This window comes from Rhineura floridana, chromosome 7, assembly GCF_030035675.1.
Source record: "Rhineura floridana isolate rRhiFlo1 chromosome 7, rRhiFlo1.hap2, whole genome shotgun sequence".
Taxonomy (NCBI): Eukaryota; Metazoa; Chordata; class Lepidosauria; order Squamata; family Rhineuridae; genus Rhineura; species Rhineura floridana.
The window spans coordinates 138,000,812-138,072,900 of NC_084486.1; positions in this window are offsets into that span (position 1 = coordinate 138,000,812).

Below are 72,089 nucleotides of genomic sequence, written 5' to 3' on the forward strand. Positions count from 1 at the left end.
GCAGCTATGTATTGAGTTGCTTGCTTTAGTCAATATAATTACCCCAGGACATGGGATAAGTTAGTGCAACTTATCCCATGATCTGAAGCAATTATTCATTAATAGGCAAAAAAAACCCTTGCAGTTTAAGAACGTACCTATAGCCAACAGATATTTCTATCAACCTTTAAAAAGCGGGGAAATTGGGCAGCTGTACTGAATGCACCAGGGAAACAGGAGACCTGACCTCCTCTCTGAGATATTGTACTGCCCTACAAATTTGTGAAAATGCAAACAATTTGGCTTGGTCTTTCACAATCCAGTTCACTTACTGTGTAGCTTGGAAGTATTTGGTAATATGTACTTTTGAGCATATGGTGAGTGGTGGCAACACCTGTAATCAGGACTACATCTCCAAAGATGTATGTTTGTTGGTGTCCTTGTTTTGCTTCTTTTCTGTGTTGCTACTGTTTCTAAACAGCATCTAACCTAGAAAATTATATTTCTCTCATTATTCATCCTAGAAATCTGTGTCAAATTTATTTTTATTAATTTCAAAGCCTTTTATATTAAGTAGCAATATATTCCAATTAAGCAATAAATCTAGCGGTTGGAAAAAAACAAACTTGGCCTGCCCAAGATGCATGTGTTTAGCCTGCTATGTTTAAACCACACCACTTAAGGAAGGGTGGGCATGGTCAATTAAAAACATAGAGCACACCTAGAAATTTGCTACGTATATTTCATCTCCCTTTGTTTTATCTTGTGCAAACTGAGACACTCCTCATATCTATTGGAGACTATCCTGCAGAATAGTCAGTGCTAGCATTCCACAGTTGTTTTTGGAGTTATTTTTAGTGTAAATTATGCAAAGTTAACCAAGCCCAACAGCTGTGAGTCTGGCTTTTAGAACACTCATAGTTGGTTCATACTGAGCATGCCCGCGCTTATGATTGACTTCAATGTTAAATTTCATAAATTAATTAAAAACCAGCCAGGCATTTTTTTAACTTTTAAACTGCAGAGGATGTGGGTCAGACTATGGGGCAAGGGCAGTAATAGGATTACAGGTACTCTGTGAACGTGGCTGATTTTTAATTAATTTCAGCAAATTATGAGACCACTGACAGAAAAATTCCAACAGGGATCTGGATTCCCCCCCCCTCTTGTTGTACACTTTGAACTCTTTATTCTCTGACTGTTTTGTGTATCACCATGAAAATGTAGAGGGTTGTTAAGGAAGTGTTTCTGAGTTCAGGACTATCAGTTTTGTAAGGTTTTGTTCTGAAATGAGTTTATGGGAAGCATCAGAATGGCATGGGGTTATTTTGAATTTAACATTGCGTAACGCAAAAAATCCATGCTAGCTATAGTATACAGCCACTCTTGTGGGTGTATAATACTGTGCATTTTACCATTCCTGCTGGGGCAAAGGACAAGATGGCGCGCACACACACACACACATCAATTCTATCTATAGAAGCCAACTGGATTAGCACTTGAATCTTACTTCAACTATGGGACAGTGTCTGAGAGAAGCAGGAAGGCCGTTGGAGGGGAATGGCTGGAAAGCTCAGGAGGAATGGCTGGGGAGAGAGCTGTTGCTGCTATTGCCCCCCGCCCCCATTTCTGCTGCCTAGGGATGGGGGAGAAATTCAGTTCAGTCTGCATTTAAAGATGAACCTACCTAAAGCAATGTGTTAACTGATACACAGCCATCCTTCAAAATCTGCAATTGTCTGCATTTTGCAAGGTAGTTCTCTAGACAATTAATGTGTCCAAAAATTAATATACTGAGGTAAAGTGTACATAAAATGCAGGTATTAGTGAAAATAGCATATGGAAATGCATTATATTAGGGATGGATATATATATATATACACATACACACACACACACATACATACAAATACATAAATATACATATATACACACACGTACATACAAATACACACACACACACATATATATAATGGCAAAATTGATACAAAAATGTGTATATTAGGAGAAATTCACACCAAAATGAATTTTGATTAATTTTCATGAGGACTTTTGGGGGGAAATTAAAAAAGAAACATAGAAATGTGGAGAACTGAACTTAAGGAGTGGAAAAATTAGAAAATGAGAGAAACCAAAATTGATGCATTCATTCATAACTACTGCTGCCTGAGATGGCTGCCTCCTTCTGGATAATGGTAGAACCAGCCCTGATCATGAATTTCAGAAGACAAATAGGTCAGAACAATTTTCTCCATCCCTGCTCATATTATCCAACCAGTGGTACAGCATGGCTCCTTCTCATCCTGCTCGGGTAACAGAATCTGTCCGTGGTCCTTCGAATATCTGTGCTTACTGGTAAAAGCTAGTCCAAAAGCAAATTCTCTTATTTTTAACCAGTGATTCCTGAGTCACGGTTAGGGTTGCCAGGTTCATGGCCTGAGACTGATCCTGTATCTTTAGGAGAAGAGAAAGTCAGCCAGGTGCAGGTGTTCTTGCAACACTGTAATGGGAAAAACCACAAGGTGGGATTCTCCCTTTCCCCTGCAAAACTCTTAAAGACACAGAAGACCTCTTGGTTGCCAGGCCCAGCCTCCAAGAGGTCTTCTGTATCTTTAAAAGGTGTGCAGGGGGAAGGGAGAATTCCACCTTGTGGTTTTTCCCATTACAGAGTTGCAAGAACACCTGCACCTGGCTGACTTTCTCTTCTCCTAAAGATACAGGATCAGTCTCAGGCCCTGAGCCTGGCAACCCTAATCACGGTGGCTAATTTCTTCACAACAGAGAGGCTCTTTTCAAAGGGGCAGATGTCCTGTTTGCAATGCCTAACTTAAAACATATATGTGATAAATTACTCTTTGGTTCACAAACAAGTTTGGGGGAACCCCTTAAAAACTCAAGTCATTCATTATTCAAAAACTAATCAACAGATGATTTATTCAAATATATCCCAGACTGCCGAATATCATTTTTGGCCAGTGCAGTTATTATGAGCTGTTGTGTCTTTTTGTTCAGTAGACTCGATGGCTTTATAGGTCCCTTCCAACTCTATGATTCTAGCAGGACTCCTGTGAAATTTGCTATAGGGATGGGGGATAAAGTTATAAAGTATTTACTAGCTGGCTGAATCTACCCTTGCACAGCAGTGTCATAATCTGCATGTGTGAATGAATGAGTCCACTGAGATCACACACTACAGGCTGGGAATGCCCCCTGTCTGAAACTCTGGATAGCCGCTGCCAGTCAGTATTGGCAATGCTGACCAATGGTCTGACTCAGTATAAGGCAGCTTCCTCCGTTCCTATGGGGGGGAATGATGCCTAAATGGGAATACTGAGAACCAGAGTGGTGCAGTGGTGGCCCTCCAGCTGATGCCAAACCACAACTCCCATCACCCCTGAGTATTGGTCATGGAAGTTCAAGTCGAACAACATCTGGAGGACCACAGGTTCCCCACCCCTGGGTTAAAGTCTTAGTCTAAGATTGTGGAGAGCCAGGTTCTGATCCCACAAAGCTCACTGACTCACAGGCTGGTCACTATCTCTCAACCTAGCCTACCTCACAGGATTATTCAGAGGATAGAGTGGGGCAGATACGAACCATGTACACTGCTTTGGGCTTCTTGGAAGAAAGGTGAGATATAAATGTAATACCTACATAATAGCAGTAAGAAAAACAAGAAAAACAAAATTTCTTCAGCCTGATTTTGGTACACTCTCAGTCTGGGAGTGCAAGTGGTTGTCAGCTGCAGCATGCTGCATTTTCCAAGCCTCACAAAAAAGATAAAACACCCCAGGGCTGCATAAGATTCCAGGCTAGATGGAGCCTGTGGAATGAGGATTTTGTTCACTAGGGCAGGCTCTAGCAGACATAGCCTGGAATGCACAGAATACACTGTAGAGCACATTTTTTTTACACAATAAATTAGAAAAGTTTGGTCATTGATCTAAGTTTAAGTCTGAGGTCTCAGAACAGAATTCTTTCCTGCATGGCGCATTCACATCCATGATGACCTTTCTGCTCTTGTTATTAGCAGATGATGAATTTTCCTGCATTTGCTCAGAGCAGTGCTATTAAGGATGGTCTCCAAAGCAAAGCAAAACCAAAAGCTACAGCAACACTGAGAACAGAAAACAATAGACCTTTTTCACCCATCCATGTACATCTCTCTAATAGCACATGCAAGCTGAGCCAGGCTTGGGATATGACTGCTCAGTTTGCTAATATTTACTTACATGGTATTTTTTAATCTTTTTTCAGAAGCTGCACCTTGCATTTAATGGATACACACACACACACTAGACATCACAGGAGGAAGTCATTGTGATGTGTGAATTCTTGTTGGCTTTCCCTTCATCTGTGGAACAGTGCCATCTACTGGACGTTAAATTCAGATGTGCCCCAAATTTGCAATCAAGAACTAGAAACCACTGAAGTTGAAAATGTAAGTGTCAAAAATTAGCCCTGGTCGATCAGTCTGACAAACTGTGCTATTTTACAAATTGTCCAATATCATGGCTCACCAACAAAAATATTATATTAAACCAGCTGCTAGTGGTGATTAGAGTTGGCTCATCTCTCATTTCAGGGAGTTACAAAGCACATGGGGTTCCTCTTTGTTGCAATGCAATTATATGAGTCCTTGTATTTTGTCACACTGCGAGGCCAAATTGTAAGTCAAGCTGCATAAGAAGTTTGCAGGTCGCCTGTGAATGCATGCGACTAGACCACCGGCCATCTTCCTTTCCAATGTAAGACTTGATTTGAGCTAGAAGCCCTGTTCACACAATAAGATGATGATGATGATGATGGACTGCCTTCAAGTCAATTCCGACTTATGGCGACCCTACGAATAGGGTTTTCATGGTAAGCGGTATTCAGGGGGGGGTTACCATTGCCTTCCTCTGAGGCTGAGAGGCAGTGACTGGCCCAAGGTCACCCAGTGAGCTTCATGTCTGTGTGGGGATTTGAACCCTGGTCTCCCAGGTCCTAGTCCAACATTTTAACCACTACACCACACTGGCACACAATAAGAGAGCAGGCTAAACTACAGGAAGCCAGAGTAATTTACATTGGGGTCAATCATGCTGATGTATCTTATACCTATTCCATACTCAATTCAGGAGCAGGGTCCAAGCCTGGCAGAGGGAAAACAAACTTTTAAAACAGAGTTTGAGTTACACCACCCTTTTTGCCAGTGTAACTTCCACTGGGTTGCTACGTCACATAACTAAGCTGAATGGAGCCTGCAACGGGTATGTCTCCCTGCCCCACCACCGCCACTCCCCCTGAATGCCCCTATTGAGACACTTACCCCAACCTCCAAGCAGCCAGTTCAGCTCAGCCGCCTGAGCCTTGTATGAGCTGGGATGGAGGACTTATGTCAGCGTCCAGAGTGCATGCTTCTGAAGATTGGTTGCTGGGAAGCGCAGGAGGGGAGAGTACACTTGCACTCAGGTCCTGCTTGCAGGCTTCCCATAGGCATCTGGTTGGCCACTGTGAGAACAGGATGCTGGACTAGATGAGCTATTGGCCTGACCCAGCAGGGCTCTTCTTGTGTCTCTGCCTGAGCCAGGATGATGGTCTTCAGTGTTGGAAGTGGGGCAAGAGCAACTCTTGTTTTGTTCTTTTGTTTATGTTCCAGAAGGGAGATAGAGTTAGGGTCCTCCAGATGACTAGGCTTGACTACCTTCACCTGTGATGCTCTGACTGACTTCCTTTCCTTACAGACTGACATGCTTAGGGAAGCTTATCTGCCCCTCCTCCTTCTGCCCTTTCCTTTCGTCTCTTCTTCGACTGTCTGAGAGAGAGGAGGCACCTTTGTCTCTGCTCTCTCCCTCCTGAGCCATGAGGGCAACTCCCAAATCTGGGTGTTGCGCCTCCAACTTAGTTAGTTAGAACTTGGTATGCCTTTCCTATCTACTATGTATTTCTATAAATAAAATAGCTTTTCTTATTTTACTAAGTCTTAAGTTTCAGTGATCTCAGTGCAGGGTAAAAGCCTGCTTCACAGCATCTCAGACTGTTGATGATCTCTGCTAACATCTATACAAATTTACCCACCATTCAGCTGGAGACCCACCTATTCCAAACTCCCCTCATCCCGTCGGATCTTGGCTTTGGATTGCTCCTTAAACGTGTGCAGAATAAATGCATCAGGGAGAAGAGCAATATTATGCCTATTGGCCAGCCTGCTCCTCTGCTGGCCTCCATGCAGAACATACTCTCCAACTGTCCCTGTTTACTGGAGACAGGCCCTATTTTCTGGTAGCAGAACCTTGAAACTCACTATCCCCATTGTGGCTCCATTTTTGCCTTTTGTGGATGCCTTGTTACCTGCAAATGCACCATGTAGGGGCTATCTATGGATTTAAGAGAGGATTCCTTATTTTTATTTATTTAAGGAACGTATGCCCCACTTTTCACTATATGCCTCAAAGCAGTTTACGGATTAGACTGATTCATGGAAGATAAGGCTATCAGTAGCTATTAGTCATCACAGCTATATTCTGCCTCCACTGTTGGAGGTAGTATGCTTCTGAGGCACAAATAAGGAGACCACTGTTGCGCTCAAACCCTGCTTGCTTGCTTCCCCTGGGCATCTGATTGGCCACTATGAGAACAGGATACTGGACTAGATGGGTCTTTGATCCAGCAGAGTTCTTATGGTCTCATGTTCATGGAGTATGCAGATTGCAATTTCCCATGCTGGTGAGGCTCATTTTGAATAGCAGGCCAATGACTTTTTTTTTTAGCACATCAGCATATCACAATCATAGTATCATAACAGCAATCTCAATTCTCACATGTTGCTTGCTAGGTAGTCAAAATCCTAAGGGTGGGGGAAGAAATACTGTTCCCAAAATTCCCAAAGCAGGCCAATGAGAACTGAGCATGCTCAGTGGACCCTAGGGATGGGGGAGAAATTCAGGTCAGTTTTCAGTTAAAGGTAAACTGCACAAATTCACACTTTCTGAAATAACACAAACTCAGACACTGCCATCCTTCAAAATTTGCACATCTCCTAATTTGGCAATGCAGTTCTCCAGCCACAGCAAAAATGCACATTCTAGGGTAAAGTGTGTATACAAACACATATATTAGTGGAAATAATATGCAAAAATGCATTATACTAGGGAAAACTGCTTTGCAAAAATGTGCATATTAGTAGATATTTGTACTAAAATGCTGATGAAATTTCATGTTTTTTAAAAAAAATCGCAAATTGCTGCAGAAATATGGAGAACTGAATTTAAGACTGCAAAATATAAGAAACTGAGGGAACTGAGGTAGACACGTCCATCCATTCCTAGTTGTCCCAAAATATTGACTGACTGTTGGAGAAAGAAATGGAAAAACTGGGGGGGGGATAGAATCATAGAACAGTAGAGTTGGAAGGAGCCTATAAGACCATCGAGTCCAGCCCCCTACTCAATGCGAGAATCCAACTTAAAGTGTACCCAACAGGTGGCTGCCCAGCTGCCTCTTGAAGGCCTCCTATGCTGGGAGTCCCCCCACCTCCCTAGGCAATCGGTCCTATTGTTGTACTGCTCTAACAGTTAGGACATTTTTGCTGATGTTCAGCCGAAATCTGGGTATGGGCCTGAGTGGCTGGTACTCAACATCGCAACAAGGGCCCCACTTGCCTTTAACAAGATGTTAGTGCTTAGCTTTAAAGCTCTAAGCCACTGTCCTGCACATGTCTTAAGATGTTCTGCAGAGCTCAGAAGTGGCTTGACAGGTAAGGTGGAACCACTCTGCTAATTTCCCAGCAAATGGTTAGCTGTTGTTACTGGCTGTTGTTACTGGGAAGGGGAGGAGCGAGGCGGTGGGGAGGTCAGCATAGTGCAAACACATGGACAGAGCTGATCCAGCGCTCCTGCTGGTGCATTTGCCCTGCACCAACCTCTTTACCACCTCCCCCCTTCACCTCTCCCTCCCTGTAATACTGACCCACCTGTTGGGAAGCTAGCACAGTGGCCCACACGAGAGGCCACTTCTGGTAGTTCCGCTTCCTCAAAGGCCCTCTTTAGCAGTGGTACATTATATTTCTAAAGGGTCTTTTCTGCGGTAGCTCCCTGATTTGGAATTTCCTTCCCCAAAGCGACACATCTGGCATCAACGTTACAACCATTCTGATGCCAGGTTAAAACTTTCCTCTTGGCCCAGGTCTTTTAGATGACAGCTTAGTTTGAATTTTGCCTACTCTGCTCCTTCGTTGTATGCTGTCACCATGCCTTTTTTCACTTTGGCTGTATATCGCTGCTGATTTTGTACATTTTAAAATGCATTTAAAATATTTATGTAGCTCCTCTCATTAAAATAATACTAAGGCAGTGTACAATAAAACATTCAGTACAAAACAGCAATTCAAAAACTATTCAATATGCAATAAAAACAATTCAATTTAAATAAACAAGCAAACCACATATCACCATTACAGGCACCAGGAATCATTCCATGGGTATCAGAGGCCAGGGAAAGGGTGAGTAAATAAATAAGTTTTTAAGAGCCCATGTTACTCTTATAATAACTTTTATTCACAACCTTTTCTGCTGCCTCGGGATCGTTTGCCAGTTGCTGGAAACCACAGGAGGGGAGAGTGCTCTGGCACTCAGGTCCTGCTTGCAAACTTCCCATGGGCAACTGGGGGTTGGCCACTGTGAGGACAGGATGCTGGACTAGATGGACCACTGGCCTGATCCAGCAGACTCTTCTTATATTCCAGTGAAGGGCATCTGAGAGACTGGTTTTTTTAAATAAACAAACGAATGAATGAATGAATAGATTAACCAAAAGGACAAAGCACCTTTCTGGCTTTTAATAGCAATTCAGGCCAGGCTACTAGCGAATAAACAGAGCATACAGCAAATGGAACAGAAAAGCAACGTGTAATTGGACAGGGAAGGAGGCTCAGGCATTAGGAATATAGGAAGCTCCCTATTGTTCTGTCTAGCTCAGAGTTGATGACAGTCCCCAGGGTTTCAAACAAGGGTCAGCCCTGCCATGCTGTGCCACGATTTGAACCTAGGACCTTCTGCATGCAAAGCTGATGCTCTACCCCTGCGGTATAGCCCTTCCCTGCTTGAGCTTTGGACTTTGGTATGAAAACAGAGACATTTCAAACATGTCCCTGTTTTCATCTGTGAAATGGTGAGTGTGACATTCATGCAGAGCTCTACAACAGACAGGGGTGTAGTCATCCAGGGACTCGGGGGGGGGGGTCTTAAACCCTTTCCTTTTTGGGGAGCAGGGTCCCAGCAGAGTCCCTGTGTCTCCAGCATCCTGTGAGCCAATCAGCATGAAAGTGGAGTGTTTTAGCCACTTCTAACATGCTTCCTTGACCTTCCCTGCTGATTGGAGCCAATCAGAGTGAAAAGAGGTGAGTCAGACACTGAGCAGAGTCTTCTCAGTAGCTAACACTCTCCCCTTTCATGCTTATTGGCTCCTAGGGATGCCTATTGTGGGAGCAAGCATTAACAAGGACCTCATTCTCAACCCTGCAGCAAAAAAGGGGGGAGGGGTGTAGCTATGACGAACGTGAAGGGACCTTGCACTTCTGAATTTGCCACTGTACTACTGACAGCAAAGCCTAGGAGTGCAAACACTTCATGCGTAGGCTCCTTCCATGTGGTGGAGGACCCAGCAAAGGGCAAGTTATCAGTCACATGTAGAGAATGTGCATGTAGAGAAACACTGTTCCGATCACCCATGGATGAATGTGTGGAGGGCAGTGTGAGGGAGCAAATCCCACAGTCCCTTCCGCGGATTCATTTGCTCACATTTGTGTGTAAAGGCCTAGATCTCCTGTCCTCCAAGCCTTGAGAGAGGGTGAAAACTCTTAAGAGATGAGGGCTTTTTAAGTTTGATGGGGAGGGGATGACAGCTGGGAGCAGGGAGCAGGGAGCAGGCAACTGGAGCAGACGTTTCTGGTGGCTGGGGGGGAGGAAGCAAGTTCCCTGAAGCTGCTTGTTTCTTGTTTGATGACTGTAGAGCCACATCCACACCAGACCTTTATTCCACTTTAAACAGTCATGGCTTCCCCCAAAGAATCCTGGGAAATATAGTTTGTGAAGGGTGCTGGGAGTTGTTAGGAGATGGTTATTCCCCTCCCACAGTTCCAGTTCCCAGAATTCTCTGGGCAGAGAGGCTGACTGTTAAACCACTCTAGCACTAGAGCCAGTGAGCTCTAGAGCTGACTAGAGTCAGCATGAAAGGGGAGGCTGTGTGTTAGCTACTGAGAAGAGTCTTCTCAGTGGCTGACTCACCTTCCACTCTGATGGCTCCAATCAGCACAAAAGGACAAGGACTTTTCTCAGGGGTTAACATGTTCCCCATTCATGTTGATTGGATCGACATAGACACCTGGCTGGGACCCTGCTTCCAAAAAAGTAAGAGGTCTATGACCCACCATGACCCCAGATGACTACACCCCTGGTTGGTTGTGTACACAGCTTTTGTTCCTAAATTCTAAGTGCAGGTCCATTCTCCTGAGCCTTTTATTTTTCACCTGGCTCTGGCTGATGAATCTCAGGGTTACAGTAAAAGAAAAAACACACAAGGAAGTTCTCACAAGGCTGTTAAGTGTAATGTATAATGGAAGAAAGAATATTGACTGACAACTGAGAAGGAAACTGTGTGATTTATTCAGCTATGTTGACATTCCAGAGTTAAACATGAAATGGATTTCATAGCAGTTAGAGTTTCAGTATTCAATCTCTTTCTTTCTCTCTCCCCCTCCTGTGTGTGTCTGTGTGTAAAGTTTGTGGAGTTCAAATGCAATGTCAAGTGAGTTAAAAGCTTGAGAGAAATTATTCAGTGTCCTATCTATAGTGAGAAATTATCAGCATGCATCAGTGGCTGCAGAAGCAGGACACCGCTAAAGCGAAGTTTTTGACTTTGACAAAGAGGCAGAACAAGAGAAATTAAGGAGTTATCCAGGAAACATTTCTGGGGGGGGGGGGAGAGAAAGATGTCAGAGGGTGAAGTAATCAGATTGAATAGTGAACTTTGCTTCTTCATGAGGTAATGTGCTGAGCTAACTTCAGAGAAGAGAATAAAACATTATATGGACATAATTGTTGCTCTGAATCCAGCTAAAATATTTTGAAAAAATAGGAAGAACCAGCTGCATGAAAAATGATAAGGAAGCTAGAGAGGTTAATTTAAAACAAAAAACAGCCTTCCATCCTCCATCCCAGTTGGGTGGGAGGTCTTTCTCAATATTTTATTTAATTTATTGTATTGTTGTGCGCTTCGCCTTTGAGCGGTGAGATTTCAGGGGTCCCTGTGCTCATCCTGGGCTTGCTTTCATTGGGAAGAAGGTCAGTGGAGACTGTGGTGTCTTTATGAAATATGGTTTGTTTATTTACACACATTCCAACCCGAGCTTAGGATGGAGGGGTTCAAGGCATCAGCAGTCCAATATCCAGCTTTTCCATTAGTGTTACAGGAAGCATCCTAAAGCCATGGTGCAGCCTCTCTGCCTGCCTCCAGATCCCAGCCTTTCTCCAGACACAACTCCACACAAACTGAAAACACAAACCTCTCCTAGCCACCAGGAGTGGGGGAGGCTCTCCTGAAGAGTTTCAATGACAAAAGGGTCTTCCTGGCCCATTCACTGGTTGCTGGGCACCTGATAGACCCATTAACAACCTGGCCACTCTATTAGCTTAACAAAAGAAACTCATCTGGCCAGCAGAGCCAGTCCCTCACCCCAAGGCACAGGGTTCCAAATCAGGGGCTGGAAGGGGACCCACAGGAGCCATCCATTCCAACCCCCAAACTCACAACAGTATTTTAAAACACTGTTATGCCACTTTATATCCCAGAAAGCTGTACAATACCATTAAAACATAACATAACAACAAAATCATAAAAAGCTTATGGATCAAATTCAGCTTCAGCAATCATATTAAAACAGGCGGTATTATGTGCAGTCAATACAGGAGTACCCCGCTATATGGACCTTCCTGTTATGGACACTCGCAAGTACGGACAAGAAGTCGTCGCCATGAAAATAAGACCAGCCGATGCGTCCTCACGGCCGCAGAAGCGAACCCGGGGGGGAGGGGGGATCAGCGGCGGTCTCCAGAAGAACAGCCGCTGTGGCCTCCTCACAGCCGCAGTAGCAAGCTGGAGGGAGTGTAGAAACGAGCCGGGAGGAAGAGGTGCAGCGGCAGTCTCCTGACGGCCGCGGTAGCAAGCCAGGAAGGAGAAAACCTCGCAGCTGAAAACGCTAAGCGAGACTACAGCAAAGGCTGCAAAAAGGGAGCTGCATCCAAAAATACAAAGCTGCCGCCCATGCTGCACCTGGTTCTGGGCCTGTAGACAACATGTTCCAAGTATTTTGTGAGGAGGCTGTTCCACATGGCAGATACCACCGCCATAAAAACCCTTTTTTGGTGGTCTGGAAATGAAATTCCAAAGGCCATGGTACCACAAGAAGGGCCTTATCTGCTGATTTCAATGTGTAGGCAGGTCTATGTGGGAGAAAAACATTTCCTTGGGTAACCTGGTCCATAGTAGCAGAGCTTGGAAAAGTTACTTTTTTGAACTACAACTCCCATTAGCCCAATACAGTGGCCATGCTGGCTGGGGTGGATGGGAGTTGTAGTTCAAAAAAGTAACTTTTCCAAGCTCTGCATAGTAGTTTAGGACTGACAATGCTGAGTTTAGCAAAATCTGCACAGGCCCAGAATCCTCTCTTTAGTCCTTCACTTGGTTGGGGCTCAGCTCTGGAATTAAAAATAGGTACTGAGGCAGAGTTAATGCCTGGAAATAACTGGTTGTCCCCCAGATGACATGAAGCAACATGAAGCCCAACCACTAGATGTGTCAAAATCCCAATTTGCATGGTTTGGACACAGATGATTTGATGGTCAGGATCATGTGGTTCAAGAAGTGGAAGACCAGAGCTATTGGAACAAACCTGAATAGATCAGGACTGGAACATGGACTAGAATGGCCAAGTAATACTAAGGTATGCTTACCAGTTCTTACAACATCTACATAAGATACCATCTTATCAGGAGGTCCATTCTGCACAACATAGGAAACGGACCTCTAGTGTCGCAGCATCTACCCTGTGGAACTCCCTACCCTTAAATATTAGACAGGGACCATCTCTGTTATCTTTTAGGCGCCTATCAAAAACCTTCCTCTTTCAACAAGCCTTTTAAGTTGAGACTTTATCCCAGTCTGTTTCTGTGTTGGAATTGCTTTTTAATATGTTTTTAAACCTTTTTTTTTTAAGTATGTTTTTAACCTTTTTTAAAAGAAGTCTTCATTTTTTTAAAAAGCTTTGTTATAAAAGTTGTTTTGTTTTAATGTATTTTAATGTCTATTTTCATGATGTTTTAAAGGGTTTTTAGTGCTTTTGTTTGTCGTCCTGGGCTCCTGCTGGGAGGAAGGGCGGGATATAAATCAAATAATATATAAATAAATACTTATGCTGGATTCCGCTTTGGATTTTCTGAATCCAGTTTGCCAGATATTTTGAGTCTTTCTCTTGTAAACATGGCTGAATCTCTTATTCTCATCTGGAGGTATATGCCAGTAAATCCATAAAACAAATGAAGAGAAATTCCTATTCTTTTTTCTGTTTTTTTTCAAGACAAAACCAGGACAATTAAAAGAAACTTCCCACCCCCAGAGGCACTCAAAAATAAATTGCATTTGTTTTTTTTGTTTTTAAAGTTAAAATATATTTATATATTTAAAAACTGGGATTTGTGTGTGTGTTTTATTTTGTTTTCTCCAGTTTCCACATTAGATGATGATGATGATGTGTGTATGTGTATTATGTGCCTTCAAGTCAATTATGACTTATGGTGACCCTATGAATCAGCGACCTCCAATAGCATCTGTTATAAACCACCCTGTTCAGATCTTGTAAGTTCATGTCTGTGGCTTCCTTTATGGAATCAATCCATCTCTTGTTTGGTCTTCCTCTTTTTCTACTCCCTTCTGTTTTTCCCAGCATTATGGTCTTTTCCAGTGATTCATGTCTTCTCAGTATGTGTCCAAAGTATGATAACCTCAATTTCATCATTTTAGCTTCTAATGATAGTTTTGGTTTAATTTGTTCTGACACCCAAATATTTGTCTTTTTCGTGATCCATGGTATCCTCAAAACTCTCTTCCAACACCACATTTCAAATGAGTTGATTTTTCTCTTACCTGCTTTTTTCACTGTCCAACTTTCACATCCATACACAGAGATCGAGAATACCATGTGTGAAGTATGAAAACTCTAAACGTCACAGTATTGCCTATTTGCCTAAATACTGCTTGTATCTGTCTGTTTGCTTAAAAGCTTAAGGCTCACATTTTGAAATAAGCATGATCAGTGGACTGTGACCCACTGTTTAACATACGCTTGCAAAAGTAAGGATTAACCGTTTGACCTTAGGAAAGAGTAACTATACTATTGATTAAGCAGAACATAATAAGCGATGGGTGTAAAATTAACCAGCTTGTTTTGTAAAGGGTATAAAAATCCCTGTTTTGGGGGGCTCGGGGCTCTCTCATGCCTCACCCCTTGTATGAAGTGTATGGTTTGCCTTTACTGCAGCAAATAAGGAGCCTTGAACTCAATTTTACCTGCGTGTGTTATAATTCTCCACCTGGGAGAACTTGTAGCATTTTTGCTACAACACCATGGACTGAATGATCCTCCTGACTTTGGTGTTCAGTGATACATCTTTGCATTTGAAGATCTTTTCTAGCTCTCTCATAGCTGCCCTTCCCAGTCCTAGCCTTCTTCTGATTTCTTGACTATTGACTATTGTCTCCATTTTGGTTAATGACTGTGCCTAGGTATTGATAATCCTTGACAATGTTCTTGTTATCAATGTCCTTGTTATCAACTTTGAAGTTACATAAATCTTCTGTTGTCATTACTTCAATCTGCTTTATGTACTGCTGTAGTCCTGCTCTTGTGCTTTCCTCTTAACTTTTATCAGCATTCATTTCAGATTACTGATTTCTTCTAGTAGTATGGTATCATCTCCATATCTTAAATTATTTAAATTTCTCCCTCCAATTTTCACACCTCCATCATCTTGGATCAATCCCGCTTTCCATATGATATGTTCTGCATATAGATTAAACAAATAGGGTGATAAAATACACTCCTGTCTCTCACCCTTTCCTATGGGGAACCAGTCAGTTTCTCCATATTCTGTCCTTATAGTAGCCTCTTGTCCAGAGTATAGGTTGCGCATCAGAACAATCAGATGCTGTGGCACCCCCATTTCTTTTAAAGCATTCCATAGTTTTTTTGTGATGTACACAATCAACAGCTTTGCTGTAATCTATAAAACACAGGGTTATTTTCTTCTGAAATTCCTTAGTCCATTCCATTATCCAACATATTTTTGCAATATGATATCTGGTGCCTCTTCCCTTTCTAAATCCAGTTTGTACATCTGGCATTTCTTGTTCCAGATATGGTAAGAGCCTTTGTTGTAGAATCTTGAGCATTACTGTACTTGCATGGGATATTAAGACAATAGTTAGATAATTACTGCATTCCCTTTCTTTGGAATTGTGATGTATATTGAACGCTTCCAGTCTGTGGACCATTGTTTTGTTTTCCATATTTGTTAACAAATTTTTGTCAAAATTTGGACACATTCCATCTCAATATCTTGTAGCAACTCAGTTGGTATGCTATCTATTCCTGGTGATTTGTTTCTTCCAAGTATTTTAAGAGCAGCTTTCACCTCACATTCTAAAATGTTTGGTTCTTCTTCATATGGTTCCTCCGTGAATGAATCTGTCATCCTTGCATCTCTTTTATGTAATTCTTCAGTGTATTGCTTCCAACTTTCTATTATTTTATCTCAGTCAGTCAGTGTGTTCCCTTGTTGATTATTCAACCTCCCTACTCTTGGTTTGAATTTCCCTTTGATTTCTCTAATCTTTTGGAATAGGGCTCTTGTTCGTTCCTTTTTGTTGTCTTCTTCTATTTCTGTACAGTAACTATTGTAATAGTTCTCTTTGTCCCTACATACTAGTCACTGAATTACTGCATTTAGGGTTCCAACCGAGTTTCTCTCTCCTTTGCTTTTGCTTTCCTTCTCTCTTGAACCATTTTAAGAGTTTTGTCAGTCATCCAGGTCTTTCTCTCTTTTTAACTAGAAGTATTGTCTTTTTGCCTTCTTCCCTGATAATGCCTCTGACTTCACTCCATAGTTCTTCTGGTTCTCTATCTGCTAGGTTTAAAGCCTCAAATCTGTTTCTTATTTGATCGTTATATTCTTCTGGGATGTTATTTAAATTGTATTTTGGCATTATGATTGCTTTGTTGTTATTATTGTTGTTAAAATAATAATTTGTTGTTATTATTATTATGTCCTACCCTTCCCCCCAGAAGGAGCCCAGGTCAGCAAACAAAAACACCAAAAGCACTTTACAATATCTTAAAAACAAAAAAAACTTTACAACATATTAAAACAAAACATCTTTAAGCCATATTAAAACAAGCCTTCTTGAAAAACAACTGTAAAATTTTAAAAAACAACGTTAAAAACTTCTTAAAAAGCAATTCCTGCACAGATGCAGATTGAGACAAGGTCTGAGATACTATTGTGAGGGTTTTTTCACAAAATCTTTTACTGACATTTCAGGGTTTCTGCTGGAATTCAAATAGAGCAGAACCTAAGGGGACTGGAATGTTGGAACAATTTTGAAGGGGACCTCTTCAGATCTGCTCATCCATCATGATTAGGAGCATAACGAGGCTGGTGCAGATGGTGGTGATAATACTGGAGAGGCAGGAAGGCCAAACTGGACAAGACTTCATCATGCAATTAACAATTATGTGATTGACTTTTTATAAAAGGAATTGCAGGCATAGGGGAATCTGCATGGGGACCCTTTGCCCTTTGCTGGGCCTCAGTCTGGATTGGTCCCCTTTCATTAAGCACAGAGGAGAAATTCAGTTTGGTTAGAATTTTAATGAAAACCTACCTAATTCACACCTTCCGAAACAATATGTGAAGTGAAACACAGCTCTCTTTCAAACTTTGCACGTCTCCTAATTTTGTGATGCAGTTCCCCAGTGTGACAAAAATGCATATATTAGGGGTAAGTATGCAGAAAAATACATGTAATGATTGAAATAATATGCAAAACTGCCTTATATTAAGGACATTTGCTTGCAAATACGTGTATATTAATAGAAATGTACAGTAAATGCAGGTGAATTTTCACAAGGACTTCTTCATTTTTTAAAAAATTGCAGAGTGATGTAGGAATGTGGAGAATTAGAGACTGGAAAAATGACAAAACAGAGAGAAACTAAAATTGACAGATTTGTCCATATCTACCCTCTACCTGCTGTTTGCATTGGGGAAGGAGGGTGGGAAGCTCTCAATGGAACAAATTGGTAGGGGTTCCCCCGAGTGCAAATAGGAGGCATGAAAGGGCTGGTCTGGATCAGGACAGCAACATGGGGGCAAAGTGTACCCCCACAACAGAGTCCCAATCTGGATTAGGTCTCTGCCCTTGCTTTTTATTTTGAAAAAGCCAAACACATGACTGATAATTGCATGATTAGTGTCTTCCCTCGTCTGGTCTTTCATCAAGACTATTGCACAGCTTTTGTAGTGATGGCTGTTTGTGAAGATCCTTATTATCACCAGGGCTGGTCCAGTCAGGATGCAAACCTGATGCAGCCTAGTGGGGCAGAGCAAAGCAAGACTCTATAGATTCAGATTCTGTATAGTCCTTAATCATTTGCTGGTTCATGGGCATCCATTACTGTTTTATGACCCAAAAATGACCTCCTGGAAGCTGTTATTAGCTGCGGAACTGAGAACATTCTGGTTCCAAATGTGCCCCTATGTTTTGCTCACTGCTCTTAATAAAATCTAGGGGAGCATTTCTATTGGAGGAAAAGCACAGGAAGACTTTAAAATCCTCTTCCAACACTAATCAAATGCTGCAATGCCCTCATCTATGAAGACATCCCACAGACAATGAGTTGACAAATAGTCCTGCTGTTCAGGCCTGCTTCTTCTGGATTTTTAAGCAGCTGTTGTTCCACCGGAGAATAAAGTCAATGGATCTTCTTGCTCCTACTATATTGAAAATTTTGACAAGCCTTTATTCAGAGAGTACTCTTCAAGTGGAACCGTGGAAGCTCCAGCAGACGCTACAGCATGTATCACTAAAACATCTGTGGCAGTGATGCTGACAGAAATGGCATTCATGACACTTCTAAAAGTAGACAGCTTGGGGTTGGCACAACAAATGCATAAGCTTGGCATGTAAGAGCCCTGGCTGAGAACAGCGCTAACACAACGAAGCATTTACCACAACCAAACGAAGTTCTGCAAAAAAGACCGCGCTGGGATTTCAAAAGTAAATTGAAACATGAACTATATAGCTTGTCTAAAGGTCGGTTTGCACTCTGATTGACGACCTTGCATAGTTTACTTCTCCATCCCAAAGGAATCCAAGACTGCTTACAAACAGATTCTAAAAATAGCACAGAAACAATTCATTTTTAAAAAATCACCATATTAAAAATAAGCAGCAGCAGCATATTAACCTGTTCTCCTGGCTTTATCACTATTTGTCTTTTTTTGTGAGCAGTAAAAACGTAGCTTGATAAATGGTCATGTTTTCACTGGTCACAAAAAGACAAACAGTGATAGAGCCAGGAGGGCCTCCTTTAGGTGTGCATTCCATGGTCTTTGCACCATGACCAAAAAAAGGCTTGCCTTTCATGCCCACCCACTCCTGATAATTGAGGAAACATGGTGTAGTGGTTAGAGTGTTGGACTAGGACTGGGATGATGACCCAGGTTCAAATCCCTACTTTCGGGAAAGATTATTTCCCTCCCCACCTTATTCACTTCTATACCTTCTTTCCAGAATGTGGAATAAAACGAAGGGATATTAGCTGGACTAGGATATGGGAGACCAGGATTAAAATCACTCTTCAGCTATAAATCTCATTAGGTGACCTTGGGCTAGTCACTATCTCTTCACCTAGCCTACCTCATAAGGTTGTTGTGAGGATAAAATGGAAGGGACCATGTATGCTGCCTTGTGGCCTTGGGACAAAAGTTTTTAAAGGCCAATCATTAATATTATTTTACTTATGATTAAGAGTTATATACCTTCAAGCATATTATCAGCGCAGCTTACAATAAAAAAAAATTAAAACACCATAATATAACTAATTATTAAACAACGCAACAGCAGAAAATATATTTGTGTATAAAAAGAGTAATATAAAATAATATAAAAAAGATCAGAATACAACAGATGTTTATTCTGTTGTGCATTTTTGTTTTTTGTTTGTTTTGTGGTGAGCTTCCTTTGGCACAATTCTGCAGGAAAGTGGCACACAAATGGATTGAGTCATCACTGAGTCATCTAAAATGTTGCCATAGGTTTGAAGTGATTGATCAACTAGCACATAGACCTGCCGAAAAGACTCCCTGAAGCCATAGTCAGGTACCTCTTGGGATAATGGAATTATTGAACAGATGGATTGAGGTACTGCATCTGTTCAACACAGGAAAAGCTTAATTGGTATCCCTTTGCATAATGTTTGGAATTTTGTTATTACTTGTACAAATTTCCATCTGGAAACCTATGTCCTCACTGTGGGAGGCTGCGTGGATCAAGAATTGGCCTCCACAGTCACATACTGACCCACCATTAAAGACCTTATCTTGGAAGACAATCTTACTCGGCCACGAATGATCTCCAATGAAAAAATGAAGAGACAAGAAGCCTGTGCGTGAATTTGTTTTATGTGGGGAGATTGGCGCACAACAATCAACACACAATCTTGACAGAAAAAGGCTTTGATCCAATGGCATGGATACCACAACGATTGGAAATCTTTTATCTGCTTCAGCCTTCATCTGCCTTCACAGCCGTTGTAAAATACACATTTTATAGGGTGATGCATGCCTTGGTTACATCCTGCTTAGACTACTGTAATGCGCTCTACGTGGGGCTGCCTTTGAAGACTGTTCGGAAACTTAAATTGATACAAAGAGCTGCAGCCAGAGTGCTAACCAGGGCTGGTTACAGGCTGTGTAGATCCAGAATTGGCCTCCACAGTCATCTACGGACCCACCATTAAAGCCCTTATCTTGGAAGACAATCTTACTCGTCCACGAGTGATTGCCAATGAATGAATAAATGTGTGCACATTCTTTATTTAGGAGTTTGTCAAACACATAACACAATTAAACAATATAATATAAGGTTATAACATATAAATTAGATATAATAGAATTTATATATACACACGAACTGTTTTCTGTGAGTATCCAAAAAGCCGTATGTGCACGATGTTCTATAGAATTGTTTACTGTTTACTGTTGTTGGCAAGCGAACCGCAACAATGATATTCAATACCTACCAAAAATTATCTTCATTTTATATGATGTTTATGGTTTCCCAGTGGCAATGTTGTAAGCGTTTTTTTTTCTTTCATTCATTCTTTCTAACACGAGGCCCCTTACGGACCCACCGTTAAAGACCTTAGCTTGGAAGACAATCTTACTCAGCCATGAGTGATCGCCAATGAAAAAATGAAGTAATTGAGGGAAGTACTACAACAGCAGCAATGACTGCAATTGCAAGGCTAGGAGCAGAAACTGCAAATATAAGGCTTGGCAATTTTATTCTTACTTCTTTCAATATCACATGAATGCTTTTAATGACAAATTACTGTACAGGTAGAACTGAACAGCACTTAATTATCTGCAGGCATTCACACATACAAAGAGGAAGCTTTACACATCATATGGTAACAATGCATAAAATGTTAATGCAGGAGCAAGGGTGAATGACAATGAATGTGGTGGGGAAATGCCAGAGACTAGATTGAAGTGGAAATTTACAGGTGTATTCTAGATATAGTTAGAGATGCCAAATTGCTAGTTAATAGATTGAACATTCCCCCCCTTTTTTGAGTGTGGGGCACAAATCTACCAAGATGGTCTCTTCCCCATGATGCTGTCCTTTAATTTGTTATTTTTACATTAGCTCTGATGTTAAACAAGGGGCAATTTAACCTTTGCATATATTTCAATGAATCTGCATAGGCCGATGAACAAATGGCATCTTAGGAACATCCTGGGTCCCAATAGGCATTAAATTTTGCCACATGGCACGTTAAAAAAACCCAACACCATAAAAGTATTATACTTTAGAAATGTATTGATGGCATTCAATGTTCTTTTAAAATCCATTTCTGAATTCAGAAATTTGTTTACAGGCTAGCTGTAGACTGGGATTTGTCAAATAAATTATTCATTGTGAGGTTGTTGTTGTTCTGAGTAAGAATTTAAACATTGCCATCTCAACTTGCTCTGGCAATGAAAACTTAAAAAAAAAAAAAAAGCTTCAACATGAAGCGCCTAAAAACTCAGCATGACCTCAAACAAATACGGCTAGTAAATGCAGAGGACTGTCAGGTCCAAACCTGTTTTCGGTTCTTTAAACTCTATCACTTTTAAGAGTAATAGACAGGAAGATAATACACAGGGTGAAACTTCCTACTCTCTTCCTGCAATGGGCCATAACCTTCCCTTCCTTCCTTTCCCTAGCTGCAAAGCACAGCATAATTTATTACAGCAGACAGAAGAAAATGATGGGCAAAGAGACCAGTTATTATTTAATTATGACACTTTTATTCTACATTTCTTCCAAGGAATTCCTATCCCAACTAGACAAGGGGATGCTCCGGACCCCCCGTTTATTGAATATTCATCTGGATTTGGGCCCATCTGGACCATACATTTAAAGCAGTGCCACACCACTTTAAACAGTCATGGCTTCCCCCAAAGAGTCCTGGGAACTGTAGTTTGTTAAGGGTGCCGAGAGTTGTTAGAAGTCCCCTATTCTCCTCACAGAGCTACAGTTCCCAGAGTTACCTGTAAAGAGGAAATGACGGTTAAACCACTCTAAGTTTCTGTTATGTACTTGAATCCCTGCTGCAAAATGCTGACAATCTTCCAGAACTGTAACCCAAGGATAGTCAATGTGTTGCCCAACAGATGTGTAGGACTGCCATTCCTATCAGCAACAGCCAGCATGGTCAATGGTCAGGGATCATGGGAGTTATAGTCCAAATCTTTGGAGGGCACAAAGTTGAAGAAGGCTTGTGTAGAGAGTACTGAATCAGAGTGCTTTGACTCTGCATCAAGCAGCTTCCTAAGTTCTCCAGTAGGGACGGGGAACCTGTGGCCCTTCAAATGTTATTGGACTCCCATCAGCTCCAGTCAGCATGGCCAATGTTCAAGGATGATGGTAGCTGGGGTCCAACAACATCTGGAGGGCCACAGGTTCCCCATTCCTGTTCTGCATAGAAATGGGAAACCTGGGACCTTCTGCATGCAAAGGAGATGTGCTACCACTGAGCTATGGCCCTTCCCCTTATACACATTTCTTTTTGTATACAATTTTCCTTAATATGCACACTTTGGCAAGCAATCTTCCCCAATACAATGCATTTTATGTTATCTTCATTAATACATACATTTTAATGCACACTTTATCCCAGTATATGCATTTTTGTATGCATTACTTGGCTGGAGAACTGCATTGCAAAACTGGGAGACGTGTGAATGTCTAAGAGTGGCTGTGTTTCAGTTTGTTTCAGAAAGTACGAGCTCGGTAACATCACCTTTAAATGTAAACTGCATTGAATGTCTCCCCCATAACTACCCCCAACATGCACTGCAGCAGGGCACTGAGGCATCCTGGGGAGGTGTAGATGGCTGCAGCGGTGGCTGTGGCTTCACCTTGCACTTCTCTTCTTGGCTCTGTGCTGAGCATCTCCTGTTCCTGCTACTTCCTGCCACCACCCACTCCCATCCCTCCCTGTCACCTACCCCTCCAGTCCTCGATAAACTCACTTTGGAGGGGGGGTGCCAATGTGATGCTGAGAGGGGGACACAGGAAGCTGCTTTTTACAGAGTCAGATCGTTGGTCTGTCTGGTTCAGTATTGCCTACACTGATTGGCAGCAGTTCTCGGGGTTTTAGGCAAAGGACATTCCCAAACCTACCCGGAGATGCTGAGAACTGAACCTGGGACCTTCTGCATGCAAAGCAGTTGTTCTATCACTGAGCGTCAATGAGCCATATTCAACTAACTCATGCTAGCAGAAGCCAGAGTAAGGATTTATGCTTAGGTAACAGGACTCTCACTCCCCACATCCTCCCCAAACCTGCTCCTGAGGGTCTGGAGTACCCCCAGAACAGTGCAGGGGAGGGAGAGAGGGGAGATCGTTCCATCGGGCAAACAGAAATGCTTGCGCTGACAATTTCCTCAGCACTATGTTGCATATATAATCCAGTGCCTTAACTTGAGGGCACCTTGCCAAGCAACCCCCCTGCCAATCTGGCGCCAAGCCTGCCTATGACCTAATGGCCTAGGTGTTCTTACAGTCTTCACTGCCACCTCTGGTTGGCCTCTTCCAATACGGCTCAGTGGAACATTGGAATAACATTGTCAAGGCTGCCTCCCTGTTGTTTGCAGAGATAACAGCCACTCTGACAACTGATCACCCAAAGCTGAGATAACAGTAGTCCTGCCATGGCTAACTAGGTGATGCATGATTTTTGCATTGCGCTTGTGGCATTTTATGCTATATCTGGATGAATTACTTTGAAGAGATGACATTTAGCAAAACGGTTGCTGGAAACTCTAGAGAGAAATTGGTCATCATTATAGAAGAAAAGATCTTAAAGTGCAACTGAGCAGCCATCAGGTCTATTGGCTCATTGTTCAAAAAGTAGTGGTGGTTCTCAGAAGATGCTGAAATGTGTTAAACTGCAGGGGGAGCTAATTTTGATCCACATTATGTTACAAAGCACAAGAACCAGAAGCTTAAAACTGTCATTTCATATATACTCTAAATTAAAAATTGAAAAGATCAAAAATATGTTTTTTGCATCTAAGAACATCAATACGTCCTGGTTATGAATCAATATATTAATAATTAAACCCTGCATTGATGTCAAAATTAACTAACTATATGTGGAGAAAAGAAGGAAAAACATAAGGTTAATAGTTTTTATGGGAGAGAGATATAACATTTTGGAAAATCAGAAATATCTGTTTATGGCAAATAATGAAAATTAACTTTTATAAAAAGCTCATTAATTACATTTTATGCATTAATTACATTTTACACATAATAGCCTTTGGTTTCAGCTTGGGTTAGCCAGGACTGTGTTTGTTCCCTGAAACATCAAGGCCGACAGCTTGGAAACCTCTTCAACATGTTACAGTGAGTTGAGTTTTCAGACCATTTGGGAAATATTTACAAGCTGAAGATGGAAAGAGTATGCAGCTTTTCCTAAATTTTTCTCTGTGAGTATAAAGGTTGGGGGGGGGAATTAAAAGAAAGTTGAGATTCTCAGAATCCCAAATTTCCTGTGAGATCACACACTATCCCAGGAGCTGTTATGCAAGTCCAATTAATGTTGATGCTAGTTTTACTAACTTCTTGATTTGTCTTGATTTTAAACTCTATTTGAATATTTTTCTCTTGTAGTTTTTGATACTACTATACCCTTCCTTGAAATGCCCGCATAACAGGTGGTATAAATAACTTAATAGATAAAGAAATACGTTTCAATAGGACCTTTATAAAAGGGAGGATCGTACCCAGAAAAGTTGGAGTTAATGTACAATCCATCGCAAGCAGCTTCTTCTCATGTTTGCAAAGGGCTTTCCTTTCCAAGAGTTCCATGTAGAACTTAAAAGCCATACCTTCACATTCCCCATTCAGCCCCCTGGCTCTGAAAGAGCTCCGGGAGCAGCAGGTTTTGCGGCTGGGCCAGGACAAAAACCTGGCATGGCTTCAGCCACATAGCATGCTTTGCTACGGGTTGTAGGGGATGGGTTGTGGGCTTTTTAAGCCCAGCCTGCCCCCTTTCCTGACTTTTTTGTTTCTTGGTGCCCGTTCACCCTCCCCATGCGCAATGCAAGTCTCACTGGTAGAGGGGGCCGAGCAGGAGTTTTTTGCCGGTCGGCCACCTTGGTGACCAGTTCACTTCGCCTGTTTTGTTCTGTGTCTTTCCAGTTTGGCTCATTCAGCCCTCTGTTTTGCTTTATTTAATCTGGCTTTGATTCAGTTTGGATTTTAGCTCTGTTGTAATAGGTTAAGTTGGTCACGTTTAGGCACTTATGTGCGGGAACTGGCACAGGTGAGGGTATTGGTGAGCATCCTTAGGCACCTTTAAGGTGGATGGTGATTCCTGAGACTGGCCCTCAAGTTTGTGGGGAGTTAGGGGATACATAGAGTTCACCTTTGGGGCTAACCTGGGCTACCCACCCAGAGTTGTGGGGCACCGGAAGGGGGTGAGTCAGGAAGGCCTCCCTAATCACCCTTTCGGGTGGTGATGAGGAAAAGGGGTGGAGTTAAGGCCATCCCCTTTTCATGCAGCAGGGTGGGTCTTGCTCAAGGATTTAGATTCAATGTTCCCACACGGTCACACTGCAGATGGTTGGTTAGTTTGAATAAGTTTAATAAGTTTATTAAGTTTAATAAATGTGGCCCAAGTTTTCACCCAACTTCGACTGTGTCACACCTCTTTATTTCTTGGTTACGGGCGCAGTCAGCAACAACATTAAATCCAGCCAGGGTGCATTATACATTCTCACATTTTAATCCTAGGAATCAAGTGGTGTTTTGTGAGCAAGAAAGGCAAAGAAAGCCCTTTGGGCTTCATTGATCCTTGATCTAATTCCCTTCACTCCAGATTACCCCAGAAAGTGAATCTGACCCCCTATAACATATCTATCACTCGACAGACTACAGAGGGAGAATCTTGTTCTGCAGACAAATTATGCTCTGCTGTGAAAAGCACTCAGTCCCCAAACACGCTCCTGCTTCAATAGAGTTGCCGTGTCAAGGGCTAAATCTCCAATATACCAGAGTTCTTCGTTTGCCTGCTCTATGATATAATATGCATGAAGGTCAAGGGAAAAAGCTGTCACCTCCAATGTGTGTTTTTCACACCGTTATCTTTCTGGTCTAGAGGAAATTTCACTGATGTCAACCTTACTGATCTGAGGAAAAATAGCATGAGAAAACGGGGAATAAGTCATTGCAAAAAAGAAACAAAGAAAGAAAAAATAAAAATAGACAGTGAACATCCATGCAAACTGGTCTTTCTGGCTTATGCTGCTTCAGATTCTGCACCAGCCTCACTTTACATGCATTAAGACACTTTAGACAGCATTAAGAAATGGAAATTAGCTTTATAAATATAAATCAGTTAAGTGCAATGCAATATTTATGCCAAAGAATCAGATGCTTTTAGTTCCTTGTGGGAGCTCATTTAAAAGGTAAATGAGAAAGTTGTTTCTTGATAACTTCAGAAAACAAATGGGTTGGCAATTTTGGTGGAGAGATTAAGCTCTTGTGTTATTTGATGATGTAGGATAAGGAAAGAGAGGAACCGAGCCCCAGCCCCAGATCCCAAAATGTGAAATAGTATCTCTGCTAGTAAGGCCACCATAATGCCAGTTGCCACATCTATTTATTTATTTATTATTTGATTTATATCCCACCCTTCCTCCCAACAGGAGCCCAGGGCGGAAAGCAAAAGCACTAAAAACACTTTAAAACATCATAAAAACAGACTTTAAAATACATTGAAACAAAATATCTTTAAAAACATTTTTTAAAAAGCTTTCAAGACATCTTTAAAAGAAAGGTTTAAAAACATATTAAAAAGCAATTCTAACACAGACGCAGACTGGGATAAGGTTTCAACTTAAAATTTATTTATTTATTACATTTATATACCGCCCCATAGCCGAAGCTCTCTGGGCAGTTTACAGCAATCAATCAAAAGGCTTGTTGAAAGAGGACGGTCTTCAATAGGCGTCAAAAAGATAACACAGATGATGCCTGTCTAATATTTAAGGGGAGGGAATTCCACAGGATAGGTGCCGCCACACTAAAGGTCCATTTCCTATGTTGAGCAGAACGGACCTCCGGATAAGATGGTATCTGCAGGAGGCCCTCACCTGTGGAGCACAGCTATCAACTGGGGATATAAGGGATAAGATGGTCTTTCAGGTTTCCTGGTCCCAAGCTGTATAGGCTTTGTATACCAGAACTTTGAACTTGGCCTGGTAGCAAATGGGCAGCGAGTGGAATTCTTTCAGCAGCGGGGTGACATGTTGGCAATACCCTGCCCCAGTGAGCAGTCTCGCCACCACATTTTGCACCAGCTGCTGCTTCTGGATCAACCTCAAGGGCAGCCCCACATAGAGTGCATTACAGTAATCCAGCCTGGAGGTTACCAGGGCGTGGACAACAGTGGTCAGGCTATCCCCGTCCAGAAACAGCCACAGCTGTCTTACCAGCCAAAGCCGGTAAAAGGTAATCCTAGCCACTGAGGTCATCCGGGCCTCTAGCAACAAAGAAGGATCCAGGAGCACCCCCAGACTATGGACCTACTCTTTCAGAGGGAGTATGACCCCATCCAAAGCAGGCAACTGACCAATTATCCGAACTCAGGAACCACCAACCCACAGTGCCTCCGTCTTGCTAGGATTCAGACTCAGTTTATTGGCCCTCATCCAGCCCACCATTAAGTCCAGGCAGTGGTCCAGGGCTTGCACAGCCCCTCCTGATTCAGATGTTACAGAGAAATAGAGCTGGGTATCATCAGTATACTGCTGACACCTCACCTCAAATCTCCTGATGACCGCTCCCAAGGGCCTACTGTTAAATATTCACAAAAATAGTATTTTCAACTCAGCCCTAGTCTTGAGTAGTGATATTTGCAGCCAAAGCCACTGCCCAGATGCTTTCTGGGTCACAAATATGTGCCTATGACAACTACACCCCTCTAGAATCTGTCCAAACTAAATTCTTACGATCCATTCTTAGTATCCTGGCCTGCGTGCACAATTCCATCATGCATCTAGAAGCAGGGGTCACTAAAATAGAAACCCGCATGTGGATGTCCAGAATAAAATTCTGGTTAAAAATGATGTTCGTTCCGGTGGGACTGGGCCCCCTAACGCTGCTCAATACCTTCCAGTCCAAGTGGAAACGATCTTTAAATACGAAATTATCAACTTTAGGCTTTTCCAGTTCTTTTATTCTTACACTAGGTCACACCAAAGCTAAAGCAAGTATTATCCAATGAATCTTAGATGTAGATTTTCAGAATCATTTAGTTCTGGCTGCACTTTATCTTGACCTTAGCTTTAATTCTAGGCCATTTGCCCCTGCCCATTACCTGGCTACTCTGACTGTTCCTAAGCTTAGGAAAGCTTTTACCCGTGCTAAGTTTAATATCCTACCCTCGGCACTTTTGGAGGGTAGGTTTAAAAAAATCCCATATGCTGAGCGGCTCAGTCCCTGTGATCAAGGGGCAGTTGAGACTGTGGGCCACGTTTTGTTGTGCTGTGCATTTTATCATGACCTTCGCTCTGCTTTAATTATCCCTATTTTACAAAACATTCCGGGTAAGGATGCGGCATTTTGTGTGACATTTCTTTTATCTGATCATACTCCCCAAACATCAGCCAAGGTAGCCAGCTTTTGTGCCGCTGCCATACGCCGTAGAAGGTACCTGACAAATGAATAATTAATCCAAGACCTAGTCCTGGTTTTAAAATTGAACCTTTTAAGTATCGCATCCTGGTTTGTAATGGAAAAGGCTTACCTGAACCTCTGAATTCCTGTCTTTACTTGTTTTTATGCTGTATCTTTCATATGCTGTGTGGTTGTTTTTATGCTGGCCTATGACCGTAACAATAAACTATTCTATGAGTAGTGATCTGTTCTACTGTAATTATCAATGTGCCCATCTTAAAGTATGCATATGCTAGAGCAGCCTTCTGTAACCTCCAGATTTTTTTGACTACAACTCCCATCAGCCCCAGCCAGCATGTAAATGGTCAGTGATGATGGGATTTGTAGTCCAAACACCTGGTGAGCACCAAGTTGGGGAAGGCTGTGCTAGACCAACAAGTCATAAGGCCTTATAATAAGAGGTTGCTTTCTCTTGGTGGTGGTGTACATCAGCCTTGTGCATTCCATTCAAAACTTTCCTTGCTTTCATCGTGAGACCTACTGCTAGCTGCCACAGGACTCACACCCTGGCCAGAAATAGGGGCTCAAATGATCATTCAAGGCTGTTCGTTTTCCACTTCCCAAAGTACGTAGGGTTTGTTGGTGTAATTGATTATTCGTTTGGACCTTTTGCATTAAGAACGTTCATCGGTTGTATTGATTAGTGCAGCTCAGATTCGTGGCCTAAACAAGCAGTTTTCTCTTCTTTGAGCTGCATGACCCAATATGAACCTTTCGAAAATTAATTCAATAGGAGGGACTGAACTGATGGTTTCCCTTTCTGCCAGTTGTCCTCCAATAATGTTAGCCTTCAAAAATATGCATATGGTGCCTTTTGAGTATCCACAAAGCACTTTACATACTTTCTCCCCCAGTAATCCTAATGAAAGACCTGGGAAATTGAACATTATTGCCACTCCTGTATTGGAAGGGGGTAAGGCAGACCCCCATTTTGCCCCTCTGTCAACATAGCTGCCTGCCCAGCCATCCAGAATCTGCTCACTGCCCCCTCCCAGAGCACTTGGCTTCTTCTTTGAGCAGTAAAGGAGAACGCCCAATATTGCTGCATCTCCCTTGTGCCTCTTCTGCTGTTAGAAGAAGCCAGGCATTGTTGGACAGAGAGCCCCTTACTTGGTGTGTGGCAGGGGGCGTTCTGCAGGTAGAAGTGGCAGCTATCAGATCCAACAGCTGCTATAATCACTTAGAGGCTTCTTACCATGCCAAGGGTAGACATGCAAGGGCACCTGTATGAACCTGCAAAGGAAACAATGTTGAGAATTAGGGTACACTGGAAACAAACCCCTCAGTTGCAGAAATCCTCTAGCCATCACGAGCTCTGAGCCCAAATTAGGGATGGAGAAGTAATTCAGTTCATTTTTTCATTACAGTGTGAACCTAACTATATTAAACTTCCCAAAACAATACGTGGACCAAATGCAGCCGTCCTTCAAACTTCACACTTCTCCACATTTCATGGGGCAGTTCTCCAACAAAAAATGTGAACAAAACTATGTATATTACGGATATGTGCATATTGCATGTGTTCATGGAAATAGCTTACAAATACATTCCGTTAGGGGAAAATACTTAAAAAATGGGTCTAGTAGGCAAAACTGCATACCAAAATGTGTATTATTAGAAATATACAGGAAAATGCTGGCAAAGAGTTGAATTCAAAGTAGCACTTAGCAGATTGTTCCTTCAGCACAAGGATTTCCCCTCTCCTGTCCATGGGTGCTGCCTAAATCTGTCCTGGGTTCCCCCCAACCCTCCAGAGCAGATTTGGGAACAGTGTGGGGAACACAAGGGAGACAAGGGTAGAAAGCCTGTTGCCCTATCACTAGCCCTTGTGATAGTGCAACTGTGTAGATGACTACCGCCCAAATTCTGTGAGAACTTTTTTTTAAAAAAAAATCGCAAATGTATGTGGAACTTAAGGTTGGAAAAACAAGAAACGGAAACTAAAATTTCATCTCAGCTCATAATGCTCTTGAACCCTCTTCTCCCCTTACAAACAGGGATGTAGTCATGCAGGGACTCAGGGGGGCACTCTTAGACCCCTTATTTTGGGGAGAGATGCAGGGTCTCAGCAGAGTCCCTCTGTCTTGAACACCCTACGAGCCAATCAGCATGAAAGGGGAGTGTCTTAGCCTCTGAGAAGAGTCTTCCAACATGCCTTCTTCTCCTTTCCTACTGATTGGAGCCAAAAAGGAGGTGAGTCAGCCATTGCGAAGACTCTTTTCAGTAGCTAATACACTCCCCTTTCCTGCTAATTAGCTCCTAGGGTGTCCAGCCCAGAGCCGAAAGAATGAGGCTGGAGCGTGTGTGCAAGTAAATCTTGTTTTATTAGAGTAATGGATACATCAAAAGCATTACGCTTCATAGGAAATCCTAGGCTAACTCACTAAAGACCCTAACTATACTCTAGACATGCTCTGCAGCGTGTGAAGAAAGTTGACTCAGCAACCCCCCCCCCCGAGAGCAGCAGGTGTTATGAGGCAGGGCCATGGAGCCTGCTAAACTACAATTCCCACCCCACACCCCACACCTAATGGTATGGCTGGTTATGCTTTCCCACGAGGTTTTGTGCGAAGAGTAACAAGGGCAGAAATTAAGATACAAACTAAAGCTACAGCATAAATGTTCTGCATAATTGTTATCTTGTCCTTTGGCAAATTTCCCTCACCCACAGTGAATCCCATTGTTTGTTAGGAGCTTAGTTTTCAGGGTCAGTTAGAGATACACACACACATACACAACATCACCAGACTTTCATACCCTCCTTGGCAGGAGGGGGAGAGAGGAGAAAAAAGTATTTTAAAACCGAGGCTTGAAGGTAGAAAAGAAGGGGAGGAGAGGAAGAAAGAAAAAGGGGGGCTGAGGAGCACCAGAGCTCCGACACACGTGTACGACGCTCTCAAGGAACGCATCAAGGACTGCAGGGACAGAACCGGGGAGACTCTGGGTCTCGGTGCAAAACCTTGAGACCAAGAGATTCCTTCCTGGTTTTGGATCAGAGCTCTTCCACATAGCTTCAGCTGTATTCAGCCGCCCACTCAGGGCATAGGATAGGTAATCTCTCTCTTACCTTTCACCTCTTATAGTAATAGGGTCCTTTGATTTCTTTAGTTTAAAGTTATGAATGGGTTAGGATATTAATGATAAATGCTGCCACGCACCCAAGTAATTCTGTAATGCTTTCCTACTCTTTCTCTCAATAAAATCAAGCTTTGCTTTATTTTGGTTTGGACCTGCATTTCTTGGGTTAAATATATACACCATTTAAGCACATTTCAGGGCAAAGCGCTTGTTTTTATCCCTAGCAAAAGATCCCCTCCTCTCAAGGAGGTGTGTTTCATGGGACATGAAGGTGGCAAATGCACATACTCAGGTTCCCAAGAGCACATGTCGTAACACAGGCTTATATAGGAAATGTTTTTGAACGTAATCTCTGACTCCTTCGTAACTCCTGTCTTTGCCCTGTCTGTTTCTCGCAGCGGCAAGAACAAGGAGACAGGGGCAGCGCCTCCACTTGTTCATCCGAAGACACCTGCTCCTGAGCAACAGGCTCGAGGTCAAGAGGCGGTGCCTCATTGGAATCCTCCTGGGAACTGCTTGGGAAAGGAGGAGCTGGCACTGCCTCTGGAACTTCCTCCTCTAAGTTCTCTGCCTCAATTGGGGGCGGTGCGCTCGGCTCCTCGGAAAGGACGTTACTCGTGGAAATGGCTGAAGAGCAGGCTGCCCCCCTCCCGGATGCTCCTGTTCAGACACAACAATCCCCAACTCTGCTTCTTCTGACTGCGGAGGTGCCTGAAATTCATGCCTCCCCCCTTCCTGTCCCTTCTGAGTTGGCTGCAGCGCAACATCATCCCCCCCTCCATGCTTTAACCTTTCCCACCTCTGAGGTCTAGGTTTCTCTGGATAAGCCTCATAGAATTCTCTCACCAAAGTCGGAACGTGCACATTCTCCTCTGTCTCCCAGGAACGTTCAGTTGGATCGTACCCCTTCCAATGAATCAGGTACTGAAGACGCCCTTGGCGTTTTCGCGAGTCCAAAATCTGTTCTATTTCGTATTCCTCCTCCCCCACTACCAACAACGGCGGCGCGGGCTCCACTCTCGGATGGTGAGGGTCTGGGCCAGCGTCCTTGGTCAGCAATGCCCTGTGGAACACTGGGTGCATCTTGAAGGCGGGCGGCAATTTTAGTCTGTAAGCCACGGGATTAATCTGTGCCTCCACCTCAAAGGGCCCTACACGGCGATCCTGCAGTTTACAACACCGGCCAGGCATAGCTAGAAAACGTGTAGAGATCCAGACTTTGTCCCCCACTTGTATGGGGTCCCCCTCTCTCCGGTGCTGGTCAGCTGCGTGTTTGTAATCCGCTTTGGCCTGTTCTAGTTGCTCTTGAAGTAGCTGTTGCATAGCATGAAGTTCCTGCAAGTAATCCTCAGCGGCGGGAATGGAGAGACTGTCTTTTGGGGCAGGGAAGGCTCGGGGGTGGTATCCAAAATTGGCAAAGAAAGGAGTCTGTTGCGTGTGTGAATGCACAGCATTATTATAGGCAAATTCTGCTAAATGCAAGTAGGACATCCAGTTATCCTGCTGATACCCCACAAAACAACGTAAATATTGTTGCAACACTGCGTTGACCCTCTCGGACTGCCCATCCATTTGGGGATGGTGGGCAGGCGACAGTCTCAGCTCACCTTGCAGTAACTTCCACAACACTTGCCAAAAGCGTGAGGTGAATTGTGCGCCCCGATCGGAAACCAGGCTGTCTGGCAGCTCCAACTTTCTTCCTTCTAAGCGGCTGTCTATCTGTAAACTCAGTTGAAGCAAACCCCTCAGTGAGTCGGGGTGTGTGGAGCGCGCCACTTCATCCAACACTTCTGGACTCAGTCCATTTCTGTAGAAGTACATCAAGGCTGGGTCACTGTACTCCGTCTCCTGAGATAAAACGCGAAAAGCATTCGTGTATTATTATTATTATTATTATTATTAATAATAATAATAATAATAATAAAAATAAAAATAAAAATATAAAAATTAATTTATGTGTTGCCTATCTGGCCGATGGCCACTCTAGGCAACGTACATGTAAACAGTTAAAACACAATGGGATAAAATACATTAATACAATATATAAACAATACAGCAGCAACAACAATACTAGTGCAGGGTAAGAGGCATTTCAGTCATAGAAGTTAACCCTCCCCGGAAATCCCAAAGGCCTGTTGAAAGAGCCAGGTCTTTAAGGCTTTACGAAATACATTTAGGGAAGAGGCGTGCCGTAGATCTTGTGGGAGGGAGTTCCAGAGGGTGGGGGCCGCCACTGAGAATGCCCTACAGTCCCCTTTCCCTGTCTCAGGGTCCCTAACTGGCGGGCAACCGTCTCTTTCCTCTGGGGGTCTCAGAACATGTCCCCCATTGCATTCTTCAAAGCGTCAAACTGGCGCAATATCTGGTCGTTGCGAATCAAAATCGGGGTGGCCCACTTTGCCGCTTCCCCTTCCAATAAACTGATGATGAATGCCACCTTAGCGTCGTCAGTTGGGAACTCGGCTCTGCGCACTTGAATGTACAACTCACACTGGGCTAGAAACGTGGCAAACTGTTCGCTCTGGCCCCCGTATCATACGGGGAGCCCCACTGGAGACTGTACTGGGGCTGCCGCCCCTGGAGGCGCAGCCTGGACTTCGGTGACCAAGGCATGGAGATTCTGGTTATCCACTTGCAATGCTTGCGTTGTGGCTCGGAGGTTTTGGTTCTCAGCTTGTAGGGCTTGCGTAGTCACTCGGAGGTTCTGGAGCTCGGCATACAAGGCTTCCATGGTGATAGGTACTCCCCCTCTTGCTCCGTTCTGGTCCATGTCATCCGCCATGGGAACAGGTTCGAGTAGGGATGGTGGCTGAGTCAAACTGTCCAACCCAGAGCTGAAAGAATGAGGCTGGAGCGTGTGTGAAAGTAAATCTCGTTTTATTAGAGTAATGGATACATCAAAAGCATTACGCTTCATAGGAAATCCTAGGCTAACTCACTAAAGACCCTAACTAAACTCTAGACATGCTCTGCAGCGTGTGAAGGAAGTTGACTCAGCAACACCCCCCCCCCAAGAGCAGCAGGCTTATATAGGAAATGTTTTTGAACATAATCTCTGACTCCTTCGTAACTCCTGTCTTTGCCCTGTCCGTTTCTCGCGGCGGCGGGAACAAGGAGACAGGGGCGGCGCCTCCACTTGTTCATCCGAAGACACCTGCTCCTGAGCAACAGGCTCGAGGTCAAGAGGCGGTGCCTCATTGGAATCCTCCTGGGAACTGCTTGGGAAAGGAGGAGTTGGCACTGCCTCTGAAACTTCCTCCCCCAAGTTCTCTGCCTCAACTGGGGGCGGTGCGCTCAGCTCCTCGGAAAGGACGTTACTCGTGGGAAATGGCTGAAGAGCAGGCTGCCCCCCTTCCGGATGCTCCTGTTCAGACACAACAATCCCCAACTCTGCTTCTTCTGACTGCGGAGGGGCCTGAAATTCATGCCTCCCCCCTTCCTGTCCCTTCTGAGTTGGCTGCAGCATAACATAGGGGTATCCTGTTATGGTGGGAGAAGGAATTAACAAGGATCTCATTCTCAACCCCCCCTCCAGCAAAAAAGGGGGGAGGGGGTATGGCTGTGACTATCATGAAGGTACCCTGTACTTCTGAATTTGCCACTGCAGTACTGAACACATTTTTTCCACACTTGAAAAATAGGAGAGGAGGAAAAACAGCAATGGAAACTACAGCCAAAGACTGTTTCTAAGCTGGTTCTGTTGCATAGGGAAGGGCCGTAGTTCAATGGTAAAGCATCTGCTTTGCATGCAGAAGGTCCTAGGTTCAATCCCCAGCATTTCCAGGCAGGGCTGGGAGAGATCCCTGCCTAAAACTCTAGAGGGCACTGCCAATCACTCAAATTCAAGGTTCTGGTTTTGGTGTACAAAGCCCTATACAGCTTGGGACCAGGATACCTGAAAGATCATCTTACTTCTTATATACCCAGTCAATCACTGCACTCTGCAGGTGAAGGCTCCCTGCAGATACCATCTTATCAGGAGGTTTGCTCCACACAACATAGGAAATGGACCTTTAGTGTTGTAGCACTGACACTTTGAAATTCCCTCCCCTTAAATATTAGACAGGTGCCATCTCTTATCTGCTCAGCGCCTACTGAAGACCTTCCTCTTTCAACAAGCCTTTTAAGTAGAGACCTTATCCCAGTCTGTGTCTGTGTTGGAATTGCTTTTTAAAAAATTTTTAAAGCTTGTTTAAAAATATGTTTTAAAGATGTTTTGTTTTACTATATTTTAAAGTCTGTTTTTAAGATCCCCAAATTGGTTCAGGGCCTGGATCCAGACTGGATCAGGGCTACTCCAAAGCACCAGATCGGGCCACAAATCGGACTGGGGGCCATTGCACGGCCCCACTTCTTTCCTTTTCAATGAAGACTTCTGAGCAGACCCAGAGCCTGCATTGGTGACACTGGGGTGACTCTGAGATGTGGATATAAGTTTGGGAAATGTATGAAACAAGAAAAGAAGGAAACTAGTAGGTGTGATGGCTGGTAGTAGTGGGGATGCTCTCCCAGGCTGTTGGTGCCATGAAAGTGCCTGCTTCTGATCAGGACAACGATCAAGGCAAACACTGAATCCTTCTCCCCCATGCCATGGTGTTAATCTAGCTACCCACTCCATGCAGGGTATCTGTTAAGTATCAGCCACACAAGATCAAATCATCACAACTAGTTTGGCCCTAAGTCAGTGGCTTGCCTTAATCACTGGCTTAATGACTGAGCTGCCATTTGAACCAATTTGCACTCTCAGCTGGTACAGGATGCAAGCTGTAGAGTTTGAAGTGCTAGCATCCTACTTGTCATTAGCTCTGAAACAGCCTTGCATGCTGAATAACATCCAATAAGCCTATATTTTCTTATTTGTGCATTGAAAAATTAATGGCTTTTTGGCTAGTGCTGAGATGTAACTAATGAACAATGATAGTGATGAAATAGCTGCTTAATAGGAAATGGTGATCTTTTCCAGTTCCTTGCCTCCTTACCATTTGAATCTGTATTTCAGAATACATGGTAAATGTATTCTTCTCATGTGACATATATTGAGCCAATTCACAAAAGGCACAAACATCTTTATCTGTACTGAGCAGCTTTCTTCAGGCATCATAACACTCTGAAGTAGCTAACCTTGTAACTGACTTTCCCCATGCTAATTTTGGAGTGGGGGCAGGAAAACAGAGCAAGATTTACAGGGCAATCCTTTCAGGGATGGCACTGGACTTTAGTGAGTCCTTGCAAAATTTGATTCTGTTTGCATTTAAAGCCAAATCTATCAAATATGCACTTTCTGAATCAATATGAGGACTAAAACATAGCCATCCTGTGGAATTCACACTTCTCTGAACTTTGCGATACAAGCTCTCCAATCAACCAATGTTTATAAAACTGCATTTATTAGGAGAAAATGTGTATAAAAATGACTATCTTAGTGAATAACATACAGAATTGCATTATATTAGGAGAAATCGCTTGCAAAAATGAATGCATTAGTCAACACAGTGTACAAAAATGTATTTAATTAAAGAGAATTTCACAGTAAAATACTGAACAAGTTCTAGGAGGATTTTTGTTTTTTAAAAAATTGCAAATTGCTGCAGGAAAGTGGAGAACTGAATTTAAGATTGTGAAAATGACAATCGTAGAGAACTGAAATTGACAAAGCCTTCCATTCTCGGCCCTTGGCGTGGTGCCACCAACAGGCCCCTGCCTGGGCCAACCAGGAACTACCTAATACTGCTGCCACCTCTGCCACACCCACTGCCTGCAGTGGGGTGTGCACAGCTGCTGGCTACTGCTGCCATTCATCCCCCACCTCACCATAGTCATGGGTTTACCCAGCAAGGGCAGAGCTTACCATACTGTGACAGGTGACCACCATGTTAGATTGCCCAGGATGGAATGTCTGCTGTTGATTGCATCTTGGGGAATCTAAAACATGGTGGCTGCCCACCCCAATATAGAGATGAGCACCAGCCATGCTCCCATAGTAAGTATTGCCAGTATTGAGTAAACACATCTACAGAGATGAGGAGGTGGGAGTGAGGTAAATGAAAGGGGGCCAGCAGAGCAGTGTTGAAACACTGGTGGCAATGAGGGCACAGTGACAACACTGTGCACCAGATGGTGGCCCCAAAGGTGGTGGGGTCAGTGATGGGCCTTTCTGAGCCTCTGGTTGCTCAGCAGATGCCTGACCATGCTGACCTCTGATGCCAGTCCTGAATCCAATGCAAGTTTACTCAGAAGGATGCCCCGCTGCATTCCCTGGGCCCTAGTAAGTGTCTTTAGTTATTTTAATTTTTTTTTTAAAAAAAATTATAGACTGCTTTTTCAAAGCAAATTCTTCCCACAAAAATCGGCAGAAACAGCCCGCGTTAGGATTGCAACCTGTGTCAATATTATGGGATACATTATTTTAAGGATCCAATAAGCAATGTCTTTTACATTTTTCACACTTTGGCAAGCTGTGCGTAGATAACTTAGTCAGGGTTGTATTCAACTAAGTCCTACTGAGAGCAGACGCATTGAAATTAGTGGAACTAAATTAGTCGTGAATGCTAATTCATGAAAAGAAATGGGGATGCCATAGCATCTGATTGTCCTGATGTGCAACCTATACTCTGGACAAGAGGCTACTGTATGGAGAAACAAATTGGTTCCCAGTTGGAATGGGTGTGAGACGAATGTGTTTTATCACCCTATTTGTTTAATCTATATGCAGAACATATCATACAGAAAGCGGGATTGGACCAAGATGAAGGAGATGTGAAAATTGGAGGGAGAAATATAAACAATTTAAGATATGCAGATGATACCATACTACTAGCAGAAACCAGTAATGATTTAAAATGAATGCTGTTGAAAGTTAAAGAGGAAAGCGCAAAAGCAGGACTACAGCTGAACATCAAGAAGACTAAAATAATGACAACAGAAGTTTTTGTAACTTTAAAGCTGACAACAAGGACATTGAACTTGTCAAGGATTATCAATACCTTGGCACAGTCATTAACCAAAATGGAGACAATAGTTAAGAACTTAGAAGAAGGCTAGGACTGGGGATGGCAGCTATGAGAGAACTAGAAAATGGCCTCAAATGCAAAGATGTATCACTGAACGCTAAAGTCAGGATCATTCAGACCATGGTATTCCTGATCTCTATTTATGGATGTGAAAGTTGGACAGTGAAAAAAATTGATAAGAGAAAAATCAACTCATTTGAAATGTGGCGTTGGAGGAGAGTTTTGCGCATACCATGTACCACAAAAAAGACAAATATTTGGGTGTTAGAACAAATTAAACCAGAACTATCATTAGAAGCTAAAATGATGAAACTGAGGTTATCATACTTTGGACACATAATGAGTTTATCATACTTTGGACACAATGAGAAGACATGCTTCACTAGAAAACACAATAATGCTGGGGAAAACAGAAGGGAGTAGAAAAGAGGAAGGCCAAAGAAGAGGTGGATTGATTCCATAAAGGAAGCCACAGACTTGAACTTACAAGATATGAACAGGATGGTTTATAACAGATGCTATTGGAGGTCGTTGATTCATAGGGTCACCATAAGTTGTAATCAACTTGCAAGCATGTAACACAACAAATTTGTCATGTTCATTAACTTCAATGGGTCTGCTCTGAGTAGGGTTAGCATTGAATACTACTCCCAGAGCTTGGAAAAGTTACTTTTTAAACTGCAGTTCCCATCAGCCCCAGCCAGCATGGCCACTGGATTGGGCTGATGGGAGTTGTAGTTGAAAAAAGTAACTTTTCCAAGCTCTGGGTAATCCTATATGTACCAATTTACATCTAACAGGTTCAAGAGGTCCAGAAGAGCATCATGATACAAATCACTTTGCGTCAAGCCTCCTTTGAACACTGAGATGTCCATGCTGGATTATGATGGTGAAGTGAGGACCGTCACTCACTGCACACTTCCAGAAGTCCTGGGCAGTGGACTGTGGTCTGCACAGTGCTGGGATCATCTTGCTTAAAATACCCAGGGAAGTGATCTGCAGTGAACTTTCCTGTAGAATCAATAACTTCTGCTTTTTGACAACCATTGTCTTATAAACTGAGACAGGATGTAGGAATGCTTATATTCCAAATTTCATGCTAGATGATAGCAAACAACACACCTGCTGGCATCAGGGAGGAAGGTAATGTTACCTTTCAGAATCTGATATTTCAATAAACTATGGTTTGGTTGCTTCTGAGTCTAAAAAAAAAGGTCTTTTCTATGATTATGGGCAGAAAACAAGGTTTTCCTGTGCCATATTCCAGACCAAGGCCTGCACTTCATACATCATACAGTGCCTTGCATCACACCCCTGACCAATGCTCTCAGATTACTCTAGTACAAATGGTACATTGTAATTTTGTTCCGTATGATATTTTATTTTGAAACACTGAAACTCAAAATCAATCATTGTAAGGTGACATTGGTTTTATGTTGGGAAATGGAACTGTCCTTGCCTTCTTGTAGACGTCTTCTGAAAACTGTATTGTTTAGACAGGCCTTTGTAATATGATTTTTCCTTTTTAACCAACCACTCTTTATTGATGTTTTTAATGATTTCATTGTAACTTTGAATGTTGCATACCACCTTCATATACTTTGATGAAAGTGCAAGTTACAAATACTTCAATAAATAAACTTCAGGTCTAGGCTTCAAATGTGGCCCTCCAGGCTTGTCTAGCTGACTCTCAGAACTCTCTCCAGGCTACACCCTCGCTGGCCCTGCTTTACACCTTGAGTGCTGTTGCATGGCTGGACTCTGATAATAATTCTTGCTTGCTTGGGTGGAACATAGAAAGGAATGTGGGAGTATATGTAGAAAGTAGCCTACCGTGTAGAGGTAAAATTAGCATTCACTTCCTCTGGCTCCATCTACCACTGGCATGTGGCCTTCAGAAGGTGGCTCAGAAGAGAATGTGGCCCTTGGGCTGAAAAAGTTCCTCACCTCATATTTGGAACACCAATCTAAGAAGAAGATTCCAACCTGAGGTTGGAAACAGGGAGGAAAGTGAGAAGATCCTGGATCTAGTCTGAAGGCACATGAAACTACCACCTTGCTGAAGCTAAGCAGATCTAGATCTGTTTGATGGATGAATGGATGGGTTTCTGCCTTCAAACGACATCTATGTTGCCTTGAAAAAGGTGGGATATAAATGTAAGGAAATTGATTAATAAATATGTCATTTATGGTGAATTTGAGGTGTGAATTCCTCCCTTTTTTCCTTCTACTGCAGCTCCAAAAGATGCATCAACACTTTCTCTCTCAGTACAGTTATCGAAAGCTAGCAAGTATATGCTAACTTGTGATCTAACAAAAAAACCTTATAGCCAGTTTAGTGGATTTTTTAAACATTCATCTCAATTATTCAAACCTCCATTTTACGATCAAAATTAAAAAGTAGACCCAGGGGAGCAGGGGAATCAAGTATTCCTTTTTAAATGAATCTATGGCCTCTCCATCAACCATTTTGCTGCTGTGTTGTGAATTATAGATCAGGCAGGGAAAAAATTAATAGATAAATGCTGGAACTGCAAAAGGAACCTCTAAGTGCAAATAAAGGAAGAATAATGCATCCCAGATCATCAAAAGAATTGGTTTTCATCTCATGTCTGCCACCCACTCTCCCGTGAGTCTGCAGAAATCTTTCCTCTCTCCCTTCCTGTCTTCCTGTCAAGAGAAATCTCCCTATCACCTTCACCCTCCTATATTGCAGAAACAACCCATTTTAAAAATTCATCACAGTATGTATGTGTGTATTTAATGCAGTGAAGCCCTCATCAGCTCTGGAAGTTCTATTTCTGAAACAAACAAAAATTGCCCTTCATTTTTGAGGGTAGCAGTAGTGATGGAATATCACCAAACATCTCACTTGCATCTGATCCTCCTCTTTCTCTAAAACAGTTTTCAGATGCTAAGCCTTCTTGCAACTGGAAAAGTATGACACTGGGAAGTATCCTTTAATTGACTGCTTTAAAAAAATCAGGAAATCTCATCATCATCATCATCAATAATAATAAAAATAATAGTCACTTTTCTTGCAAAGCAACCCAAAGCGACTTACAACAATAAGATTAAAACCAATTACAACAAACTCATTAATACAACAAACACAACACAACCTAAAAAAAGATCACTACAAATAAAGACAGGTCTTGCATGACCTGCCACATTAAAAGAGGTCATTGATACCTAAAGCCTTTCAAATTAAGGGCCAAAAGCCCAGGTAAAAGGGAATTTTCCAGATTCAGACAGAGTTGGGTGTGATTTTGATTTATGGCCAGAAACCATTGGGAAAGAAGGAGTTGGCAATAGCAACCTGAATGGCATTCTACTTCTGACTAAATGTGCAGAGCATAATCTTGTTATTACAAACACACTCTTTTGCCAGAAAGATACATTTAAAACATAATGGAAGCACCCTCGGTCAAAGCACTGGCATCTCTTGGATTACGTAATTGTCCGTGCCAGAGATCATCGTGATGTACTCCTCATTAGGGCCATGATGAGCGCCGATGACTGCTGGACAGATCACCGATTAATTCAATCCACTATGGCCATTAATATTGTTCCTCAACATAGGCTCCAAGGAAGAAAACCAAGGGGTAAAATGAACATCCACACCCTTCAAGTTCCTATTAAGTGAGCTTGCTTTCAAACAACTCTCAAGAAACATCTACCTACGGAACTCCCTAAAAACATTGAGGGACACTGGATTAAACTGACTTCCATTATTGCAGCATGTGAACAAACTATTGGATACAAAACTAAGAAACATCAGGACTGGTTTGATGAGAATGATAGTGAGATTGATCATATCATTGACAAGAAAAGGAAAGCCTTCCAGATATGGCAAAAAGAAATTAACTGTGCTGCTAAGAAAAAAATCTATGCCAGTGCAAAGGCTGAGGTCCAAAGAAGAACTAGAGAACTTAAGAACGCCTGGTGGATAAAGAAAGCTCAAGAAATCCATCATTTTGCAGTTGCTCATGATGCACGGGGCTTTTTAGTGCCACAAAGGCCATCTATGGAGCAACAAATTATGGTACAAATCCCTTACGTTCAATAGATGGTACCAAACTTCTAAAGGACAAAGAGTCTATTGCACTGCATTGGAAAGAGCATTACCATGACCTCCTTAATTGTAACTCTGTTGTGGCTGATGAGGTCTTCTCGCAAATCCCGCAACAACAAATTAGAGATGAGCTTGCAGTATCCCCTAATTTGGATGAAGTCAGTAAAGCCATTAATCAAATGAAAAATAACAAAGCTAGTGGACCTGATGGGATTCCTGCTGAAGTCTTTAAAGAAGGTGGGCCTGAATTTACACAACAACTTCATAAGCTCATTGAAAAAATCTGGATGAGGGAGGAGATCCCGGAAGACATTAGGGATGCCATAATTATCACTCTTTTCAAGAAGGGTGATAGAACAGATTGTGGGAACTACTGAGGCATCTGTCTTCTAGCTACCGCAGGTAAAATCCTTGCAAGGATCCTCACAAATCACCTTCTACCTATCTCAGAAGACATCCTCCCTGAATCCCAAAATGGTTTTCGTCCTTGCAGGGGGACAGTGGACATGATCTTCACTGCATGGCAACTTCAAGTAAAGTGCAGGGAGTAAAATTGACCTCTGTATATGGCATTTATTGATCTGACTAAGGCCTTTGATACTGTAAATCGAACTGCTCTCTGGACCATCCTTCTGAAAATTGGATGCCCTGGTAAATTTGTGAATATTTTGCAACTCCTCCATGACAACATGATGGCAACAAGTTTGGATAACAATGACTCTCAAAGTGATCCATTCAAAGTGGGATCAGGTGTCAAACAGGGATGTGTCATTGCTCCAACCTTATTTGCTACTTTCATCGCCATAATTCTACACCTTGTTGAGGGGAAGCTTCCCACTGGCGTGGAAATCACATATCGAACAGATGGAAAGCTTTTTAATCTCAGTAGGCTGAAAGCAAAAAGTAAGGTAATTACAACCTCTGTCATAGAACTTCAATATGCCGATGACAATGTAGTCTCCACACATTCAGAGGAAGATCTTCAAACTATCCTAAATGTCTTTGCAGAAGCATATGAAAAGCTTGGCCTCTTGCTTAACTTCAAAAAAACCAAAGTGATTCATCAGCAAGTGCGAACCAATCCCTCTGTAGTACCATCAATCCAGCTCAATGGTGCAACACTGGAGAATGTCGATCACTTTTCTTATCTTGGCAGCCATCTCTCTGTAAAAGCTGACATAGACGCTGAAATTCAGCATCGTCTGAGCTCTCCGAGTGCCGCATTCTCCCGAATGAGAGTGTTCGAGGATCAGGATATTCACAGGGAGACCAAAATGCTTATTTACAAAGCCATTGGACTACCGACCTTACTGTACACCTGTGAAACATGGACCATCTATAAATGCCACTCCCAACTTCTTGAAAGATTCCACCAACGCTGCCTCTGGAAAATTCTGCAAATTACTTGGGAAGATAGGCGGACTAATGTTAGAGTATTGGAAGAAGCAAAGACCACCAGTGTTGAAACAATGATCCTCCAACATCAACTTCGCTGGACTGGCCATGTTGTTCAAATGCCTGATCACTGTCTTCCAAAGCAGCTACTTTACTCCCTACTTAAGGATGGAATACGGAATATCGGTGGACAGCAAAAGAGGTTTAAAGATGTTCTCAAAGCTAATCTAAAAAAATGTAACATGAGCATCGAGAACTGGAAAGCCTTGGCCCATGAGCGTCCCAATTGGAGGTCTGCCATTATCAAAGGTACTATGGACTTTGAAGAAGCATGAGTACAGGGCAAAAGGGACAAATAAGCTAAGCAGAAGGCACGTGAAGCAAATCCTCATCGTGACCATCTTCCACCTGGAAACCTATGTCCTCACTGTGGGAGGCTGTGTGGATCCAGAATTGGCCTCCACAGTCACCTACGGACACACCGTTAAAGACCTTACCCTGGAAGACAATCTTACTCGGCCATGAGTGATCGCCAATGAATGAATGAGTTTTGCATGTGATAAAATTACCCAGAATCAGATCTATCTGGTAGCTTCTTAGACTATATTTGTGAGGCCTAAATTCAATTAGCACAACAAAGTTTTATAAGAACAGCAAATTAGAATAAGCAGGTGGTTGTGGACCTTTTTTCTTAGGTCCATTTTTTGTGTCCCCAGATGTGTCTCTGAAGCCACTCTTAACTTAGAGGCTGGCCTTAATTCCCTAAAATGCTCAGCTTGGATTTATGCTATCTACTTTTGGCTTCACTGCTGTCTTGTGCTCACCCACAGCTCCCTTACATCTCAGGTAATGAGAGATTCCTCTGGATCATCCTGGACAAAGGCAGTGGTGAAAAAGGTTATTTCAATAGGCCTCTCTCCTTCTGATCTGCTCTCTATGGACCTTGAAAGCGCTAAAGTGATTGTCAAACAGAGGCTAGTGGATATCGATATCCAAGAGCTCTCTGCAGCTGCACAAGGTCCCTGTTCCCCCCAGTCATTGGGTCTACCAGGTCTTCCTTGCAAAGATGAGATGCCCTACCTAAGTTGGTTATTTATTCCCAAGTATAGGAGGGCATTCTCTCTGGCTTGACTTAATGTTTTACCTTCCAAACTTCTAGATGGCAGATACAAAAAAATTCCAAGCAACAACAGATGTTGCCCCTGTGATAATGATGAAGTGGAGTCTATTTCACATGTCTTGTTCAACTGTAATTATTACGAAGGGGCCAGAAAAGATCTAATACACCCTATTACACAGTTATTCCCAGGTCGTTCCTCTGAGTCCCTTCTGACTGTTTTACTCAAGGGTTCAGATAAGGAAATTACTGAGCAAGTGGCAAAATTCCTGAACTTGGCCATTTTGACCAGACCCCATATGATTGTTAATGGCAATGAAACTAACTGAGTTGTTTTTACAATCTAGTATGCTGTTGGCTGTAGTTTGTGTATTATGTAGTTTTTATTTCACAACATCTAATATTATGTTCTGTATTTGTGGTCAGTTGACTGTAAATAAAGATTTGATTTGATATAAGAACAGCAAATCAGAGTGAGCAGGTGGTTTTGTACACCTCTATTTTTGCCAAGTTCATCTGAAGTAGAAACATCCAGAAGTAATAATACAACAGCCCACCCTGGATCCATTGGTCTGCGACAATTACCAACCAGTCGCAAACACCCCCTTCTTAGGGAGAGTGATTGAGAGGGTTGTGGTGCAGCAATTGCAAGTACTCTTGGATGAAACATATTATCTTGACCCATCCCAGTCTGGGTTCAGTCCTGGTTATGGGACTGAATCGGCCTTGGTCGCCCTGATGGATAACCTTTATCGGGAGAAGGACAGGGGGAGTGCGACCCTGTTACTCTTACTTGATCTCTCAGTGGCTTTTGATGCCATTGACCATGATATCTTTCTGGGCCGACTTGGTGAGATGGGTATTGGAGGCATTGTTTTACAGTGGTTCCGATCCTATCTCCAAGGTCATTTTCAGAGAATAGCATTGGGTGATTGTCTTCTGGTCTCTGGCAGTTGTGCTGTGGGGTGCCGCAGGGTACCATGTTGTTCCCCTTGCTGTTTAACATCTATATGAAGCCCATGGGAGCAGTCATCAGGAGATTTTGGGGTGAGGTGTCAGCATTATGCTAATAATACCCAGCTCTATTTCTCCGTAACATTTGAATCAGGAGGGGCTGTGCAAGCCCTGGACCACTGCCTGGACTTGGTGGTGGGCTAGGTGGGGACCAATAAACTTAGTCTGAATCCTAGCAAGATGGAGGTGTTGTGGCTTGGTGGTTCCTGAGTTCAGATAATTGGTCAGTTGCCTGCTTTGGATGAGGTCATACTCCCTCTGAAAGAGCAGGTCCATAGTCTGGGGGTGCTCCTGGATCCATCTTTGTTGCTAGAGACCCAGGGGACCTCAGTGGCTAGGATTGCCTTTTACCAGCTTTGGCTGGTGAGACAGCTGCGGCCATTTCTGGACTGGGATAGCCTGACCACTGTTGTCCATGCATTGGTAACCTCCAGGCTGGATTACTGTAATGAGCTCTATGTGGGGCTGCCCTTGAGGTTGGTAAGGAAGCTGCAGCTGGTGCAAAATGCAGCAGTGAGACTGTTCACTGGGGCAGGGTATCGTCAACATGTCACCCCACTGCTGAAAAAATTGCACTGGCTGCCCATTTGCTACTGGGCCAAGTTCAAGGTTCTAGTTTTGGTGTACGAAGTCCTATACAGCTTGGGACCAGTATACCTGAAAGACAGCCTTATCCGTTATATACCCAGTCAATCACTGTACTCTGCAGGTGAGGGCCTCCTCCAGATACCATCTTATCAGGAGGTCCGTTCTGCACAACATAGGAAACAGACCTTTAGTGTGGTGGCACCTACCCTGTGAAATTTCCTCCCCTTGAATATTAGACAGCCGCCATCTCTGCTATCTTTTTGGCGCCTATTGAAGACCTTCCTCTTTCAACAAGCCTTTTAAGTCAAGACCTTATCCCAGTCTGCATCTGTGTTGGAAATGCTTTTTAATATGCTTTTAAATCTTTTTTTAAAAAACAATATGTTTTTAACCTCTTTTAAAAAAGATGTCTTGAAAGCTTTTTTTAAAAAAAATGTTAAAGTTAAAATAGAAAGACCTCCCTGCAGCATGATGTTAAAATGAAAGTAATTATTATCCTGGAGCAGGCCATCCACATATTATTGAGACTCCAGTTCACATCAGCCTCAGCCAGTATGGCTCATGGTTAGGGATGATGGAGTCCAATAGCATCTTGAGAACCACAGGTTCCTCATTCCTGTCTAAGAGGAAACTTGCAGCCATGACTATAAAAGCAACAAGAATGAAATAATTGTTGTTCACCTACTCATACAGGGCCAACCCAAGACATTTTGCCCTCTGACATGAAGGATAAGATGATACTCCCACAGACACCAACTGAAGCTTATCAAGACAGACAACAGCACAGCATCCTTCATGACATCTGAGGGCAACAGGTTATTTTAGGGATGCCGCTCCTCACCCAGTATCTACCACCTGAAGTAGCTGCCTCACTCTGCCTCCATGGGGGCCAGCCCTGTACTCATATCAGCCTTTCCAAAGTTCTGAGTTTCAAGACTCACTCGTCAGCATTTGCATCTTCCTCTAATAAGAAACAAACTAAGAGCCTCCTAAGTTTTATAGGTCAGGTGGAAAGGGATGGTGACTATCAGTCCTTTCCTCATTGATATTTACTATGTCCCACTGGCTTATTTCTACACCACTCTGCCTGTCTCTAAGACACCTGGAATCTCGAATCAGCGGGGCCCAGATTGCAGTCTATTCACTTTGTTCCATAGTACTGGATGAGGGTTATACAGAACAGAAACAATCTTTACAGCCAAATCCAGTGTAATCTGCCTTGAGTCATACCATTGGTCCATATACCCTTGTATTTTTTGGAGAGCCTGACTGTCAATGACTCTCTAGGATCTCAGGCACAGATATTCTCCTTTCCCGCTACCCAAGATAATTTAACTGGAAATGCCAGTGACTGAAATAGAAACCTTCTGCCTGTGAAATGTGCTCCAACACTGGGGCTCCACCACTGAGCAATGGGCCCCTTCCATTCCATAGTCCTATGCTTGGTTATGATAGAGTGTGACAAAATATTGGGAGCAGAGCATGACAAAAAGCTCACACCTTATGATGAAGATGCGCGGAGAGGACAGTCGGACCACAGCCCTGTCCTTTCTCCCACTCCCTGTACTCATTCAATATAACTTTTGAAAAGGTCTGTATCAATGGTTCCCACTCTTCCTCCCCCCCAAAACAACCATTTCTGAATTGCTGAGGATCGTGGCAGATCACTTAATGATTTTTCTGCCTGTTGTAGCAATTGTTACGCACTGTGCTACACGCTGTAGGATTTTTCTTTGTATTTTATTGCTTCTTTTACTTCTTATATATTGTATTTTATTGCATTACAATTTCAACTCCATAGAAGTTAAATGGTAATACAATAAAATACAATATAAGAAATGAAAAATGGACTGCCTTCAAGTCGATCCCGACTTATAGCGACCCTATGAATAGTAAGCGGTAATGGTAAGCGGTATTCAGAGGTGGTTTATCATTGCCTTCCTCTGAGGCTGAGAGGCAGTGGCTGGCCCAAGGTTACCCAATGAGCTTCATGGCTGTGTGGGGATTCGAACCCTGGTCTCCCAGCTTGTAGCCCAACACTCTAACCACTATACCACATCTCCATAAATTGAGATGAAACTTCTTAATTCTAACCTCCCACACACTCTGCTGCTAATCCTCTCCACTCCTGTCAAGGGCCTCCTTCCTCTGTCATTTAGGGTCCATCCCACTCACCATTTGGGCTGACCACTAGGTTCTAAGTACAGTGGAACAGCTGCTGCATGCCATTCTTCACAGATATTTCATGGACCGCCTGAATGAAGGTTGTGGACCACAGTTTGGGGACCCCTGGCCTACATAAATGGGTTCTGTATGCATGATGGGGAAACCTGCCTTTTCCAGGGTTCTCAACTGCACTGACAGACAGGTTGTACATTGACTGCATCTGAAAGCCCTTTTGCAACTTATTCTAAGTGCACAGAGAAAGTAGGAGTAAGGACAGTAGATACAATCTTGTTCTTGCCCTCCATAAGCACCCATCATAAACTGTGAAGGGGGATGACAAAGAGAGAATGTTGGGAATGAAGTCTTGATTCTAGCAACAGAGGAAGCATTAGAGACCATTGGCCTATCCAGAGCTTGGGAAAGTTACTTTTTTGAACTGCAACTCCCATCATCCCCGCCAGCATGACCACTGGATTGGGCTGATGGGAGTTGTAGTTCAAAAAAGTAACTTTTCCAAGCTCTGGGCCTATCTAGCTCAGTATTGTCTACACTGTGTGGCAGCAGCTTTTCAGGGTTTCAGAGAGGGGACATTCTCAGCCCTACCTGGAGATGCTAAGGAATGAACATGGAACCGTCCATAGGCAAAGCATCTGCCCTATCCCTGAGCTACAGCTCTTCCCTCTTCACTGTCTGTGGAGCCATTTGTTGCAATTCTCAATATTCAGGTGTCCAACAAAACTCAAGAAAGTTGATGAATATCTGATCTGCATCCTAGATAACCAAGATGAGGTTTGGTGCAATGCTGTCAACTTCAGTAAGGATGTTACTTTGGGATACTTGTTTGCCTGATGTATTTCAGCTATAAAGTTATCAAAGGACTTGAGGACAGGACAACTATTACGGCTCTTCTTATCTTGCCAATTCTTACATGGTTTTTACAGTGAAAAATGACAACACTTTCTCATTGTCTCCACCCTGCAGAAATTGGCCAGTACGGCAGGAAAAAAAAATCATTAGTGCTGCAGTAACTTCACCAGGCATCAGGACCATTTTCTATCTGTCAAAACTCAGAAAGTGAGAATAAATGGATATTTATTACCCCCCTTTTTTTCCACCTGCAAACCTGCAGAAAAAGAAAGTTTGCTTCCAATGAATTGATTTTGCAAAAGTGTTTGATTAAATCCTGCAAAATGGGGAGGTAGCAAATCTTTTGCAAATACTAATCAAGTCTAAGCCTCTTTTTTAATACTTTCGAGCTGCTGACTGTTGAGGTTTGCTGAAATATTCAACCCTCCCATGACCCAGATTCATGTGGTAATAATTATTATACTTAGCATTTACAAAACACTTTATAGTGCTCAAAGCATAATCGCAGGGACAAATTCAGCTAAGTCATACTCAGCATTTGAGCCATTGAAGTCAAAGGACATGACTAATTTAAGTCAGTTGGTTTCCATAGGTCTGTCCTGAGTCTTAGATAGAATCCTCAGTAAAGTTTGCAACAACCCTCTGAGATAGCCCATTATTATTATGTCCATATGGCAGACAGGGGGCATGAGACTGTTACACCCCAAAAAAGGCTCTTTTCATCTGGGGGAAGCTCCAAATAATCACCAGATGGGAAACCAGGATATAAAACAACACCTTTATTGATTACCAATATCTTTTGCAAAAGAGAGACGAAGCATTCGGCTAACGCCAGAATCCTAGTCTGAAAGCATAGCTACCCAGATACATTGATATATGGCTCCCAAGTTCTCCTCACACACAGCCCCTCCCATCTTGTTAGCAACACTTTTCAGTGATCTCCATTGTCTCTGCATTTAGAGCGTCCTGGCCTTGAGCGTTCCTCCATGTTCCTAGCACTATCTACTTGGATGGTGTCCAGTTACATGGGAAGAGCAAGCTAGCATTTAGTATCAATCAGCAACTGAGCATCTGGCCTTCACAGGGACATTAGAAATTTAGTTTTTCTGCTTCTATGTGGATCAGGTTAACTCATTTTCTGCTGTGCCAAATCAACACTACATACTATGGTTCCCAAACTATATATCTCATTTCATATCAAGACTGAGGGCACATTCACACTGTACATTTATTCCACTATTATTCCACTTAAAAGAGTCATGGATTTCCCCAAAGAATCCTGGGAAGTGTAGTTTGTGAAAGGTGCTGAGAGTTAATAGGAGACCTCAATTCCCCTCAAAGACCGGCAGTTCCCAGAATTCTCTGGGAAGATGGATTGATTGTTAAACCACTCAAGGAATTGTACCTCTCTAAGGGGAATAGAGGCCTCTCAGCACCCTTCACAAACTACACTGCCCAGAATCCTTTGGGGGAAGCCATGACTGTTTAAAGTGGAATAATGGTGGAATAAATGTACAGTGCGAATGTGACCTGGGGATGTAGAAGTCCCTGCTGCTTTCAGTATATTAAGAATGGGAACGGCAAATAAAATAGCAACTCTGTGCATTATTGGTTGTATTCAACTAATTTTTATGAAGAGTCAGCGGGTCTATTTGAAGTGAAAGTGAGTTAGATACAATCCTATATTTACACACACATCACTTCTCATTCTTTTCTTTTTTTAAAAAAAATACTAGTTCTGTACTGCGTACAACACTTTTTTTCCTCTCTCAGATAGGTAATTTTGAAGGCACTGCTCATGAAATCAATTCAGATACACAATCCTCACTAATATATAGACAAATACTGTCTGTTAAAGGTTTACCACTTACTTCTGAAAGCAAGGCTTCCAATAGACAAATGGCCCACAAAACGATGAATGGGTATAAATCACAACCAAGCTGAATGTGGCACAGCACTGATGCAGGTTGACCTGCAACATGCTTGTCAAACCCCCTATTATTGCAGTCTAGGGTAGGCAATATAACCTGGGGGCTTACTGATCCCTTGGAGGATCAGCAAAATATGGTTGATGGGCTGCTTTTGATGGGCCATGGATTTTGTAGGCTGGCTTTGCAGGGATGACTCCTAAAGGAATTATAATAATAATAACAACAGCAAAAATAGTAATAATTTACCTGATTAACCACATACTACAAGAATTATAAAAAGGTTCACACACGAAAAGACATAGCATAGAGCAAAATTATTGCATTGAAACTGTTGCTTGAGATAATACTTGAGATCTCCTGATCGGACCATACCACAGAATTCTTTCAGAGGCAAATTAATATGCATAAGACACAAACACAGGAATAGATTGATTGTCTACATCATGGCAAGCAAGAGGAAATGAACCAAGAATGGCTTAAATCTCTGTGTATATCTCTTGGCTGGGCTGTGACAGTTTGAAATTAAGCATGCAAGCAGCTTTCTATGGGGACTTTCCAGGCTGTGTTTGTATTCCACCAAAGTCGCCTGGTTTTATCATGCTGCTCTTAGACAGTGCTGTGAAAATAGGCAGATAACTGTTAAATCAGAGTTGGTCAAAGTGAAGCCACTATCAGGAATTAAATGTCATTGCTGAATACAGGGCCATGGTTGAAATGAAAAGAGGCTAGGAGGATGGAAGGTCCTCTCAAACATTGCAAACTTCAGGTGGCTCTGCTGGAGTCATCAAATTCTCCTAGACAACAATGGAATTGAGTGAACTCCTTGCGCAAATGTCATCAGGCAATGTGTGTGTGTATGTGTGTGCATGCACACATCACATTATGCTGGGACATCATCTGGGACTCAGCAGACTGAGTGGCAATTTACAGCATTCTGACCTTGAGTATCATTGTTGCACTGATGCCGTCCACTCGGTAGAGGAGAAAGAGAAACTCTGTTCTGAGATCAGAGGGTAGATTGTTTGTGTAGTCAAAGTTTCAGTGCCTTTGATAAATTATGGAGCAGCACAGAACTTAAAGTGACATTTCTAAAGAAAACAATACCACCAATTGGCGTGGGACAGAATTAAAAAGGAAATGAAGATTAGGTTGGTGTTATTGATCAAGGCTTGTAAACACTTTAGATGGCTTTGCATGTGAAACGGAGCATGGGGAGAGGAAGCATGAATCCCTCATGCTTCCTCTCTGTGCCAACGTCCAAAGCCACCACACAAGGAATCCTCCCACTTGTACTCACATAGCCTTATTATAACAAACTGGAGGATGGGAAAATTGGTTCCCCACAAAGCAAATCTTACTGAGTAACAAAACAGAACAAAAAGTCAGTGATAGAAATGCAGAGCTGAACACTCATTGCAAAGAAACCACTCTGAAATTCTCAAATAGTTCCTTAACAGTGTGAGTTGGTGGCATATAGCTTGATTATTTCATACCCTAATGCTTTGTTCCCTCCCCCACCCTTACATTTATACTGACATCTGCAAACAATACTGGAGTTCTCTCTGGGATAAGGATCATTAAGTCAAAGTACTCAAGCACAATGGGCAATGAAAGATTGAATTTGTTCATACTTGTAACAGTTGACAAAGACACTAATATGCATGAGAACTTTACTGAATTTTCTGCTGCAGTTTTCAGCATCTTGAAAGTTTTCCATGGAATGATTCTGTCAATATATAAATGCATGATGAAGGGTGCACACTGTATACTTTTAAATACATATTTAGAGCTTGATGAGCTTTAGCAGGAACAGCTCAAACTCCCTGGAACATCAGGGGAGATGTTACAACTTGCAGAATGGTTTATGCACAAACGGAAAACAATTAAGAGTGATATTGAACTTGAGTTGGGATATTGGCCTGTGTCTCCAGCTCGCTGCAAGAGTCCAAGGAAAGAAGAAGGCGGTCAGCACCATGGCCAGCTCCATTTCGGGCTTAATGCAATGTAGATGCAACCAGATGCAAGACCAGACTCATAAGGAGGAAAACAAACAGAGGGATTAGAATGGGATAGGGAGCATTCTTCTGTCCAAGGGCAACATGAGCAACCTTCTGGGGGGCCACATGTTGGTAATGGGTGTGGCCAAAACAAATAGTGGGCAGAACAATTTATGTGACTCTTTAAGTTTGTGTAAAGAATTTGGTGTAGTGGTTGGAATGTCAGATTTGGACCTGGGAGACCAGGGTTCAAATCCCTACTCGGCCATGAAGCTCACCGAGCCAGTCACTGACTATCAGCCTAACCTACCTCACAGGGTTGTTGTGAGGATAAAATAGGGAGGGGGAGGACCATGTTTGTACACCACCTTGAGCTTCTTGGAGGAAAGGTGGGATATAAATGTAATAATAACAACAACAATAAATACTGTAAATTTAGGCTACATTACAGCCGCACACTAGCCAGCTTTCTACAGATGCACCTGTCTGCATCTTCCAACCACGCAGGCAAGCAAGAGACAATATCACACTTCAAGGACACATTTCGACCTGGCAAAAGTAATTGAGGAGAGTTCAAAACAAAGCTGTTGAGACATGTGGCCTGGGGAGGGGTGAGGCCTGGAGAGAGTCCTGAGAGCTAGACAGAGATGCCTGGGGGGGCATATTTGACTGTCAGGACTCAGGTGCCCCACCTTGAGATTAGAATGGAGTAAGGAACCTTTATCAGCCTGAGGGCCACATTTTTTTCTGGGCAATGTTCTGAGGGCCACATGCTAGTGGTGGGTGGAGACAGGGGCGAAAGAAAACAGAGCAATTAATGTGATTTGTTTTCTTTTGCACAGTAGGTCACTTTCAACACTCTGTCACCCACCGCTCTCCATCCTCCATCCAGGCAGGCAAGACTCATTATCAGAGTTCATGGACACATTCCAGCCAGGCAAAAGCACACCAGGTAGGTGCAAACCAGGGCTGATGAAGGATGTGTGGCCCTGGGAGAGGCCCAAGGACCACATAATTAGACCTGGAGAGCCCCTATCCCTGGACCAGAATGTTGCTCATATTGCTCTGACGCTGGTGATCTGGATCAGGATCATGGCGAGGCAAAGTGTTAATGACTTCTCTCCCACACCGTGGTCCCAAGTCAGATGACACATGCCACGGCTGCCATTTACCTTGCAAACAATTCACAGAGTTATCCATTGGCTGTTTCCTGCAGCAACACTTGGTCTGCCATAGCATGTAGCTTGGCCTCCAAAGCACAGGTCACAAGTACCCAAGGGTACAGAAAACACCACTGCATCTTTTCATTGAGAAGCAGCAACCAAATTTATATATATTCTGGCAAAGCTCTAGTAAGTATCAGAGGATCAGAAGTATTGAGTGAAAGGCAGTGGCTTTTGTAATGAACCTCTCTGTGTACTTTGTCACAATTCTAATGTATCAATACTTTACATAGTATTTAACAATGTTTGGCCAATCAGATGACTAGGGTGTCTTGCGGAGAGGGGGGATGCAGTCAAACACCAACCTGAACTTGGAGTCACTTTTCATTGGCATGATTCCACTTCGTTGCTGTTGTTATGTGCCTTCAAGTCAATCACGACTTATGGCGACCCTATGAATCAGCGACCTCCAACAGCATCTGTCGTGAACCACCCTGTTCAGATCTTGTAAGTTCAGGTCTGTGGCTTCCTTTATGGAATCAATCCATCTCTTGTTTGGCCTTCCTCTTTTTCTACTCCCTTCTGTTTCTCCCAGCATTATTGCCTTTCCTAGTGAATCATGTCTTCTCATGATGTGTCCAAAGTATGATAACCTCAGTTTCATCATTTTAGCTTCTAGTGACAGTTCTGGTTTAATTTGTTCTAACACCCAATTATTTGTCTTTTTCGCAGTCCATGGTATGCGCAAAGCTCTCCTCCAGTCTGTATCATTTTCTGAGGTCTATGTCACTGTTTCCAATTGTTGGTCAAATCTGAAAATCTTAATTGGCCAAAGCTTGGGGATGAGTGTGTTCAGAAGCTGACCATAGTCCTTTCACATGTTTTCATCCTGAAGGGGCTACCAGTAACAAGTATAGTCAGATCACCCTGTAACCCTTCTCTCAGTGTGTGGAGGTTGGCAGGATGGGAGCCAGAAGGATGGGCTCATTGTCAAATGGCCAAGAGTTGACCCCCACTTCCATTTAGTTGTGCATAGCCCCTTCCTATGGGTAATGTATTAAGCAGTCTTATGTGTCTACAATGATCAGCAGTGCCTGCAAACCATTCAGTTCAGTCACATCTTTATTTGCTACACACTTGATGTCATATAAGATGTCAGATGTAGGGAAGGTGGGATGGCTTGGCCAAAATGGCCTTGTGGGCCAAATGAGGAGGCCTTATGGGCCTAATAGGATCCATGGGCTGGAAGTTTCCCACTACTGATCTAGGAAAATCAGCAGTTGGTTTTTCACACTTTATTCCAACTTTCCTCCAAGGAGCTCAGGGGAACATAAATGAAGGTGTGGTGGTAAATTAAGCTAAGAAAAAGAGAGAGTGGTCCATAGCAATCGCTGAGATGCAGGGATATGAACCTAGGTCTCCTTGGCCCAAGTCCACCAATTGCATGCATTACATCACATTGGTAGTACAGGCCTCTCTGAGATGTGCTATTTAGTAAGTTAACTGTAGCACGTTGGATAGAAAATGCATTGAAACTGCCCTTTGAATTCATGGCAGCCATGAGTTTGTAGACCACACTATACCCAGGGCACCACAAATGTGACGTTTGCACAAGAAGATCTGCTACTGCTATTGTGCACATAAAAACATAAGAAAAGCCCTGCTGGATCAGGCCAGTGGCCCATCTACTCTAGCTTCCTGTTCTCACAGTGGCCAACCAGATGCCCAAGGGAAGCTCACAAGAAGGACCTGAGCGCAACAGCACTCTTTCCACAAAAGAGATTGTACACGGGGCTCCAGACATGGATGCAGGATTATAAATTCTAAAGAAGCCACCTTCTCTAAAGTGCAATTTAAAGCAAATTAAGGGGCTCTTCACATTCCATCCACAGAATTTCAAGGGAACCAAAAAAAGATTTGATAAGCAATGCCTTTCGGATCTCAAACAACATAGCTTTATTTTCAGTGTTCTAAAAGGCCTTTACCCATGACATTTTCTTTTAAATCCCATTGTTTTAAATTTCTTGAACTTCCTGTGGTTTTTAATCCACTTTCAAACTCACAGATTTGCAGCCTGACCATTGTTATCCACTTCAGAAACCAAGCATTCTGGAGTTGTGCAGCAATTTCCTGTGGAGACAATTGCTTTCGTTCTTTTCTTTTCATCCAAGTTCCTCTTTAAGTGAGACATCATTTTGTTGGAATTCCACCCCAGTGCTAAGAAGTAAAATAGGGTATACTGCCAATCCCAATACTGCCAATCCCAAGAAAGACTTGAGGGGAGAACATCAGTGACAACCTGGATCATCGTTAGAGATTGGAGAGAATTTCATTTGGTCTGCATTTTTAGGAGAACCGACCTAATTTGCAAGCTGATTGGAATAAAATTAACAATCAGATTCCACATTTGTCTGAATTTTACGATGTGTACAAAAATACATATTGTATGGGGGGAATGCATACAAAACTGCATACATTTTTTTTAAATGCAACAATGTACTTGCTACTGAATGTATGTGAAACAGGCACAAACAGAAATAAGTTGATCTGTCCATCTGTAATCATAATCCTCATAATTCTATCTATCTATTGCATTTGTTCTTTTTTGTAAGTCAGTACAGAGACTGTATTGGTATTAAGCAGTATATAGATATATGAAATAAACAAATAATAGGATAGAACTGCACATTTGGCTGGAGGCCTGGGAACTTGGCTCTCCAACCTACTGCAAAGTAGGAGGGGGAGAGGTTGTTATGCAGTGGAGAATCAGCAAGTGGGAGGAATGTGCTTAATCCTGCCCCTGCCTGCCACTTTGCCCCTGTGGCTGCTTTTTCTCCAGCCAGGATTTCTGCACACATATTGCTATATTGCAGAGAAATCTGGCTGGGGAGAATGGATTATAGGGGGAATGTGAAGGCTGTGGAAACAGCCAAGGATCCCACTTTTGTCTGCCACTTATCCACTACAAAGCATTATTTTGCAGCTGTTCAGGTTTCTTAGACAAGTCTACCATCAAATGTAGTTCTAGCCCAGCTTTCTTCAACCTGGTGCCCTCCAGATGTTTTTGGACCACAATGGCTGTGCAGGCTGGGGCTGATGAGAGGAGTTGTTCAAAACATCTGGAGGGCAACAGTAAACTGTTAACTGGAGATGCCAGGGATTCAGCCTGGAGCTTTCAGCGTGCAAAGCAAGTGTTATACCACTGGGCTGTTGTCCCTTCCCATCAATCATAACACATTAAGCTTTACAACTGTCAGGAACCACAGGGACTAGAACCAGGAAACTTTCAATACACCATGAGGTGAGCTGAATGCATGGCTGGGGCAAGTGGGATGACATTGACAGACTCAACCCCAAAGCTCTTCATGTTTAGCCAACCACCTATGCAGAATCTACCTGCTTACAACTTCTATGCTCTAGAACCCAGCATAGGTGATTGGCTAAACATGCAGAGGTTTGGGATTAGCTCTGCCAATGTCATCCCACTTGCCTCCGCCATGCATTCAGCTCACTCCATGGTTTCTCTCCATTTCTCATTTTTCATACTGAGGTTCTGTTCTCCCCATTTTCCCATCCATTTGCAATTTTTAAAAAATCCACAAGAAAATTCATCAGCATTTTAGTGTGGTTTTCTGCTAATATACACATTTCTACATGCAATTTTGCCTAATAGACACACTTTTGCAAGCAATGTTCCCCTACTATAATGCATTTTTGTATGTTAATTTCACTAATATATGCAATTTTATGCAGACTTTATCCCAGCATATGCAGTTTTGTATACATTACTTTGGCTGGAGAACCACATTGCAAATTTCAGAGAAGTGCAAATTTCTAAGCATGGATGTGTTTTGGTTCACGTACAGCTTTGGGAAGTGCAAATTATGTAGGTTTTTCTTTAAACTTGACCTGAACTGAATTTCTCCCCCATTCCTATTGTCAGTTGACTGCATAGGGGTTAAGTTCCTTAACTCTACACAGAGTTCTGTCTCCCTCTTTCAAGCTCACTAGCTTGCTCTTTTCCCAAACCTAATAAATGCCATGCTCAATTATACAGCTCAGCTACATCTGTTTTCTCCCTTGTTTTCTAGATATTACACTCATTGCATTTCACAGCATGAGTTTCCCATCAAGATCCTAGCTACTGCATCATGACAAAATGTCAGAGATGAAGAAATGGTCCCAGGCCAATGTTATTTTCCTGTCTCCTTCAACAACAACACTTAGTCCAATACTTGAGCAAAGGAGCCGCAAATGAGGTATCAAATTCTAGAACTTTCTGGACATATTAGTATAAATCATTTCAGGATCTTTTCCCTAACAGTTTTCCCCCCTCAAGGATAATGAGGCATTCATTACAAAGAAGTTAAACTTTTCTCATGGACCGAAGAGTAGCGGGTGTGATTTATTATTAGAAAGTTGTTTTAGTTATGTATTTATTTAGATTTATTCAAACCCCCCAGGAGGCTCATAATATTTAAAGCACTGGGACTGAAATAGTCAACAGGAAGATGTAACATTTCTGGCAAATTCCACCTAGGACCATACAAATATGATTAAACTTTACATAGGTTTAAGTATGTGAGAATTCCAATAGCAATGTTCAAAGAGACAGCTCACATTTGTAGCATGTTTCTTTTGTATAAAATCGGCAATAACCAGGTTCCAAATCCAATCAACTTCTTCAGGAGATGCAACATTTATGGGATTCCTTATGACAATGGTTACCCTCACTGGGTTTTTCACTGGAGTTCCTCAGGGGTTCCTCAGTGGAAGATCAGTACTGGCTGCCAAGGTCCCCAAAAAGACATCTTGCCAATTTATGATCTTTGTTTGGAACATGCAGCCACAATAAAGTCTTTGATGTAATTTTGAGTGGTGGGGAGGCATGCCTGGCCAGGTCCCCAAATGAACTAAGTGGGTGGTCTTGAACAGAGGTTCTCAAATTGTGGTCCATGCACCACTGGTGGTCCACAAGCTCCATTCAGGTGGCCCACAGAAAAGCTGTGAGATAGACATGAATATTTATACTTGCTCTGCACTTGAGTTATCTTTTCTGATGATGGAACTAGAGGTGTTTTGACCAGGATCAAAGAGGCAAATAAGGCCAGGGGCCATGATTTCCATAACACAACACCAGTGAAGTATATTACTTTCCCTCCAAAAACTGAAGACTTAAAGGGGTCTATGATTCTCATAATATGGCACTAGGGAGGAGGGGGAGGAGAAAATTTGAGAAGCACTGACCTAGAACACATGTCCCAAATACTCATTGGTCAATGAGGTCCATATTTTTAATATTAGAGCATGATCACTGCACCTAGCAAGTGACTTCTGGATTGAATTTAGGCAGACTTTCTAACTGCCCAGATTCAAAGCTAAATCTATTTAATAATAAATAAAATTTTATTTATCAGACGCCCATCTGTCCGACCGAACGGACACTCTGGGCGACGTACAATATAAAATAAAATCTCAACATATACATAATCATCATAATATTAATATCATAACATCTCATATAACAGACCATCCTACGCTAATACAGTATAAAATCTAGCCCACCCCAGAGATCCCATAGGCCTGCCTAAAGAGCCAGGTCTTCAAGGCTCGGCGAAAAGTCAACAGGGAGGGGGCATGCCGAAGGTCAAAGGGAAGTAAGTTCCAGAGGGTGGGGGCCACGATCGAAAAAGCCCTCTCCCTGGTCCACACCAACCTAGCTGTCTTCGTCGGTGGGACCGAGAGAAGGTCCTGTGAGGCTGATCTTGTTTGGCGGCATATTTTGTGATACTGGAGGCGTTCCTTCAGATAAACTGGGCCGGAACCGTATAGGGTTTTAAAGGTTAAAACCAACACCTTGAATTGGGCCAGGTATACAACTGGCAACCAGTGTAATTCAATCAACACTGGGGTGATATGATCGCGGCGGCGGGTCTGCTTTATTAAGCGCGCCGCCGCATTTTGTACCAGCTGGAGTTTCCGGACCGTCTTCAAGGGTAACCCCACGTAGAGCGCATTACAGTAGTCTAATCGAGAGGAGATCAGGGCATGTATCACTCGTGGGAGCAGATGTATGGGAAGATAGGGTCGCAGTCTCTGTACTAGATGAAGTTGGTACCAGGCTGCCCGGCTCACTGCAGAAACCTGAGCCTCCATAGACAGCTGGGAGTCCAAGATGACCCCAAGACTGCGGACCTGGTCCTTCAGGGGCAAACTCACCCCATTAAGTATCAGGTCAAAATCACCCAACCTTCTCTTGTCCCCCACCAGTAACACCTCGGTCTTATCGGGGTTCAGCTTCAGCCTGTTCTCTCCCATCCATCCACTTACGGACTCCAGGCACTTGGACAATGTATCCACAGCCAACTCTGGTGAGGATTTAAATGAGAGATTGAGCTGCGTGTCATCCGCATATTGATGGCACTGCAGTCCAAAACTCCTGATGATGGCTCCCAGCGGTTTCATATAAATGTTAAATAGCATGGGGGAGAGGATAGAACCCTGTGGCACACCACAGTTGAGGGGCCAAGCGTCTGAAACCTCATCCCCCAACACTACCCGTTGATATCTACCAGAGAGATAGGAGCGGAACCACTGTAAAACAGTGCCTCCTATTCCCAATTCCTCCAGGCGATTCAACAGGATACCGTGGTCGACGGTATTGAAAGCCGCTGAGAGGTCCAGGAGGACGAGGAAGGTATGTTCTCCCCTATCCAACGCCCTCCTCATATCATCCACCAGAGCGACCAAGGCTGTTTCAGTTCCGTGTCCAGTCCTGAAGCCCGACTGGAAAGGATCTAAATAATCTGCTTCCTCCAAGTGTGTCTGTAGCTGCTTCACCACCACACGCTCAATCACCTTGCCCAAGAATGGTAAATTGGAGACTGGGCAAAAGTTGTTTAAATCTTGGGGATCTAAGGAGGGCTTTTTCAAAATAGGTTTTATCACAGCCTCCTTGAGGGCTAATGGCATTGCACCCTCCTCCAAGGATGCATTTACCATTGCCTGGATCCCTTTGCCCAGACTCTCTTTACAGCTCATGACGAGCCATGAAGGGCAAGGATCAAGCAAGCAAGTAGTTGGTTTCACAGTAGAGAGCACCTTGTCCACTTCATCAGGGAGAAGAGGCTGAAACCGATCCCAACAGACCGGATTGCAACTGGCCACCTCTGGACCACTACTTGTAACCACAACACACGGAATCCTGCCCTTTAGGCGCTCTATTTTATCGGCAAAGTGTTTAACAAATATGTCACAGGAGGCTTTTGATTGTTCCATAGGTTCCTGAGCAACTGGACCGACCAGGCTTCGGACCACCTGGAACAACCTCCTGGGACAGCACTCTGCCGACGCAATAGAGGCAGCAAAGAATTGCCTCTTTGCTGCCTTTGTTGCCCGCTGGTAGGCCGCTATTGCCGCTCTAACCAGTGTCCGATCGCCTTCAGCGCAGGATTTCCGCCATCGGCGTTCTAGTCGTCTCACTTCCTGTCTCAGACTGCGTAACCGTGGTGTGTACCAGGGTGCAGTCTGAGTTCTATTCAGGAGGAGAGGACGTTTCAGTGCCACCCGGTCTATTGCCCTAGTGATCTCCCTATTCCACTTCATCACCAAACATTTCAAATGTTTGGATGGATGCATACAAAATTAGTAGGTTCAGCTCATGACCATTTGATTTCATTACATTCTCAGAAGGCTGATATCCAAGGGTGTTGATCCCTGAAGGCATAATATGACTTATGTCTCATCTCAAACTGTTAGATAAAATTTCTGGGGAACACTCTCGGTGGGTATACAAGCATGAAACAAATCAGCCTCAATGGCTGTATCAGTTGATTTTGTCGGTTTTGTTTTTTGTTTTTTTTAAAAAAAGGTTACGGGTGGCTGCTGCAATCATTATCATTTGACTCATTGTATAATAAATACGAAAACTGGTAAGATGACATGCCTTGGAGGCTTAGCACAGGGCTGAACCTGAGTATAAATGTCACTACTCATAACAAAGCTATGTATGCATATATTCCACACTGATTAGCTAGCTCCTTCCACCTCTCCATAGTGCCCTGCAGTTGTAATGCTGGAGTTGAATTACCATAACAGGCTGCACTTCCTGAGCCCTCCGTTTCTACTCAGAAAGCCTTCCATATTTATGACAGTAGATGTGCTAGCAAGAAGGGAGGTTGTGAGGGGAAAACAATGGAGAATCCTAGAACTGTAGATCTGGAAAAGGCTCAAAGCCAACCTGTTCTCCTAAAGCAGACGGTTGTATCCAACTGAGTTATACTAGACCCACTGAAATTAATGGAGCTAAATTAGTCCTTTATTTTCAGTGAGTCTACTTTGAGTAGGGCTGACATTGCATACAACGCAGAATTAGGTTTGCTGCCAAAATAAATACTGCAATCCTGTCACCTCCAAGATTAGATTCAGAAATGTTGTAGCTGTTAATCCATCATGATTTTTTGCCATTCTCTTTATGAGACATCCTTGCACAAACTCCCTGCAGTCCCCATTACCATGATACTGTGGCTGCTATGCCTCCAAAACATGCATCCATCAACTATTTATGCAGCCTTGAACTAAAAACCTATCATGCGATGGAACCATGCAAGGATGAATTAATGACAGGGTTTTACAGAGAAGGAGCAGCAGGAATAAATGTGTAAGTGAATGTCTTTGCTGTAAATTCTCCCTTCCTGCCTATGATACTGATTCATATAGGGAAGATCTGTATACAGATTTCTGCTTGGATGCTATTGGGAAGCAGGGCTGTGCAGTTGGTACGCCAAACCTTCGACTCCGACTCCTTTATTTTTCTACTGTCTGACTCCGAGTCCACCCAAAATTGCTTCTGACTCCACAGTCCTGGAAAGCGTTGTAAATGTCTTTTTAAATTGGAAGCTCTCGTAGGAGCATTTTTATCGCTGCCTGAATATGCGCTGATCTTGGCATCATAGCATTTGTCTTCATCTGGGTCCTGTGTCATACACTGACACACAAAATGTTTTCCATCTTGAGTTATGGTGAAATGCTTAAATACATCTGACTTCATGGGAAGCTTCTTTGACATTTTGAATTTATATTTTAAAAAATTTGTCAATCAAAATTTATTTTGAAGTCGGAGTCGGTACATTTCTACCGACTCCGACTCCACCCAAAATTGCTACCGACTCCGACTCCAACTCCACAGCCCTGTTGGGAAGATTTCCTTCCAATGAAAACACCAGCTTCTGAAGAGGAACTTGTCAGAGCCACAGCAAGGGAGGGTTAAATTCCTACTCCCTATCTGCTGTGATTCTAATTAATATCACCCCCCATGATGCTATTTTTAAAAACTGCACTTTAAATGCAAATGTGGATTTAAAATCCTGCCTGGTTTGTCCCTTATTAAGAAATAGCACAGCAATGGTCCTGTGCAGACGTTGCATTGTGCATATGTTCATGCTGTGAGCACATGCATAGAAGTGGGTAGAAAAATTAGAATTGGAATGTCCCCAAAGGGCACATGCCCTGGTAGACTTGCAACACAAATAAATCCAGGGTGGTGATTGTGCTTCACTTCTACAGATGTTCATTGTACACAAATTCATTGTGCAAACTGTTGAATGAGTAGTAAATGCACATCTATGCATGAAGTTGTGTTACAAACCACACAGAAATTGAAGTTTGCATACTGAGCACATGCTGTTGATCATTAGTATTTTTAGCAGTTTATGCATGGCTATTTCCAACCTCATCCTCTTCAGGATAGCAACTAGACTATCGTTTGGAAACCTGCTTACAGGTATAATAAATGGCAGAGAAATCTAAACCCCCGCTTTGCCATACTGGAGGATGTTTGGATGGGGGAGAGGTGTCCAGTAGGGTATCTCCACCATTGTTGGTGAAGCCTCATTGGTGAGGTGCACCCCTATGTGCCTGCCCATAGTGGGTAGAAGCCACCACTAGGGCATTTGGGTGGCAGGAAGGGGGTGTAGCTGGGCTGACACAGGATCTACATGGTCCTGAACCAGCCCTGCTGCCATCTTATGGTGACAATGATCCTGATCTAGGCCTCTTTGCTGCACCAAACAGAGAGATGGTGCAGCAAAGGGACATGTTTCCCCCACCCACCCACCCTCCCACCCACCTTCTGCCCTGACTGGCATAAGTACTGGGACTGTGGATTTGATGGTGTCTTCACCTTTCCATCAAGCTCCACCACAGCCAGCCAGGGGTTAGGATTGTAGTCTTGATGAGCTTAACTTGCAAACATGTGAAATGAGCATACACACACTGTGAAGCCCCTTACATGTATTATATGAAGAAGAAGAGCAGGGTTAGCTATTCCTGACCTCTATGTGTTCATTTTCATATGAACCAATTCAAAGTGCTGGTTCTGACCTTTAAAGCCCTAAACAGCCTTGGACCAATGTACCTGAGGGACCGCTTACACCCATATGTACCTGCCCGGGATTTAAGATCATCTGCCTCTGGTCTCCTCTGTGTGCCTGGAGTGAGAGGCGTTAGACTGACAGGCACGCGGGAGAGCCTTTTCAGCTGTGGCCCCCAAGCTTTGGAATACCCTACCCCAAGAAGCCCACTCTGCCCCCTCCCTGAGGGTTTTCCAGAGACCTCTGGAAACGATCTTGTTCCAGAGAGCCTTTGGGAGGGACTGAAGGTCGAGCCTGACACTGATTTTGTGCCTTCTATGTTAATTTTTACCTCAGTAGTCCCTTCAGTACCGCTAACTATATATGCATATATGTGTGCATGTGTGTGTATATGTATATATATTATTTTATGTATTTTAATTGCATTTTATGTATTTTAATTTATTTTAATGTTTTTATGATTTTTATTGTGTATAATTTTATTATGTACATGCTCGGTTTTATTGTAAGCCACCCTGAGTGCCCTATTATAGGGTAGAAGGGTGGGATAGAAATATTTTAAATAAACAAATAAATTTTCAGTCTCAAAAGAGCTCCAATGTAAAACGTGTATGCAGACAGAGCTCTCATCATGCAGTCTGGACCCCTGAAAAAGGAGGGGTCTCGACACGAAATTGTTGTGTACCAATCTCTGAGCAGTACAAGACTTTCAGGGGTTTCTGCACTTTACCCAGGGTTTGGTTTCCTTGGAAAGAAGGTCAGCAGAGACTATGGTGTCTTTATGAGATATGATTTATTTACACATATGCACAACTTGAGCATAAGATGGAGACTTCACAGCATTAACAGTCCCATAGATCTTGCTTTTCCATCAGAGTTGTAGGGAGACACCCCAAAACCTTGGGACAGAGAGCGGGCCTCTCTGTGTGTCTTCATAGTTCCCAGCTTCTCCCAGACCAGACTAAAAGAATACAAGCCTGTCCTTGGCTCCAGGATGGGGGGAGGAGGGCCTCTCCCCTGAAAAGAGTTCCAATAGCCACAGGATCTCTCTTGGCCACATTCCTTTCCATATGCAGATTGACCATTCAATAACTCCATTAACTCACTGGCTAAACTATTAGATTAACAAAGGGAACTAGTCTGACCAGTAGAGCAGGTTTCTTGCTTGCATATCCCAACTTCAGATTCAAGGTTGCAGGCTTGAAGGGGACCCAAAGAAATCATCTATCTCAACCCCCAAACCCATAACAATATGTTTGCCAAAACATCTGAACAGGTCTTCACTTAAGTTCCATTGATTTCAGTGGAAATTAGTACTGACATCCTTCAGCTGGATTGAGACCCCTCTCTCATTCATCTATGACAGTTGTTGTTGTTGTCTTCCATGCACCACTCTGCCTCTCCTCCTCCTTAGACCCAGGCAATGCTCCTTGTGTGGCAAACTGAATATAAGCCCAGAAGGATCAGACCCAAGTGGCCCTTGTAGTCCAGCATCCTAGTGTCACAGCAGCCAACCAGATGCCTATGGGAAGTCCGCAAGCAGGATGGGACTGCAACAGCACTCTCCCCACTTACACTTCCCAGCAACTGAGTACAGGAACCTCAAGGACAGATACTGGCATCAGGTGGTAGGACTGTTAGGCTGGTTTTTATGAGGCCTGGGATCCCATTAATTTCTGTGCAGCAGGCCATTCTTGATCCAGCAATTAACAGTATATCTTCTCCTGTGCATTCTGTTAAGAATTGCGTGGTCTTATTTAGGGCCCTGTAAAATTCTTAAGACTGATCGATGGACTTTGGTACCATATATTCCTTCCTCTGCGTTTGTTCCCAAACATTCACTTGCACATTGAAAAGCCTTCTCCACCCCACACCCCTCCTGTGCTCCCTCTTGACCCATTGTCTCTTTGTCACTTCTGTGTCATGATGTAATTGCCTGTGTCTTTCATCGCAATTGATTACACCCATTCTTCAAGAGGTTCTTAGGGGGAAAGAGTCAAATGAAGTGTCGTGCACAGGAAACCCATCAGCCAGTTAGTAGGTGCTCTCATTTTCTGCAGAAAGACAGATTCATTCCGCTGTTTCAAAGGAGCTGGTGGAGGAGAGGGAGGGGCAATGAAGAAAGCCCGTCTTGCAGATGAAATGCATTCCCCAATTAAACAAATCTATTAAAAAGTTTCTCCTTTTTGGACAAAGAAGAAGCTGTTCTCTGTGGCATTTTGCGAATTAAGTTGCTGTCTTTCATTATCCCCAAAGATTATTGCTGCTTTTGTTTTGGAGAAGTGCAGTGAGCTAGAAAAGCAGAGATAATAGGTTATTATGGAAAAATGTGGCTTTGACATTTATATGATAAATTGGAAGTCAATTAGATGAAAAATACTCCATTAGATAAAGTGAGTGTACCAATTACTGCAGTGAAGAGCCACTGTTAATATAATTGAAATTTATAGAGTGTTGGGCACAGCCCTGCAGGACCAGATTGTATAAATGATGAAAAGAGACATGTAAACATTTCAGGCTGAAATCTGATACATACTTACCTCGGAGTAAACCCCACTGAACCCAATGAGACTTCTGAATAGTGATGGATAGGCTGCCCAGTCTTGACATTTTCAGGCTGTTTGTGGAGACTTCTCCCTATATTAGGACCCCATTTTCATAAACATGATTTTTAAAAGTCTGTGAAAAGCTTGCAGATTGACTTTCTTCTTTTTTTAAAAAAACACCCTTCCTTAATTAGGCTTCATAAACTACAGTGCAGTGTATCATGCAAAGTGTTATAAATAAGATCACAAAGGAGGAAACCAAACCGAAACAAAATATATATTACAGTGAAAGTAATAAACTAATATCATTCAACCCAGGGTCAAGGGGGGGTCACATCAGTTTCAATCTCTCTTCTATTCTAGACATTCATTGTGCCACTACCTCAAAAAAAAAAAAAGGAACATGATGAATGGACTATCTTAACAGCCTCCTACAGATACCATCCCGTTTGGAAGTCCGTATGATGTAGGAACTAGGCCTGTAGAGTGGTGGCACCTTAGCCATTTGGGACTCCCTGCCATTATATATACTGGAGAGTCCCAGTCCAGCAACATCTGGAGGGCCTCAGGCCCTCCACCCTGTTGTATTCAAAGGTTCCCTCTCATTCTCTTCTTTTGGCCCTCCCTTCCCCATATAATAGTAATAGATAGACTCACCTGCTATTTGCAGGCTGTTTGTTGATACAGTCACTTTATGCATTGCCCATTTGCTACCTGGCCAAGTTCAAGGTTCTAGTCTTAGTGTAGAAAGCCCTATACAGCTTGGGACCAGGATTCCTGAAAGACCGTCTTATCCCTTATATACCCAGTCGATCACTGTGCTCTGCAGGTGAGGGCCTCCTGCAGATACCATCTTATCGGGAGGTCCGTTCTGCACAATATAGGAAATGGACCTTTAGTGTGGTGGCACCTACATTGTGGAACTCCCTACCCTTAAATATTAGAGAGGCGCCATCTCTGTTATCTTTTTGGCGCCTATTGAAGACTTTCCTCTTTCAACAAGCCTTTTAAGTAGAGACCTTATCCCAGTCTGTGTCTGTGCTTGAATTGCTTTTGAATATGTTTTAAAATCTTTTTTAAAAAAACAATACGTTTTAACCTTTTTTAAAGAAGTCTTGAAAGCTTTTTAAAAATTTTTTTTTAAATATGTTTTGTTTGAATGTATTTTAAAGTCTGTTTTTATGATGTTTTAAAGTGTTTTTAGTGCTTTTGTTTGCTGCCCTGGGCTCCTGCTGGGAGGAAGGGCGGGACAGAAATCAAATAATAAATAAATAAATAAAATAATGGAGTATTTTTCATCTAATTGACTCCCAGAAGAAAGGGGGGTCTCATTCAGCTAAGCAGTACATAAATATAACAGGGGGAAGAGGCTAAATCCTGTCTGAAGTTATTTCCTCTCCACAACTGCCTGTAAGTCAACATGAGGAACCATAAACAGGAAGGTGGCACACTGCTAAAGTTAAAACTGTGCCTTTGCTTTCATTGCTGTAATAGTTCCTTTTTTAAAAAAAATCCTGCTGTGTGGAAGCCAAAGGAAAAATAGAGCAGAGACACTTAGCTGTAAAGCCAGATACAATGGAATGCCACCCAGTAGCATATATGTAAGATTCTGAGTTTTGCAAATGAGTCTCTGGAGTTACTAGTCTGCAGGGTAGAGGGAATTACTCCACTCCCTCACTTATGCTGGTAACAGCAAAAACAAACAACATTTGTAAAGTGCTCTTCCCTGATCACTCACTTCTTATTCAACCAGCTGAGCTAGACAGACCAATGGTGTAATTCAACTCAGTGTAAGCCAGGTCCTAGTTTAGGGAGCAATTCTAACTATGGACAGCCAGTGTAATTCATGCTAGTTTAATTTAAAATGGAATAAAGTACACCAAATCCAAATCCTGCTCTGGAGTGAGGCTACTGCCAGCTAAACCAGCTCACGCCTAGCAGAAGGAAAACAAGAATTTAAAATAGAGTTTGACTTAACACCACCTTTTTGTAGGTGTCACTTCTGCTGGGTTGCCAGTTCACATGACTGAGCTGAATGGAGTTAAGATCCACCATAAATCCCCTCCCCTGGCCAGTCACATCCCCACCATGCCCCCGGAACACTCCTGTTGGGGGACTTAGGCTGGCCTTGGCTGAGATGGGATAAGGGACTTAACACCAGCACATCACCAGCTGAGCCAGGGTTGGGGGGCTTACACCAGCATAGTCCCAGCTGAGACAGATCTGCCAGATCCTAACTTGCTCATCTCAGTGGATCTTGGGGTTGGATTGCTCTAATAAGTGGTTCTGTACAAGCCTGAGGAATATGAAGGTGTAATACAGGGGCTTGTTTTTTCCCCACCAGTAAGGTTAATTGCAGCTCAGGAGGGAAACAAGCTTGATTGGGGGAAATATGGTAGAACCCATTACCTAGTACTGTTCTTCTGTTTCAATTTATCCTCACTTGTGGCTCTTGAATCATCATCATCATCATCAAGAGATCCAATCATCCTGGAGATAGTATACTTGTGAATACCAGTTGCTTGGAATCTCAAGTGTGGAGATTGCTCTTGCACTCAGCTTCCCATGGGCATCTGGTTGGCCACTGTGAGAACAGGATGCTGGACTAGATGGGCCACTGGCCTGATCCAGCAGGCTCTCTTATGAAAACTCACAGGTGTTGTTCATTACTGCAAGAATATCCATGAAAGCTTCAAAATGCTGTCATAGTGGATGTTGTTAGAAGAGAAGGCTACATTCCTGGTGGCTGTTTTGGAATTGGTGTTTCATGTTTCAAAGTTTTTTGGGAAAATACCATTTTAACTATGCCACATGGTTCTGATTTGCCAAAAGACAACAACTGGATGACCTCAGTTCATACCAGTCATTCACCATGGTGGCCCTGTGAATACCAGGTCAGAAACATTTTTTACCAGACAAGTTAATGTTGCTGAAAGCAAAATATAGTTTTGTTGTTGTTGTCAGAGCATCAAGGTAACTGGAGAGATTTAGAAGTATGACTTGGGAGTCCCAAAAGATATTAGGGCAGCAGGTTAGGAAGAAATTAAATTCCATTTTCTCCTGTGCTATATTAAGAAAGAAGGAAAAGCGGAATGCTATCCACTTAGTGCTGGATTTATAGCCCAGCTGAAAATATAAAGAAGATATAATGCAAAGGCAGATGGATTTCATTGGTCTCTAAGACTCAGCTTGTTGACTTTGTCCTCTAGAAACTGACAAATATTTATATATACATGCTCTAGTAACTAGAAATGCAGTTTATTGCATGATGGTTGTCTTTTGAGATATGCGCTTAAAAGCCAAGGACTTGCCTGCATTCTGTTGACATTAAAGCCCCTGATGCTTTTCCTAATGGTAGCATTAACGGCTAGCATTTCCCTTCCCTCACGCTGTGGTGCACCCATCTGGCCCAGCTGATTTCATATTTTATAACTCACAAAGTCACATTGGGATCCATCCAAAAGAAAAGTGCTGCCTTACGTGAACAAAGCAATGAAACTCACTCCAAACTACTAAGTGAGGTCCCGATGCTCAGACTGAGCCAAAGACTCAAGCCGTTTTTATTTCCCCCTTAAAAGGGCCCTTTAGATAACATGAGTGCAATAAAATGTTGCAGTGGGGAGTATAGGGTGTTCCTACCAGCTAACAAGTTATGCCTTTTCCAGTGTGCTCGGTTCCATTCACCTCCCAGTTTTCTCCAATAATCAAATAATCATGCTTAGTCCTAATTAGGTTGTATTGGGGTTCCTCCTAGGTTTTTCCTAATTCAAGAATGGGGAATCTATGGCCCTCCAGATGTTGTTGGATTCCCACTTCCATTGGCTCCAGCCAGAATGGCCAGTGATCAGGGGTAATGGGAGTTTTAGTCCAACAATGTCTGGAGGGCCACATGTTCTCCTTCCCTGCTCCAAAGGGTGTTTTGTGTGTTTTTTTCGCAGTGGAACAGGTGTGTGCATGTTGGCTCCGCCCTAAATTTTTCTGTGTATGCCTAGTGTATCCACTCCATCACTGACCTTCCTGGAGGGCCTTAAGTAGGGAAGTGCAGTGGCTTCAGACAAATTCCAATGCCAGCAGGGTGCCTTGGTTTGGACTTGCCCTAGGTGAAGCAGGATCTCTACAAGGCATCCAAAGCTGAAGTGAGGGCCCCTCTGCAGCACCTTGTAGCACTCTGGTGACTCA